At 38.1% G+C, this 72,089-nt stretch overlaps 3 protein-coding genes across 6 annotated transcripts in view; 2 read left to right on the forward strand and 1 right to left on the reverse strand.

Moving 5' to 3' along the window:
• Positions 1 to 2,035, forward strand: part of LOC123519956 (poly(U)-specific endoribonuclease homolog) — a 15,669-nt gene extending 13,634 nt beyond the window's left edge. For all 4 annotated transcript variants that reach the window (XM_045281709.1, XM_045281710.1, XM_045281711.1 and 1 more), the window contains one exon: positions 1,146 to 2,035. In XM_045281709.1, the coding sequence (XP_045137644.1) occupies positions 1,146 to 1,376 (231 nt within the window). In that variant the 3' untranslated portion in view covers positions 1,377 to 2,035. The remainder of the gene's footprint in view (positions 1 to 1,145) is intronic.
• Positions 2,036 to 18,947: 16,912 nt separating this feature from the next.
• LOC123520065 (carboxy-terminal kinesin 2-like) lies at positions 18,948 to 58,262 on the reverse strand. Its single transcript, XM_045281946.1, is given in 15 exon segments — positions 18,948 to 19,866; positions 20,519 to 20,658; positions 31,001 to 31,166; positions 31,417 to 31,569; positions 41,090 to 41,382; positions 41,557 to 41,686; positions 50,916 to 51,125; positions 51,322 to 51,407; positions 51,410 to 51,468; positions 51,726 to 51,957; positions 52,254 to 52,343; positions 54,071 to 54,231; positions 54,449 to 54,524; positions 54,817 to 54,953; positions 58,118 to 58,262. Coding segments are annotated over 15 exon segments (2,169 nt in total). The 5' UTR covers positions 58,156 to 58,262; the 3' UTR covers positions 18,948 to 19,668.
• Positions 58,263 to 65,904: 7,642 nt separating this feature from the next.
• Positions 65,905 to 66,330, forward strand: LOC123519773. The gene has a single exon (XM_045281279.1). It carries the CDS (start codon positions 65,905 to 65,907, stop codon positions 66,328 to 66,330), a length of 426 nt encoding a protein of 141 aa, XP_045137214.1.
• Positions 66,331 to 72,089: the final 5,759 nt, after the last annotated feature.

The raw sequence follows: 72,089 nt of genomic DNA on the forward strand, positions 1-72,089 counted from the left end.
CTTGTGCAGCATGGTCACAGGAGAAGGGGAGGCATGCAGTTAGTAAGATCAGTAGAACAGTTAGCATGAAAATAGCGATAAAAGATAGAAAGATATGCAACATTTCAGCAGTGAGAAAGTGGCTGAAGACAGTTAGTCAGAGGAGGGGAGTTGATGAGACGAAAAGCTTTTGATTCTACCTTATCTAGTAAAACTGTGTGACTGGAACCCTCCCAAACATACGAAGAGTACTCCATACACAGGCGGATAAGGCTCTTATACAGAGTAAGCAGTTGGAGGGGTGAGAAAAACTGGCGGAGACATCTCAGAACACCTAACTTCATAGAAGCTTTTTTAGCATGAGATGAGATATGAAGTTTCCAGTTAAGATTACAAGTAAAAGACAGACCAAGGATATTCAGTGTGGAAGAGGGAGACAGTTGAGTGTCACTGAAGAAGAGGGGATAGTTGTCTGGAAGGTTGTGTCAGGTTGATAGATGGAGGAATTGAACCTTGAACCTTGTAACATACAACTAGGTAAATACACACACACAAAAAAAAAAAATAAATAAATAAATAAAAAAGAAATTAAATAAAAATAAATATAATAAACTTACATTAATAATCAAAGTAACATATTGACATTTAGACTGGATTGGAAGAACATTGCCACTGCACTTGCTTCTTGTAAAAGGTCACTTAACAGGGACACAACATAGGGATTACCAACACCTTTCTTATTATTTCTATACATATTTAAGCAAGACATGGCATCATCTTAACTATCCCATTTCATATCTCAGTCAGGTGTGTTATTATTTTATTAATATGATGGTAAGATCCTTTAAACAGCAACAGTATTGTTACTAAGAAGACAAGTTTAAGACACAGAAAGATAGACATGATCAGTGCAATTGAAATTTTTATATTAAAATGATTGCCGAGAAATAATAAGCAAATAACGAATTAATAGGTCAATACAGAATTATTTTAAAAAAATTAATCATCATTCAAAATAAAATCTCAATCTAAGAAGCTTGTATCTCACTAAGTGATTACTCAACAAGATGAGAAACCCACACATTCAATTTTAAATTGAAATTAGGTATAAAACAGAAATAAATTATATGCTAACTGAGACTAACTCTCATCTTCTATGCATGCAGGGTGAGATAATCAAGATGCGGTTTGTGTGGCTGTCTGATACCAAGCCTGTTGGAACAGTGTTTGTAGGTACTACCCCAGAGCTGGAGATGGCCCTGTACACCCTATGCTTCCTTGCCAAGCCCAACTCTCGATGTCCAGTTCAGCTGAATGGAAAGAAGTTCCAGATCCAAACTTGGACTCAGTCTTACCAAGGGAAAACTTTAGTTGGTAGTGCTTATCCAGAGATATAAGGTAAAATGTATGAATGTACACACACTCAAAAAGGTATCATTACAATATGGTGTGACAAGTTTCACACCAAACAGGGTTGCTAAGCATGTCTGTGCAGTGTCAAATTGAATCAAGCAGAAAATATATGGGACAAGCATTGAATATAGCTAATATCTATATAGTAAACATATATTGCTTCATTTATGAGTGACGTTCATTTGAATCTTGCAAGTGTAGCTGCACTAACCCAATGCAGATATACTGACATCCATCTTTAGTGTCAATTTGTATCATGCTGAATGTGTCAATAATTCTTTGAGTGTGTGTATGTACATGCTGAGTTTGATGCCATAATGGATCTTATCACATATTGCAGGTGCTGAGCTGTTATCTGTTTTCTAGGGCATTGCAGAGGCTAATACTTTTTCATTAATGGAATACATTTTTCCTTTCCTTTAGTCATATATTTTCATTGAAATATATATTCATAAAACCAATGAAATAGTAATGCTTTACATTTACAGTGTATGTACTGTTATCAGTTTTTAAAATAATATAATCACTTGTATACTTCAGTCTTCCTGCAAGCCATTATGAAAATATCAATAGGAAGATAATAATATCAAAGTATTAATCCTTTAGAAAATTTGTGGAGAAAATATAAATAGTACTACCAATGTACATTATTTTAAATACTTAATTTCACTACCTTGTCAACATGCACCTTGTCTTTAGTGACTGTTCCACCGTCCATCTTTTTGTTGGATTATTTGTAAATATTTCCATTTTTTCCTTTTGTAGAATATCCTACCAATTTTTTTCCAATTAGTTCAAAGAAGGGATTATTACAAAGATGATTGAAAACATTTGAAAAGTAAAGATTTTAGAAATAAGAAAATCACCATGAACATATCAATCAGCTGCCCTGCTGAAACAGAAGGGAAGAGAAAAGGCCTCTAAGACCAGCTTATCCTACACCAAGTACAGTACATGTTAACTAGGATGGTATCAATTTGTCAACCATAATGAGTAAGTTATATATATATATATATATATATATATATATATATATATATATATATATATATATATATATATATATATATATATATATATATATATATATACACTTTAATTTCAAGTATATTTGTATTTGCAAACATCTAAATATAATTATGCACCTCTAAATGAGATGTGGTTTAAGTCCTACAATATAAGTAATAAGTAATACTTTTTTAAACACACTCATATTTCTCTAATGCAGCTTCACTTAGTCACTCCATATTGAGATATTGTTCCATTCATAACAGACCTTGAATGAACTTTAAATAGATAAATGACTAATTAATTTCTATCAGAAATAAACAGATTTTAAACAAATCAATGGTCAATCCTTATGTTAAGCTTGGAAATAAAGTTCCAGAAAGTTAACGTCCATGCTCCATCCAACCAGTTTGATCAGTTGCTGCATGGGAGACGAAAGCAATGATGATATCTGACATGGCAACTCAAGAAAGACAATGGCCCTTGGGAATATTCACATTAAAAAGTCTTAGTATAGACTGAATAGTTGAGATGCTTTTTGTGCATACTTTCCCAAGTTGACTTCCACAAGTTACTTTTATATACCTTCCCATATTACTCACCAATACCTATTAACTGACTATTACTTGTAAGGAAATAACATCTGTTATTTCTATGAAAAAATATGAATGAACTTAATCTCTCCTAAACCACTAACAGGTGCACTAAACATTCAGAAAGTCTCAAATATTCCCCTTACTCACTCAATGTTTTGGTTTCTTACATGTTACATCCTTATCACAGAACATTTTACTATGAACATATGTACTTAATTAATGTGATATCCTACAGAGACGTTACTTACTGTAGTACAGGTAAGGTGGATCTGATTGAGGGTATTCTTCTTGAGTCAAAGTTTCCCATCACATAACAGCCACACTGCAGACAGGTGATGCATTGTGGGAGCGACTGAGTGTGCAGCATTACCCGCAAGGCCAATAAAAAAAATAAAAAAATATTAATATCTGCACTGTTATTTGCAACAAACAAAACACAAAACTATAAAAGAAATACTAATTTTATTTACCTTAGTACAATCAAAGACATGCATGTCAAGTAATCATTGTTGCAAAAAACAAGCAATTTTCTTTACATATTATCTAGATTACTGTCATATACATATATTTTAAGAAACAGGTTTTAACAAATATCTTATTGACTGTATTGTACAAAACTGATAGTAAAATCTTCATTTTTTTTTTTTTTTTTTTTTTTAGTGTACAAACTGACCATTTATACAAATATGGCAAGAAAATCTTCAATGAAATGTTTATTTTGCTATACTGTACCTCTTGCTGGTGTTGTCGTTGGTACTGTTGCGTAAAGATGCGTCACCCATCACCTCTGGCAATGATGTGTCCTTGCTGGGTTAGAAGGCTCACCCTCCCTTCCATCAGTGAGATCCATCCTATGGTGGCTCTCTCCTCCTTTTCTCCATTGTGTTTCTATAAGAAGGAAAACATTCTCCACTCATGAATTTAAGAACCCATACCATGGATGGATCTATTCTATAGTCAAGACCTTTCAAACTTTCAGAATGTCTGGTCATCTCCCTTAACTTCTCCAATGTAATTTACTGCAGTTCTTAATTTTCTTTCCCTCCTGCTTCTTCCTCTTCCTTTGCTGAGTCCACCAGCTTAGTGTCATGTTCATGAATTAAAGTCTCTTATTTCATCTTCTACCAAGTCATTGAACTCTTCAACTGCTACTTTTCTTGAAAGTGCTACATTGTTCCCCACTGCCTCTGCAATGGTCTAGTCAGGAGCAAAGCCAGTGAAATCTCTGAAGTGTTCTGGACACAATACAACCGTCCAGTAAGCATTCACTTTCTGGTTTCACATCAGAAAGTCATCTACCACAGAGACTAGGCATTTGATACTGAATGTCTTACAATAATTCATCACTTTGAGGTCTGGGTTATTGTTCAAGGCTGAATGTCGTCTGACCCTAACACATTTTCTATACTTAAGGTGGGTTTGCACATGTCAATTTGCAACTGAAATTGAAAGTTGGTCAATTTTCCAATTGAAGATTGCTGCTTACCAACTGGAAAAACCAGTTGCAAAACAAGACCAACATATTGGGTCTTGCTCAGTCGATTTGTGAGTTTGTTTACATTGTGATGTCATGGAGAAAGGTCTGAAAATGTGGTGTTCATATAGAGAAGACTTTGGAGTTGGTGAGGGAAAGAGCACATCTGGGAACCTAAAAGTTAATTCTGTAGCAAAAGCTTATGCAAATCAGCATTTGATGAGATAGCTGCCACTCTCCAATGACTGCTTCCAAGTTCCCTCTATGCAGGGTGTTGTTGGAAGTGAGGATTGAATACTTGTGATGATTTAATTTGATTGCAATCGTCATCGTCACCAGAGTAAGACGTCTTGTTGCGTACCTGTTTGTTTATATTCACTTCCCACCAACCAGCTGATACTCTCAGTCACTGTGTGAACATGCTCTGACTAGAAAGGCTCAGTCAATACTTCTAGCACCTTGAAATTTCAGTCTCATATTGACAAATGTGAACCCACCTTTAGCTTTGAAAGGCTTTATAACTCCCTGGTCTATCACTCAAATGAATGTGGTGGCACAGTATTAGGAACTAGCTCTGTAGACCTACATATGTTCATGTAGTAATTCCAATGATCAATAGAACCCCAGATTTCATTCTTTTCCATTGAAGGTAGCTCTCAAAATCAGGCAAGAAGCATTGGAGGAATCAGTGTTATCCAGACCTTTGGATTGTGTATCTAGAAAATAAGCAGCATGCTCATGTCTTAGCATTGGAATTCACATGGTCTCTTTGACTTATAAACAAAACCTGGAAGGTAACCAATAACACTCCCACAGACTAGCACGGTGCATATATTTTAAATTCTGTGCACACAGTTCTTCCTGGGCAATAAAAGTGCACTGCAACATCTTTTACTTGGACAATCCTGTTGTACAAGAAAAATATACTCTATTGTATAGTTCACCTCTTCCTTGTGTTCTTTAGAGCCATGGTGAAAAAAAATGTTTAGGAAAAAGCCTCAAACTCAATAGCCTTCACCACTGGTCCCACAAGTTATCAAAAAAAATTGGTTGTGTGCCAGCAGGACCACCATCTCCTGATTTGATAGGATAGGTGTGCTGCAGTAGCAACTCCATTTAATGAGCCATCTTCTGCAGCAATACATTATGCTGGCATGCCCGACTCTTCAGACACAATAAGCATACTTCTGACTGGAAGATGCCACACCATACCACCATTGCAACACCTCAGCCACCCTTGAGTAGGACGACAACTGTCCTAGCATGAGGTGAACTACCTCAGGCCCTTCAATATTGTACTACAGAGGATAGTGACCAGCTGTAGAGGTTTATTGTCAGTGCTCCACCCCTGTCCTTTAGTGAGCAGCTCATATTGGGGCTGGTACACTTCCCAGGCCATCCTGCTTTTTAATCCTGCTAATTTCCATCTCTTTGGGGCTTCACCCTCTATCTGCAGGGAGCACATGGGCTGTGTAGAAGGAGGAGAGCAACTTCATGTGGCTTTTAGCCTCTGCTTTTATTTCACCCAGTTTTGCAGTAGGTCATCTCAGACTCTCACACAGTTGAGTCATAAACTGTTATGCCTCCTCTATTAGTGAAATTAGTCTGTAGTATTTCACACAGACCCTATGCCTGTGCATATATTTTCTAATAAACATTCTGTGCCATTAATGGCATAATTTCCATCAGTAATTTAGTTGCTGGTCAATAATCGAACCAGCACATGGCACTATCTCATCCACATCTTGGCTCTCCATCTTGTCACTACAACATGCTGCACTCACCGTAGCTGATGATGCCAATCCTGACACCACCACCCAGCCACCACGAGGAATAGTTAAGACAGCTCTCATTCCATCATCAAACATTATAATACAGATGGAAGAAACTCAATGGGATTTTCATAGTAGTGAAATGCAATGCAAGGATGTGTGAGCATTATGCTTTATGCACAGCACAGACATATATTCCATAACTAGAGGAAGGGACGCAATTATCTCGTGTCTACAAGAAGGAAGTACGACTCACAGCACACAACGCAACAGAGGTTGTGCAGATGCAATGAAGAGTTCCCCTATAGCTGTACTTCCAGCAGCCAGTACTCCTCACAGATACAGGATGTCTTTCTTGCAGTCTCTCCTGAGATTGGTTCTCAGATACACAACACACACCTTGCAAGGGCTCTACCAGCTTCTCTTTCTCTATGTGCAGGAAGGTTCCACAGCCAGGCTGATGCTCCTTCTGACCTTTAACACCTCATGCAATCCACATGTGTGGCCATCCTCATTTCAGGGCCAGTTGCCAGTTTGTCACTACTACTGCCTCAAGACCTGCATGCACCAGACTCATCTCACCACTGCTGCTGTCTCCACTACGTACTCTCATCTCATTGCCAACTGACTCTCGTAGCCTCCTGCCTGCCTCTCCACCCATGAGACATGGAAATTTATTTCATTCCTAAGCTCTAGCTCACTGCACATGAAGACAAAAACAGTGCAACAGTGCCTAAGCTATAAAATGTGACTGTGATATGAACTACCATGTAGCAATTGTGATGCAAGTGGTATGGTTGGGAGTGATATGGATTACAGTGGCTAAGTGAGGTATAGGTTGTTGTGTGGGTGGTATGATGTGGCTTTCCATCCATGTGTTGTAAGTTGTGATGTGGCTGAGTATTATGTATTACATGATGTGGAGAATAAGATGTAGATTGTGATGTAGGTAGAAATGATGTTTAGTGGGATGTCTGTGTGATATGATTTCTGTGGCTGAAACTGACTCAGGAGAAATCCTCAATCACTTGAAACAGCAAGATTAAGAACAAGATGTGCCATGTTGTCTACACTTTACCACACCAGACACACTGAATGTGAGGACAAAACACACAGACATTGCTTAGTTATATGGTAAGCATAAATAATCATTTCATGGTGCTTTCAGTACTCAAAGTTCCATAATCCCCAAGTTTAGTGCTATACTATTAGATGAGACCAAACAAAAAAGTTGAATCTCTAGGTAAATTATTCAAAATCAATTGCTAGACAGTAAATTGCATGAAATCAATTGCTTAAAAATAAATTCCCAAAGTATCAATTGCTCAAAGTGCTTTGAAACACTCACTTTATCAATCAGTTTTCCAGGACTTTCCCTCTGTGATGAATTACCACACAGTGGTAGGGCTATTGTCTGTACACTTGGCTCTCCCTTTCTTCCCATAGCATCCACAATCATTGTCATTAGTCTTGCCTTAAAGTTTTCCATTAATTGTTAATATTCATCACTGGATTGTACATTGTTGATATATCTCTATTTTCCTCTCACGATGCCTTACCAAAGATATCATACATATCCCACAACTCCTATCCTTCAGCTTAAGGTGGGTTCACACTTGTTAATATGCAGGTGGCAATACTACCTGCTAGAGGTATCAGGTAGATTTTGGTGCCTAGTGGGTGGAGCTGCTACCAAAAAAAAAAAAAAAAAAAAAAAAAAAAAAAAAAAAAAAAAAAAAAAAAAAAAAAAAACAGACAGGTCTTGTCCAGCAGTTATTGGCTTTGTTTACATTGTGACATCACAGAAGAAAGTTTGAGGCAGATAAGAATGTCAATTGAATGTAATGCTCCAGGCTTGTGTGTGTGTGTGTGTGTGTGTGTGTGTGTGTGTGTGTGTGTGTGTGTATATATATATATATATATATATATATATATATATATATATATATATATATATATATATATATATATATATATATATATATTAATACTCTGCTTAACGAATGTTCGTTTAACGAATTTCCAGTTTAACGTACTATATAAAGTTAGACCAAAAATCCACATAACATACAACCACATTCGTTTTAGCGAATTTTCTGGGTTTGAATTTGCCGGTTGAGGGACCGAACGCGGTAGTTTCGCTGTGATTGGCTGGCTCCTGGAGCTGGATCCAAGATTCTTTAACGTCAGAGCAACCTCTTGCAGCGAAATGGCATCCATGAACGCTTGGAGGGACGGTGACAAGGTTGCTTTCAGGTTGCTCTGAGGTTGCTGGGAACACCACCTCTGGAGGTGGTGTTACTGTCTTATATATGCATTTATGTTCACAAAACAACATTTCTATTAGCTTTTTACAAACCTTGCCCCAAGAAAGGATTTTGTAATGCATAAAGTGAAATCTTACATGGAATACCAAAAAATAAAGCAGAGATGAGATGAGCCACAGATGAAGCAGGAGACTTGCGGCCACTCGGCCGCTTCTTCTTCTTGTGACCCTTTTGCTTGCGTGTTACTTTCATCATGATGTTTATGTTTTCACTCCTCTCTTGCTTGCTATAATGGATATCATATCTTAGTATTCATATACGCTCATGCCACGAGGATAACCTTGACTCCGTGGCACTGAGTGATAGTGAATTACTAATGAAATACAGCGGTATTTCATTAATAATTCACTGTCACTCAGTGCCACGGAGTCGAAGTTATCCTCATGGCATGAGCATATATGAATACTAAGATATGATATCCATTATAGCAGGCAATAGAGGAGTGGAAACAAATATGGGGAAAGACAACACGCAAGCTAAAAGGGTCACAAGAAGAAGAAGCGGCCGAGTCACAGCGAGTCTCCTACTTCGTACCTGTGGCTCATCTCATCTCTGCTTTATTTTTTGGTATTCCATATAAGATTTCACTTTATGCATTACAAAACAATCCTTTCTTGGGGGCAAGGTTTGTAAAAAGCTAATAGAAATATTGTTTTGTGAACATAAATGCGAGAATGTGAGAGAATTTGTATGTAGCTCCTCTAACTTCCAATGACTCATATGACATCATAAAAGTAGTGGTACACCGGTGGCCCAATATGCTGCCAAACACATATATAATTCTTTTTTTTTTTTTTTTACCCACGTGGTATGTTGGAGACCAGCCCAGAACGCATCCCCCCTATTTCCATTATTTCCTATGGGAAAATTAGGTACGCTTAACGAATTTTCGCTCTACGAACAGCTTTGACACCCCCTATCCTGTTTGTTAAGCAGAGTATTACTGTATAGTCATACCTCACCGAACACGAATTCGCTGAACATGAAACTTGCGAGTACACAAATCAGTAAAATATCCCATATTTCGCCAAGCACGACTTTGACTCGCGATTGCACGATTTGTTCTCCATTTGAATCTCCCGCTGGTCCTGGTGGATGCACTTGACTTCCCCTCCCAAGCGTCTTGGACTCGCCCCAGGGCTTGCAGAAGCACGCTGCTTCCCGCCACTCGCTCTCTCCTTGTTGTGCTGTTGTTATGTAGAGACGTGGCTCCCTTACGTTCTCTTCATTTCATTTTTTGAAGAGTTGCTGCAGCTGGAGGAAGAAGAGGCAAGAGGAGGTGCTGATTATGAGGATCTTGATGATGATGAAGAGACCAAGCCTGTCTTCACCATCAAGACTTTGTAATTTGCTGAAAGTCATGGATGATGCAACATCCCTCTTCACTGAAATAGATCCCATCCTGGAGAGGAGCATTAACCCTTATATTCCGGCGATCGTATATGAACGATTGCATCAGTGCGTCGGTAGCGACGGCGATCGTTCCCGTAATCAAGAATTTTCGTGCCTCATGTTTGAGCTCCACGCGCGGTTTCTCGAGTCAGATGGCGAGTGGAAGTATCTGGCTTCTTTTTCCACCCGGAGTGTTGCCACTAGCTCTGTATATTTAGGGGTAACTAAGCTATTCTCCCATACTGAGGGCGACACTTGACAACCCCAGCGACCCGCCGTGTCGAAAGCACCCTGATAAGAGCAAAGGGACACATACGCTAAATTTGTTCAGCAAAGTGAATAAAATATTACCATTCTCTCATGTTCATTTTTTCATTATCTTCAATTATAATAAAATGGTAGAAGGTAACTCTTCTGAGAGAGAGAGAGAGAGAGAGAGAGAGAGAGAGAGAGAGAGAGAGAGAGAGAGAGAGAGAGAGAGAGAGAGAGAATCAAACCGAACAGGTTGGGGCATGTGTGTGTGTGTGTGTGTGTGTGTGTGTGTGTGTGTGTGTGTGTGTGAGAGAGAGAGAGAGAGAGAGAGAGAGAGAGAGAGAGAGAGAGAGAGAGAGAGAGATGATACCTACATGTTATTTGCTTGAAACTTGATATGAAAAGGGGTGAAAGAATACTCTCTCTCTCTCTCTCTCTCTCTCACTGGAAGTGTACAATTTCTTTTCCAAGATGAGAGAGTGTGTGTGTGTTTGCGCAGTGTCATCGCTCACTGAGCTGTTTCTGCTTGACGGATCACACAGTGGGCGGAGGAGGAATCCTTGATAAGGCAATAACTAAACTTTCAGAGGTCACATCGAGCTAGAAAGTACATCATTGTATTCAGAATAACAAAGAAAATAATTATTAGTATTCAAACAGTCTTCTGACAATTTCTAGGTTTACCATTTTTACCCGTCATGGGATATTGGAAAATAGTTTAATCACCAGAACATAAGGGTTAAGTTCAAGAGGGTGTTGAGGAGCTTCTTTTGCCCTACAAGGAGACCTTAGCCATATGGAAGTATCTGCCAGTCAGAGGCCCATCACTTCATATTTCAAGCCCTCTCCAACCAGCAAATAAACTAAAGGTATTACCTAGTACTATGATTAAATAAAATGTGTGCTCGTTACTTCATTTATTGTTTTTTTTTCAGCCTTTTTGGTGAAAAAAAAAATTGGGGGGGAGGATCTGGGAACGTAACCCATAGGGCCTATTATTCACTGAACATGAATCTCGCCGTACACGACGAGCTCAGGAACATAACTGTCGTGTTGGGCGAGGTATGACTGTATGTATGTATGTATGTATGTATATATATATATATATATATATATATATATATATATATATATATATATATATATATATATATATATATATATAGTGGGGATTCAATACTTGAACTTAATTAGTTCCAAATGGCTGTTTGAGTATCTAAAAGTTCGACTATCGATACCTATAAATCAGGTAGGTACCGTATTTTACGGCTTGCAAGACGCTGCATCTTGGAAGACGTACCCTAATATTTGAAAGAAATTTCTAAGAAAAAAAAAAAAAAAAAAAAAAAAAAAGTAATTCTCACACAAGAACGCATTCACCATATATCCGACCACTGAATACAAAAACATCAGAAGCAAGGAGTCTGCAGGACACTATTGTTTCACCACTCATTATAAATTTGCTGGAGCACTCACCACAAATTTAAAACTATGTAAATAAAAACACCATAGGTAAATACATATACACAGTGAAACAGTCCATCTCTTCTTGTTTTAGTGGCGGGCCACGGCATGTTGTTTACATTACGGAATCACTTGTCCGCTCACCAAAACCGAACATGTCAGTGCTGCAGTTTGTATTTATTTCATTTTGCAGTCGTGCTTCATAGGCTTTATCAATGTGAATACAATTCACAAGTGGAGTTTTGACTCTTGCTTGAATGAGTAAGCCACTTGGATGCTCTATCCATAAAGGTATAAAGGCACCTGACATGATATGTGTGCGTTCGTGTGCATGTATGTGTGTGTTGCAATGAGACAAGGGAGCAGCCCATTTTCTCCACACGCTAGTAGCTGCAGGAAGGATTATGGTATTGTAAATACTTGTAACACCTAAGTACTGAGTTTACATAATATAAAAGGCTAAATCAAATGGTACTTAAGCTAACATCATAATGTAATGACTCAACATACAAATCCAGGTCACTATCTGTCAAATGTCCAAGCTCACTTGAGGTTGGATGCTGCCTTACAATACAACATTCATCTTGAAAGACGCACTAGTATTTTTCAGGGTATTTTTTAAGAAAAAAAGTGCGTCTTGTAAGCCGTAAAATATGGTAATTCATTCTAATCTTAGCAAAACCTCTAGTTTAAAAAATTTCAATGTAATCGTTTTTTTATAATTTTGATTTGTACATACCATAAGTGAAGGTTGGTGATGGATAACACAGAAAAGGAAAGGTGAAGAGTGGGTAGGAGGAGGGAGGTTGTCAGAGGACAAGTCACCATCCATGAAAATATCTGGTGTGATTTCTGTAAATACACTAGAGGAGGGATGTGGCTCACTAACACTTGCACTTTCACTATATTCCTTATTTTCACCACCAAAAAGCCCCTTTGGTGTCATTGTAAATTTCTAAATGAAAAACTACCGACAGAATGCAAAAGAATGTGGTTTTTCTCAAGACTGCAGCAGGACTAGGGATGCACACTGGTACCCAGTATACCGGAATATGTATTGGCAATGGCGGTGGTAGAAAGGGAGAGGCAAGAGCTTTGTTTACAACCATGTGTGTGGCCGTTCAATTACCAGATATTTTCACCACCAATAAGCCTTTGGTGTTAATGTAAGTTTATGTATGAAAATCTACAGACAGAAGGCACGAGAATGTTATTCTGAAGACCGTAACAGCACAACTGGCAGAAGGGTAGAGGGAGATGCTAAGGATCCTTTGTTTACAACCACATGTATAAAGTTCGACTAACAGGTATTATTTTAGTACAGTAATGCTCCGCTTAACGAACGTTCGTCTAACGAATTCTGGTTTAACATACTATATAAAGTTACACCAAAAAGTCTGCATAACATACAACCACATCTGTTTTAGCAAATTTTCTGGGTATGAATTTGCCAGGTGAGGGACCGAATGCGGCAGCTTCACTGTGATTGGCTAGCTCCCCGCCTGTCTCTAGCGCTCCTGGAGCTGGATCCAAGATTCTTTAACGTCAGAGCAACCTCCTGCCGCGAAATGGCTTCCATGAACACTTGGAGGGACGGTGACAGAGTTACTGGGAACACCACCTCTGGAGGTGGTATTACTGTCTTATATATGCATTTATATTCACAAAACATTTCTATTAGCTTTCTACAAACCTTGCCCCCAAGAAAGGATTGTTTTATAATACATAAGTGAAATCTTACATGAAATACCAAAAAATAAAGCAGAGATAAGATCAGCCACAGACGAAGCGGAGACTCACAGAGACTCGGCCGCTTCTTCTTCTTCTTGTGATCCTTTTAGCCTGTGTGTTGTCTTTCACCCCGATATAAAATTTATGTTTCCACTCCTCTATTGCCTGCTATAATGGATATCATATCTTAGTATTCATATAGGTTATCCTCATGGCATGAGCATATATGAATATTAGATATGATATCCATTATAGCAGGCAATAGAAGAGTGGAAACATAAATATTGTGGTGAAAGACAACACATAATTAAGCTAAAAGGGTCACAAGAAGAAGTGGCCGAGTTGCCGTGAGTCTCCGCTTCGTCTGTGGCCGATCTTATCTCTACTTTATTTTTTGGTATTCCATGTAAGATTTCACTTTATGCATTACAAAACGATCCATTCTTGGGGGCAAGGTTTGCAAAAGCTAATAGAATTATTTTTTTTTTTTTTTTACCCATGTGATATGTTGGGGACCCCAACAGGACCAGCCCAGAACACATCCCCCTTATTTCCATTATTTCCTATGGGAAAATTATGTCCGCTTAACGAATTTCCGCTCTACAAACAGCTTTGACATCCCCTATCCTGTTCGTTAAGCGGAGTATTCCTGTATTAAATTGAACTTTTGCGTTCGAGTATCGAAAAGTCTGACTATTAAGATGTTTGAGTATTGAGTCTCCATTGTTTGTTGTGTGTGTGTGTGTGTGTGTGTGTGTGTGTGTGTGTGTGTGTGTGTATTCACCTAGTTGTAGTTGTATTCACCTAGTTGTAATTTTACAGGGCCTGGGTATCATACTCGTGTGGCCCCGTCTCCATATCTACACACATCCAACTTTCCTTTAAAACTATGCACACTCCTCGCTGACACCACCTCCTCACTCAAACCATTCCACACCTCCACACATCTTTGTGGAAACTATATTTCTTCACATCCTTCAAGCATATTCCCTTGGCTATCTTTTTACTATGCAATCTTGTAGTTCTATTTAAGTTTTCCTCTCTCAACATCATTTGCTCATTATCCACTTCATCCAGTCCGTTCAACAGTTTATAAACCTGTATTAAATCTCCTCTTTCTCTTCTTTGTTCCAAGGTAGGCAAATTCATTTCTTTTAATCTCTCCTCATAGGTCATTTCTGCCAATTCCGGAACCATTTTTGTTGCCATTCTCTGCAATCTCTCCAACTTCCTTATATGCTTCTTTTTATAAGGGGACCAAACCACTCCAGCATATTCCAATCTTGGTCTAATTACCGTACTAATTAATTTCTTCATCATATCTTTATCCATATAATGGAAGGCTAATCCAATATTTTTTATCAAATTATACGTTTCTCCAAACATCTTATCAATATGAGCCTCAAACTGCCCATGGTCTTGTATTATCACTCCCAAATCCTTTTCCTTTTCCACCTTTTTCAACACTACTTCTTCACCCATCTTATATGACCCTCTTGGCCGTCTTCCACTCTTCCCCATCTCCATCACATGACTTTTGCTCAGATTAAATTCCATTTGCCACCTCTTTCTCCACTCCCAAATTTTATCCAGGTCTGCCTGTAAAATTTCAATCTTCTTCACTCTTCACACACCTACACAACTGTGTGTGTGTGTGTGTGTGTGTGTGTGTGTGTGTGTGTGTGTGTGTGTGTGTGTGTGTGTGTGTGTGTGTGTGTATATATATATATATATATATATATATATATATATATATATATATATATATATATATATATATATATATATATATATATACAGGCAATCCCCGTTTAACAAAGGTTCACACAACGAAATTTCGCTACAACGAAGGTTTAATTTTACTACGTTTAACGAACACCAAACTCGCTTTAACAAAGTTTTATCCAGGTAATTTTTTCCAAGTTTGAAAGCTCCGCCGTATCATGCAAGCCAACAGGCTTTTGAATACACCAGGAGCTGCTGATACTAAGGAGACATCCTGGGACACCTGTAGAATCAAGATCAAGCCTCTCGTGGACAAGGGAGGACACAAGAGTAAGAATGAGTTGAAAAATTACAGGCTGATCGCGTTACTCAATACAGTAGGCAAAGTGTTCAGTGCGGTGTTGAATGCCATATTGTGTAAGTGGATTGAACGAGCTGGAGTATTAGGTGAAGAGCAGAATGGTTTCCGTGCTGACAGGAGAGCTGAGGATAACATGTTTGTGGTGAATGAAATGATTGACAAAAAAAAAGAGGGATGGAGGTAAATTGTATTTGGGTTTCCTGGACATAGAGAAAGCTTATGATAGATTGGATTGAGTGCCAAGATAGTCAACATAGTGCGTAGCATGTATGTTGATACCAGAGCTAAGTACAGTTTAGGAGATAGAGAAACAGACCGGGTGAGGAGTGAGAGAGGAGTTAGGCAAGGATGTATATTGTCACCAACCCTTTTCAGCCTGTACACAGAGGAGTTAGCAGCAAGAATGAGAAGGATGAATGCAGGATTGAGCGTGAGGAATGATAAGATAGGTGTGCTTTTTTATGCAGATGACATAGTGGTTATGAGTGAGTCAGCAGAGGAGCTGCAAAGTTTGCTGGATGTGGTTGATAGGTATGGAAGAGTTTTTGGAGTTAGGTTTAGTAGTGAGAAGAGTAAGGTGATGATTGTGAATAGGTCGGAGGATGAATGTAATGCAGTATGGAGGCTGGGAGGGAATGAGTTGAAGCAGGCACAAGAATACAAGTACTTAGGGATGTGGATGAGTCCGAATGGGTGTGAAAAGTCAAAGAATGAAAAAATAAGCATGGTAAACCAGTGGGTGGGTCGTTTAGGAAGCATGGCAAGGATGACAGCAAGTAAGTATGACGTGCTGAGAGAAGTGTGGAAGTGTGGCTGTCCCCAGTATAATGTATGGTATGGATGTGATTGCATGGAACAAAAGTGAAATTGACAAGTTAGAAGTGGGACAGTGTAGAGTAGCTAGGTTAGCATTGAATGCACCGAGGTACACAGCAGTAGAAGCCTTAAGAGGTGATATGGGATGGAGCTCTTTTGGGGAAAGACTTATAAAAGCAACACTTAGGTACAAAATTAGGCTTGAGAGAATGGATGATGCAAGAATAGCAAGGAAGATGTATTTGTGGAGTGAAAGTGGAAGCAAATGGAGGAAAAGGTGCATGAGAATGACAGAGAGGAATGGTCTACAGGTTGGGTGGGCAGTGAGAATGGCTGGGATGAATCAGAATGAGCTGGAATGGGTCGTGACAAGAGGAGGCAGAGTGGGAACTGAATGGGATGTGAGGAAGTGGAAGAGTGAGATAGACAGAGATGTGAAGAGTTTGGGACTGAATGAATGAAGGAATGGGATGGAACGAAAGACTACTCTGGAATGGTACAAGGTGAAAGAGGCCCCGATGTATGAGAGGTGGTATGATGGAAGCCTGGGTGGTGATCTTCTCTTCAGAGCTAGGCCACAGTGTATGCATGTGAATGCAAGGAGTTACAGGTGGTCTGAATCCCACAGCAAAATGTGCCAGATGTGTGACTTGGGAGAGGACGAGACGGTGGAGCATGTGATACTGGAGTGTGTGAAGTATGCCAGAGACAGGTATGAGATGATGCAAGTGGTGTTGACTGAGCAAGGGCATAATAGGAATGAAAGAGTGGAGAAGATGGGGAGGGAGTGGATGGTGGTGCTGCTGGGACTGAAAAGAGAAATGAATGAAAGGATGATTGAGGCGGTGAACGAGTTTCTGGAGAGAATGTGGCGTGCCAGATGTACGGATGATTAGAGCAAAGAACCCTGTTCTTTTTTCTTTTCTTTTTTTTTTTCTGTGTGCCTTTCTTTTGTCATCTACAAGAGCTGCCAATCCAAAGGCCCGGCTCAGGAGTGATCCTGAGTCGCCTGTAATATCAAGATCAAGATAACAACACGCGCACCACTCACTCCCGTTCAAAACAAAATAGCATCAGCAGCAGCTGACCACCAAAATGCCCTGCAATGTAGCTTAGTGTTCCTGAGAAGACCAGGAAGTCTCTTACTCTCGAAGTGAAGCTGGATATTATAATGACTTAAATTAAACTGCCTAAAAGTTTAACTTGAGATTGTGCATGACGACTAGTGTCAACAAAAGTTGACAATCTTCAGAAAGTTGACAGAAAAAGTTTATGGAAAAGTGCTAGTGTGACGCTGCCTTAACCCTTAACGTATGGTGATTGTTTCGGGACGATTGTAGTGTCGCGTGCAGAGAGGCGGGGATTATTCCGGGAATCATGATTTTTCCGTGCTAAATGTTTGAATCTCTCCCCCTCACTAGTGGTCTTGGGGCAAGTGGAGGTATCTGGCATCTTTTCTCACTCGCTTCCTCAAGCTTTGAGACATGTTCCCTCACAATAGGTCATCTTTTCCCAATTCAAGGCGACATCTGGCAACTCCCATGACCCGGAGGGAGGAAACGGTACTCCAAGTGATGTTATGTCAGTGTTACTTGGTAGTGACATTGAGGACAGTGATGAAAATGAAGACTGATTTTTTTTTATTGAAACAGAAGAAAGTGAAGACTCCAGTAGTGATTCTGATAGTGATCTGGGAGACAGACCAACCCTCACCTCCTCATGTACTCCCCTCGAGCAAAGCGCTGGTGTGTCACCCCTGGTTCCCTCTACAGGACTATGCTTGTCAGCCAAGTCACGTGAATCCCATTTCTAATAAGAGTTGCCAGATTCCAATTATTTTAGAAATCCACAATACTTGTAATATGTGGTTTCTTTTTCTTTTCCTGTTTTGCACATCATTTCATATATCTTAGTTTGCATTTTCATGACATGAAAGTGCAAAAGTTCTTACTTTTTCATCAAATTAAAATGCCCAAAAGAGAGAGAGAGAGAGAGAGAGAGAGAGAGAGAGAGAGAGAGAGAGAGAGAGAGAGAGAGAGAGAGAGAGAAACTTGCGCAGTGTTATCGGAGCTTGGCGGGGTATTTCTTAGCGCTGGGTTCTGCCAGGGGTTTGGGAGAATTTTTGATATGCAATAACTTTGCTCTCAGAGGCCATAACATGTTGAAAACTACATTGTTTTACTCAGAGTAACACAAAGAAATATGCTTTTATAAGGAAAAAATCTTTAGCATTTTTGATAGGTGAGATTTTCCCCCATTGTAACAGACAGAAAGTAAATCAACTCCCTGTACTTTAAGGGTTAAACAACGACACAGGGTAGTGTTGGTTTCCACTTCCGCCTGGTGGGTTTGTGCAAATTTGACCGGGTGGGTGGCGCGTGAGATTTGAATGTCAAATTGGCGAGTCAGTCAGTCAAACCTTGAGAATTGGGTATTAATTAACTGAGTTCAAATTGCCGATAATTCGAACTGCGAATGGTCGAATCACGAGGACCCTGCATTAATAATTTAGGAATAGGCATCTGGAACCAAATTCATTTGTGTCATTAAGAAGTATGTTCACAAATAATACAACATATGATACAATATAATATATACATAAGTTAAGTTTCATGGAATGAAAATAATACATATCCATGATATTCAATATTTTTAGTTATATGTTACTAAATGTCATATGCATTAGCTTAATGAAAAATAGAGACACATTTTAACACATTTTTAATGTCCTACATCAAAACATGAATTTGAAAGGTATAAAATAAGATCTATGAATAAGGCTGAACAAAAACTAAAGATGTTAATGTTTTAAAGCTACACCAAAATGCACAAGGAAAAAAAAAAAGAATCTAGTCCTATGTACACTGTTCAGGTACTATGCAAGAGAATGATTTCAATGGTATTCATAAAACACGAGAAATACTTGTTAAAATTATATTTCCAGAGAGAGAGAGAGAGAGAGAGAGAGAGAGAGAGAGAGAGAGAGAGAGAGAGAGAGAGAGAGAGAGAGAGAGAGAGAGAGAGAGAGAGAGAGAGAGAGAGAGAGAGAGAGAGAGAGAGAGAGAGAGAGAGAGAGAGAGAGAGAGAGCACAGCATGTTAAAAATACATGATAAAATATATCTACCTTAAAATTATGAGTGGTGCTTTATGAGAACTATGTGAAAATAATACACTTTGAATTCTGAACAAAGTGTTATCAGTTGCTAATGTTATATTAAAATATATAAGGAAACAGTGATTGACTATGCATACATATTGCTAAATACAATTGTAAAACCTTAAATCAATATATTTTTTGAAAGACAGGTTGAGAAGACAAAATCCAGCTAGAAGCCCAAATACAAAATAAGGGTGGCTTTACTTCTTGACCTGTTTTATGGCAGTACCTATGTGACACTGATTAACTTTGGTGGCAAATCGAAGGGAATTAAGAGTTTCACTAAAGCATAAGTCTACTGGAGACACATTCACAAACATCAGGGTCTTTGAGTTGCCACCAAGGGAGTTTTGCAGAAGATGGGTCAGCTTGGAGTTGCGGTAAGGAATGTGTCCTTGCTGTATGAGAAAACAAAGTAAAAAATTGGATCTGGTTAAAAAAAGAGTTTATGTGGAAGTTTGCAATGAACAAATTGATGTTACTAAGGCTAAGTATCAATATTCTTTAATAGTAGTAAAGTCTAAACTATAAGGTCTGTTCTGGCCTGAATTCCTGATAAACTACACAACTATCCATGTACTGTATCTTTTTCTTTTACCTCAAAACCAAATAAATTTTGATATTATTTGCAAAAACCAGTTTCCTCATGTAAATAATAGTAATATGAAATATGTATAAAATCAATTCTTATAAAAAAAAAAAAGTAAGAAACTTTCCAACAAAAGATTAAAATGAATGGGACAACTTTTCTTATGTCCTTTAGACTCTGGTGATTTTCAAGTTTGTCTTTTGCTCAAGCACTATCTCTTATTCTATCTTTTTTGTTAGTGGTTGTATAAATATATTATACTGAATGGTGCTACTTCACAATTATGCAAACTACAAATTATAAACTTTTCACTCTTGAACCTTAACATAAATTACATTTTGGTAGGAAATGCAAATGGTTAGTAACTCTTTATTAAAATATTACCTACTTATCACAAATCTTGCAAGTGAAAGCTAATTTAGAGAATACTGGGACAGACTGTATGAAATATATAAACTTACCTTCTGTGCAAGAGCCATGATGACATTGCCCAGATTAGACAAGGACCGGTTGATATTTTGAGTCTCGGTAAGCCTGGCACCTTCTGAACCAGATTCCTTAAGTCGCTCTGACCCAGCCAAGTCCACCAGGTTCAGGGTTCCTAGTGCAACAATTATCATCCACAAGTTATTATGACAAAGAGAATGAAATATTTGTAACAATGAGATCAACCAGCATTATAGGATATAAATGTCCATTAGGGTATATGACAAAGATGTAAGCCTTTTTCTTGTGCAGCCCATGAAAAAAATTATATACACATACACATACACACACACACACACACACACACTGGCAGGGTTGAAGGAAAATAAGGTGACTTATAGACCAAAAAGGGAAAAAGAAGAGTCAAAATCAGTTAAAGACTTGCTTAAAAATTCAGATGATAAGAGAAGACAGAACCTTGAGGAAGAAGTGAAGGAAATTCATAGAATGGGTCCATATAGAGGAGTTATTAGGACAATAAAACTCCTATTAAGTACACAGAAGGCAACAGAAGAGGTGCTGTACAGAACATCGACTCTGAAAGACAGAGAGGTGTAAGGATATATATATTTAAGGAAGAACAGGAATGAGGATGAAAGAAAGAGACAATGAACTGGTAGCTAAGGCAAGAGAAAGGAATGATGAAAGATCAGAGGAAGAAAAGAAAATTTTTTTTTGGAGGATCTGGGGGAGCGAGTGAGAAAGTGGTACACAAGAAGGAAGGAGGAAGAGAAAAAGGAAAGCTAGAAAAATTGGACAAGAGTAGAAGTCTGAAAATGTTGTTACACATGGAGTGCTATCGAGCAGACTAGAAATGGGAGACTATCTCAAAGAAAAGAAGCCCACGTTTTTTTTTTTTTTTTTTTTTTACGGTAAGGCCTATAGCGCCTGTAGGCACACTTAAAGAATGTATGGGAAGCGCTGTTCAGCTTCCGCTCATTAGTGGCCCAGGCAATTTTATTTATAGTGATACCCATATTAGGGCCTATATCACCACCCAAGCTCATCTTGAGTGTAGCCACCTAGAACCTGGATATCATGGTGATATGTAGGTAACTTTAAACCACTCGACAAATGGCAAAGTGTTTTAAGCCTGTATGTGGTGGGATTCGAACCTACGCATGGACGTCTGCCCGATCCCATGCTCACTACCTTACCCACTACGCCACCGCCTCTGGCTGAAACAAAATTGTGGGAGGCAATTAAAATAGATCCAGATAATAACTACAATGTATGGAGGAAAGACAGAATGAGCAAAGGAGGAGGTAAAGGAAAAAAAATGATGGTTAACAAAGTGGTGTATGGGGATGGTAAGGCAGAAGTGACGAGCATTAAGGTGGAAAATGGAAATAAAGAGATGTTGATCACAGTAGTATATGCATCTCCAAAGAGTAGTCCACGGACCAGACAGGACTATGAGGGGTTAATTGAGATGCCTTGTTGAGTCTCTAAAGTGATAAAAGGAAGAAGAGTGATTTTAGTGGGTGATTTCAACTGTAAGGAAGTGGACTAAGAAAACTATGTATGTGGCAGTAGGGAAGTGACATGGGGGAAAAGATTTTTGAAGCTAATGATGGAAAACATGATGAAACAGATAGTCAATGAAAACACTAGATATGGAGGAGATGACAAGCCAGCAATAATGAATCTGGATTTGACAAGAGAAATCCAAATAAAGGATGATTTAAGATACGAATGCCTGCTAGGAAAAAGTGATCATGTGGTCATAGAAATGGAAATAGAGATTAACAGCAGAAATTAGATGAATCATATAAAGAAATGTTACATTATAGGAAGGGGAACATACAGAAACTTCAGGAGTACTTTGAAAACTTAAAGGAGGACTTGCTAAAGGCAGAGGGAGTGAAAGAGAAATATAATACAGTGGAGACTCAATACTCAAACTTAATTCGTTCAAATGGCTGTTTGAGTATTAAAAAGTTTGACTATTGATACCTATAAATCAGGTAATTTGTTCCAATCTTAGCAAAACCTCAAGTTTATAAAAATCTCAATGTATTTTTTTTTTTACAATTTTGATTTGTACATACCATAAGTGAAGGCTGGTGATGGATAACTTAGAAGAAGGAAAAGAGTCACGAGGAGGAGGGAGGTCACCAGAGGACTAGTCATCATCCATGAAAACGTCTTTGTAACTTTTCTCCTGGTATGATTCCTGTGAATCCACTAATGAAGTGCTGTGGCTGACTAACACTCTCACTCGATCCCTTATATTTGTCACTAATAAGCCTCTCTGGTGCCATCATGTCTCTAAATGAAAAACTACCGACAAAACATAGAAGAATATTGTTTTTCTCAAGACTGCGGCAGGACAAGGGATGCACACCCACATCCAGTATACCAGTATTACCAATGATACGGTATCAAAATGGCACAGTGGCACCTTCAAGAAGGGAGATGATGTAGCTTTGTATACGACCAAATGTGCGGTCATTTGATTACCAGATACAGGTAACTCCCGTTTAACGAAGGTTCACACAACGAAATTTCGCTACAACGAAGGTTTCGTTTTACTACCATCTGCTCGTTTAACGAACACCAAACTCGCTTTAACGAAGTTTTATCTAGGTAATTTTTTTTCCAAACACCAGGAGCTGCTGGCACTAAGGCCTGCCTCAGGAGAAATCCTGAGACACCTGTAGAATAAAGATCAAGATCAAGCCTCTCGTGGACAACACAGGCACTGCCGATACAAAGGCCTGACTCAGAAGAAATTCTGCATCACCTGTAGCATCAAGATCAAGATCAAGATCAAGCACACCACTCACTCCCTAGTCAAACCATAACAGCGTCACCAGCAGCTCATCTTCCCTAGTTCAACGTACCACCAAAACGCCCTGCAATGTGGCCTAATGTTCCTAAGAAGACCAGGAAGTGTCTTACTCTCGCAGAGAAGCTGGGTATTATTCACAGACGAGAGAGGCCAGAAAACTAATAACATCTTGACTCCATCTACTGTCAAATATTTTCAAGTCAGCAGACTCTATTAAGAAGGCTGGTGAGACTGTATCTTCCTTGCAAGCTAAAAGAACCACCAGAACTCGTGACTCTACAATGGATAAAATGGAAAGCCTTGTGGAAATGTGGTACATAAGTTTTGTATGCGGTACCATGATGCGCACTTTGTTTATATTCCACAGGTTGCCAGTTTGTGTATTTCCCGTTTCACTCTCCCTCCCTTTATAAAGTTAAGATCATCAACATTATAAAGTTACGTACATACATACATTAGTGTACATTATAATGACTTAAATTAAACTACCTAAATGTTTAACTTCATAATTTTTACTTTCATTAAACCTTTTACTGTACTATGATGCACTCTCGCTTTGCTTACTCTCAATGGAAGTTCAAATCAGGGGTTAAACTTGTTATAATCGGTTCGCTTAACGAAGTTTCGCTTAACGAAGTGTTTTTTAGGAACGTAACCCCTTCGTTAAGCGGGGTTTGCCTGTATTTTCACCATTAATACACCTTTGGTATTAATGTAAGTCTATAAATGAAAAACTACAGACAGTGCAGGAGAATGTTATTCTGGTGACTGCAGCAGAACAAATCACAATTGGTGAAGGGAGAAGGGGGACACCAGGAAACCTTTGTTTACAACCATGTGTGTGGATGTTTGACTACCAGGTATTTTTTTGAGTACTGAAACAAACTTTTGCTTTCAAGTATTGAAAAGTTTGAGTATTGAGTCTCCACTGTATTTTCATGGAAGTGTACAAAATAGGTGTTACAAGCTTTGTCCCAAAATATAAGCCAAGAGAGAAAGTAAAACAGATTAGTTCAATGTAAGGTGTGCCAGAACAAAGAAAAAGAGGGGACAAAGCATGGAAAAAAAAGAAGAGAAACAGAAATCCAAGAAACAAGGAAAATTTCAAATTAGCAAGGAACGACTACATGAAAGTAAGGAAGGTGGAAGAGAGAATATGAAAAGGACATCATGGAAAAATGCAAGGAGTAGCCAAAACTGTTATATAAATTAAACCAAAGGAGGCTATTAAAAGACTAAGAAAAGAACATGGGATAACTGATGATCTGAAAAGCATGGTAGAATTATTAAGCAACAGATTTCAATAAGTTTTTACTCAAGTCCAAATTCGAGAAGCCGGATGATCATGAGGAGGGTGTTCACCTGGGCCAGACCCGAGCAGAAAAGTCAGAAAGTAGGGATCTACAAGATGGAAGATAGTGTAGAACTGATGAAAGTTAAAAAGGAAAGGGACCTAGTAATGACTATACAAGAGAATAATCAACAGGATATCCATGTGGACAAAATATTTGGCGAGACATACAATTTGATAAGAAATATTGGATTGGCTTTCCACTACATGAATAAAGATATGATGAAGAAATTGATATCCACTGTGATTAAACCCAGATTGGAGTATGCAGGGGTGGTGTGGTTACCACACAAAAAGAAACAAATACAGATATTGGAGAGACTGCAAAGGATGGCAACGAGGATGGTACCAGAGCTAAGAGAGATGACATACAAGGAGACTGAGGGCTTTGGATCTACCAACACGAAAGCAGAGAAGAGAGATGGGGGACCTAATACAAGGCTACAAATTAATGAATGGAATGGATGTAATAGATAACAAGGAGCTGTTATTAAGAGATGAAGTCACTAGTAGAAGCATACGATGTCATAGTAAAAAGTTGAGGATGGAAAGATGCTTTAAGGACATGAAAAATTCAGCTTTCCACAAAAAAGCATAGCGGCATGGAACAGCAAGAATGAAGTAGTCTCAGAAAAGGAGTGTGCATAGCTTTTAAGAAATGTTGGACAAATGTAGATATGGAGATGGGGCCACACGAGCGTAATGCCCAAGCTCTACAAAATTACAACAAGATAAATACAACTATGTAAATACACACACACACACACACACACACACACACACACACACACACACACACACACACACAATGCTGATCTCAAAAAATTATACTGAGGAGCCAAAAAAAAAATAAATAAATAAAAAAAAAAATAAATAAAAAAAAATAAGCCAACAAGTTTTTGAGATGTCTTGATACTCCTCCCTTGAAATATTTGGAGTCATAAGGAAGAAGAAATACAGACACGGGAAGAGTTCTTGAATATAACTTACCATTGTATACACATATTATATATATGCATTAACAATGGATATAATGCTACAAGACAGTCTGTAAGAGAAGCAGAATCAATAAGATAAAACTCCTCTGATTCCACCTTGTTAAGGATGGTCGTGTGAATTGAATCTCTCCACATGTGGGATCAACATTCTATTCATGGGAGGACAGTGCTTCTGTACAGTTAACAGTCAGAAGAAAAAAAAAACTATACAAAAATAACATGGAACATATGAGGCACTTGGTGACAGAGGGAGCTAAGCACCACCAAGATAAAAAAAAAAATGAGGTTACTATATCATTTTCTTCTCCCAAGCCTCTACTTTCCAGAGGTGTAATTGCCAGAACCATCCAACAACTCCAACAAGGTCGAAAATCGCGGAAAAGAGAAGGTAAATTCGCCTTTCACGTGTGCTGGTCTGTCGCGTCCCCAGTGAGTCAGGACCGGGAACCAAGCAACCATTCTTCCCGCGTTTTCCCAGCCTAGCTAGTCTCAACACACGCCACGCCACGCGTCTGTGCATTCTCCTTCTTTTGTGTTTAAGCGTGGATTTATTACCTGCTAAGTACCATGGCTTCCACCAGCGGTGATGGGGATGTGCAGGGGCATATCCTAGTGGAGAAACAAGGGCGTAATCCAAGTGAATGGAAGAAAAACAAGGCAAAAAGGAAGCATAACACCGGTCAAGAGTATGCGAGTAGTGTCACCGGAAAAGTTGTAAAACGGAGGGAAATAGGGGCATCATGAAGGGATGGTTGCTTTGAAAAGATGGGAATTAATAATATTAAGGCTATTCATGAGTCATTTTGGGGTTTAGGTGACTTTACTTTGCAAAATGCCTTTATTCAAAAGTTTTGTGTGAAAGGTGTGGTGAAGAGGCGTCGTGTTGAAGTGCATGGTGATTACCCCCTACTTACTTATTTTACTTATTTACTTACTTTGACATCTCCTACATTAATATTGGTGAGTTCAAGGTGAATAACGTTTCTATTATCTTTATTATTTTTATCGTATTTTTTATCAACGAAAACTCATGTAAACGAAACCTAACCTAACCTAACCCAGAGATAGGAATATAGTGTCTGATATCGTGGAGAATAATAAGGTATATGTAATGTAGACATCCTAAGCTTTCATTTAAGACCAAATTGAGCTTTATCCGTTCCGGAGATATCACATTCTGAAAGTCGCAAAACTTTGATCGCATTTTCCTCCATTTTTTATTTTTGGCGCTTGGCTCCCTCTGTCACCAAGTGCCTCATATAACTTCCTGGAAACTATTTTAGCATAATTGAGAATTTTAGCGAAGAACAGAGGATACCAGTTATCTTACTACTGTGGTACCTTGAGATACGAGCTGCCTGAGATAAGTTTTTTGAGATACAAGCTACGATTTAATCAATTTTTTTTTATTTTGAGATACGAGCAAAATATTTAGATACAAGTCATGCTTTGGAGATGTTGCCGCTGTACTCAGGGGCTCAGCATATTGGTCCAGCCTCTGCTGAGCTAGTATCTGCGAGTTTCTCGTGGATCTCATGCACTGATTGTTCATTTATCATTTTCACAACATTTACTGACCTTTTTTTATTTTTGCCTAAAGGAAGTGCAGTTTTAATTTATGTTTAATGTTTAAGTGTGAATGGTGCCTGCATCCTTTCGTCCAGCCCTCCTTCTCCTCCACCATTTACCACTTTAGCCGAAAAGGTGTCTCCAAGGTAAGAACACTAAATAAACTTTTGCTGTTATTTCATATATTTTCTTGCGTTGATAAAATATGTATGTGTAGCTAACTGAAAGGGCAAAACAAATTTCTCCTATCTTTGCCTACCTCCTCCACCAATGCTTATCATGGATGGGGGAGAACAATGTAAACAGCCTCTTTAGTCAGTCTCAGTCTCAGTCTCTCTCTCTCTCTCTTATAACTTAATTTATTCAATGAATAATGTTTACAGGATCATCGCTGAGCTCTTCCGTGATTATTAGAGCACCCAGACTTCTGTAGGCGGCTATATTTGTACATTCCAGCTGATCAACAGTCCCAAGTAAGGCTTGGGAATGCAGTAACATGAATCAAAACATGGGCTCTGAGTGGTTTGAATTTCCCGCACGCGACCGTAGGGGGTGGCCAATTTACACAATTACCGCGTGGCGGCGCGCTTGTGCTTCCCACCTCTCACTCAACCTGGGTCACGGCTGGGCCAGGTCACTTCTCTGCTGTTCTCCAACTAGTAAACGTTGGCTGTATACTGGCAATAATTTTCGGACTAATATGGCCCCTCCACCTGCAAAACGACCCAGGAAAGTGCTGACTTTGGAGATGAAGCGGGAAATATTACGTCGGTGTCATGAAGGGTGGTCAAGTGCACACATTCAGGAAGAATTCGGCATCCCAAAGTCTTCCCTTGGTGATCTGAAAAAGGCTCGAGAGAAAATTGCAGCCTACACTGACGATTTTTCAGCTGCATCAAAGACCAGCAAGAGAAAAGATAGAAAAACAACGGCCAAGCCGAAGAATGTTGAGCTAGACCAGTGTGTTATAAAGTGGCATCAGCAGCAACATGCTAGTGGTGTAATGGTGCATGGTACTGAACTTAAAATGGCTGCAGAGAGATTTGCAAGCAACATCAGGCTGCAAGGATTAACCCCTTCAATACGGTGATGCCTATGTGGGCGTCATGAAGCCCCAGTAGCAAATACGTAGACGCCATATTTCTTTTCTGAGCTTTCTTCAGTTCAGTTGTCCCGTATAGTGTGTTGGATACCAACTACACACGCTGTATGCTGTCCTTGAAATCCTAGTGCTCCTCCCACCATCCTTGTCTCCACCAATCACTAAAGATAAGCTACATGCATCCCGCCTTGTGTCTAAAATTACCCAATGGCATAGACTGTTCCCATCTCTCTCTCTCTCTCTCTCTCTCTCTCTCTCTCTCTCTCTCTCTCTCTCTCTCTCTCTATCTCTCTCACACACACACACACACACACACACACACACACACACACACACATGCCCCCTTGATCGTCTTCCCAAAACACAAGGCACGCCTGCGTCTCCATGAGCTACTCTGGGTTCTCAATACAATGTTTGGAGTCTGTTCTCCATCACCACTATCTCTGTCTTCTCTCTGTTCTGAGAAAACAGGTGGATCATTTTCTGAGTCTTTACTACTGCTGTCTTTGCTTTCTTCAGTGTCTTCCTCATAATCACTGTTAATGTAGTCAGGCTCACAAGCACTGCTAAATAAAAATTATCTGTCTTGTTCCATAGTGAGTTATGAACTGAGACATCCCTTCGCTCTTATCAGGGTGCTTTCGACGCAGCAGGTCGCTGGGGTTGCCAAGTGTCGCCCTCAGAATGGGAGAATAGCTTAGTTACCCCAAAATATACAGAGCTAGTGGCAACACTACGGGTGGAAAAAGAAGCCAGATACTTCCACTCGCCATTTGATTCGAGAAACCGCGTGGAGCTCAAACATAAAGCACGAAAATTCTTGATTACAGGAACGATCGCCGTCGCTACGGACGCACAGATGCAATCGTTCATATACGATCACCGGAATATAAGGGTTAAGGCGTTGGCAGTGACTGTGAGAGTTGGGGACTACAAGGATATTAACCATAACTTGTTTTATCATCTTTTTTTTTTTTACATACAGGCAATCCCCGTTTAACGAAGGTTCACACAACGAAATTTCGCTACAACGAAGATTTTGTTTTACTACCATCTGCTCGTTTAACGAACACCAAACTCGCTTTAACGAAGTTTTATCCAGGTATTTTTTTCCAAATTTGAAAGCCCCACCGTATCATGCAAGCTGACAGGCTTTAGAATACACCAGGAGCTGCTGGTACTAAGGCCTACCTCAGGAGAAATCCTGAGACACCTGTAGAATAAAGATCAAGATCAAGCCTCTCGTGGACAACACAGGCGCTGCCAATACAAAGGCCTGATTCAGAAGAAATTCTGCGTCACCTGTAGCATCAAGATCACGCGCACCACTCACTCCCCAGTCAAAACATAACAGCGTCACCAGCAGCTCATCTTCCCTAGTTCAACTTACCACCAAAACGCCCTGTAATGTGGCCTAACGTTCCTAAGAAGACCAGGAAGTGTCTTACTCTCAAAGTGAAGCTGGGTATCATTCACAGACAAGAGAGAGGCCAGAAAACTAATAACATTGATTGCCACCATCTTGACTCCATCTACTGTCTACTATTTTCAAGTCAGCAGACTCTATTAAGAAGGCTGGTGAGACCGCATCTTCCTTGAAAGCTAAAAGAACCACCAGAACTCGTGACTCTACAATGGATAAAATGGAAAGCCTTGTGGAAATGTGGTACATAAGTTTTGTATGTGGTACCATGATGCGCACTTTGTTTACATTCCACAGGTTGCCGGTTAGTGTATTTCCGTTTCACTCTCCCTCCCTTCATAAAGTTAAGATCATCAACATTATAAAGTTACGTATATACATACATTAGTGCACATTATAATGACTTAAATTAAACTACCTAAATGTTTAACTTCATAATTTTTACTTTCATTAAACGTTTTACTGTACTATGATGCACTCTCGCTTTGCTTACTCTAAATGGAAGTTCAAATCAGGGGTTAAACTTGTTATAATTGGTTCGCTTAACGAAGTTTTGCTTAACGAAGTGTTTTTTAGGAACATAACCCCTTCGTTAAGCGGGGTTGCCTGTATATGCAAGGTAAGAAAGTTGAAAGATAGGTGCAATTTTAATTGGATGAAAGTGCATCTTAACTCAAGGAGTAATGGCATCACACTAAAGAATGCAGTGAAGCTTGCCTGTGTCAAGATCACGATCACTGACACCGACCACATTTGTTTTGGTTCATACAACATGTGGTGTGTGGTCACTTGGCAAATTCTTCCTGACTGGTGTAATTCTATGTGAATTACCAATAAGCATGACCTATTATATATTGGTACCTTGATAGAAAGAATTGTTTTATGGTGTAGTATCAATCATCACTTTGTCTACATGTGCGAAGATGTCTGGGGTTTGATTTTTGAGCCCCTGTTGCCTCCAACCACTGTCTCACTACTGAACTTTGGCCTTATAGGACACAGGGTCAATTTCCAACTTTTTTTTTTACAGAAAAAGGTGTGTCTTATATATATATATATATATATATATATATATATATATATATATATATATATATATATATATATATATATATATAGGTAGATAGGTAGATAGATAGACAGACAGATAGACAGATAGATAGATAGACAAATGAAAAAGTATGCATTCATCTCAAATAAACATTACAGAGCCTTCTAACCTTCACAAGACTCAGAGGTCCTAGAATTCTCTCCCACAAGTTTAAGGCGGAAGACTGAATGAGACCGAGAGGAGCGTTCATTCATGTTGGTAGCTGCCACTGCACGCTGCTGTTGTGCCATCCTCAGCAGCTGGTGCACCTGGGTTTCATCTGTCACAGGAACAATCTGTGAGAAGAAATAACTTTTTTTTTATATGAAATATTTCCAGTGAACTGGAATGAATGTTTGAGTATATGTAATAGATGAATGAGGGGAGAATGAGGGGATTAAAGAATGTAAGGGTGCAAGATAGAAAGATAAGTGATATCTTCTGTCCAGGCAATCCACTTAAATAATTATTAAAGAAAAGATATCAGATATGCATATACTTTCAGCATTACCAATGAATGAACAACTTGAATTCTAATTTTCTTACCTTAAGATTTGTGACATAGGTATCGCTCTTTTTGTTGTCCACCAATTTTATGTCATATGTCAGATTCTTGGCCTCTTTTGATGACACCAGCAGGTCTCTGATGGTCTCATTATAGATTTCCAGGAAGCTGGCCTCAACTGTGTACGTCCAACCCTAATGCAGAGGTCAGAAAAGAAAAGTAAAACTGAAGACATTAAATAAAATACACGGTGATACATGATTGGATAAGGAAATGTGTGTGTGTGTGTGTGTGTATTTACCTAGTTGTAGTTTTACAGGGCCTGGGCTTTATGCTCGTGTGACCCCGTCTCCATATCTACACTTATCCAATCTTACTTTAAAAGTATGCAAACTCGTTGCAGACACTACTTCTTCATTTAAACGGTTCCACGTCTCAATACATCTTTGCGGGAAACTATATTTTTTAACATCTCTCAGACATCTTCCTTTTCTCAGCTTTTTACTAAGAGATCTTGTGCTTCGAATGTCATATTCTTCTCTCAGGATCAGTTTCTCATTATCCACTTGGTCCATTCCGTTGATCAATTTATAAACTTGTATCAGGTCTCTCTCTCCTTCTTTGTTCCAGGGTTGGTAGATCCATAGCCTTTAGTCTCTCCTCATATGTCATCCCTTCAAATTCTGGAACCATTCTTGTAGCCATTTTTTGTAGTCTCTCCAATTTCCTTATGTGTTTCTTTTATAAGGGGTCCACACTACTCCTGCATATTCCAATCTGGGTCTTATTATAGTACTTATCAATTTCTTCATCATTTCTTTGTCCATGTAGTGAAATGCTACTCCAATATTCCTTAGCAAATTATGTTTCTCAAAAAATTCTATTAATATGGCTTACTGGTTGATTGTTTTCTTCCATCGTCACTCCTAAGTCCTTTTCCTTTTTACTTTCTCCAGTTCTACTCCATCTCCCATCTTATAGATTCCCACAGGTCGTCTTTCACTCTTTCCCATTTCCATGACATGGCTTTTGTTCACATTGAATTCCATTTCCCACTTTTTACTCCATTCCCAGATCTTATTTAGGTCTTCTTGCAGTATTTCACAATCCTCTTTTGCTTTATAACTCTGCACAGTTTCGTATCATCTGCAAACAGATTTATGTAGCTGTTCACTCCTTCTGGCATGTCGTTAATATAAATGAGGAAAAGTATTGGTGCCAATACTGACCCCTGTGGCACTCCGCTTTCTACTGCTCTCCACTTGGACTTCATATCTTTAACTACCGTCCTTATTTCTCTCCCTCAAATAATTTTCTATCCATCTCAATGTGCTTCCTTTTAAGCCACCCTTCTCCTCTAACTTCCATAGTAATCTTGCATGTGGCACTTTGTCAAACGCCTTTTTAAATCCAAATAAATACAGTCAACCCATCCTCTCTCTCTTGTACTCTATCAACTATTCTAGAATAGAAACTCAATAAATTAGTTACACAAGACCGTCTTTTCTAAAACCAAATTGGCTATTTGATATTAATTTGTTGTCTTCAAGGAACTTGATCCATTGTTTCTTTATTATTCTTTCACACATCTTGCATATTACACTAGTTAGTGATACCGGTCTGTAATTTAAAGGTTCTTCCTTCCTTCTGCTCTTATATATGGGAACCACCTCAGCTCTTTTCCATTCTACTGGTACTGTTCCATTTTCTATTGAGCATTTTATGATGTTGTATATAGGACTTGCTAGTTCTTCCCTACATTCTTTCAGTATTCTGCCTGAGACTTCATCTGGTCCCATTGCCTTCTCTTCATCCAGTTCCTTCATTAACTCTTTTATTTCAAGCTTGGTTACTTTAATCTCTTTCATATAGATTGTCTCTATTACCCTGTGGCCTTTCAAATTTGGATTCCTTAGTAAAGACCTCCTGAATTTATTATTTAATAGTTCTGCCATACTTTTGGGTCTTCCACCATCCGTTCTCTCCTTTTAACCTTTCTATTGTTTCTTTTGCCTAATTTTTCCATTTATGAATCTATAGAACAATTTTGGTTGCTCTTACATTTTTCGACAATGTCCTTTTCAAAGTTCTTTTCCTCTTCCTTCCTCACCTTAACATATTCATTTCTCGCTGCCTTGAAGTTTTCCTTATTTGTTGGATTTCTATTTCTCCTCCACCTTTTCCATGCTCCATCTCTTTTCTCCTTTGCCCTAGCACACCTTGCATTAAACCAATCTTTCTTTCCTTCTTCTTTAGGTCTATATTTTGGGACATATTCCTGACTCCTGTTTTGTATATTTCCAAAAATAAGTTATATTTCTCTTGCATCGTCTCTGAGTTTTCCATCTCCCAGTTTACATTTTTAAAATAGTTCTTGAGATTCTCAATATCAGCCTTTCTGTAATTTAATCGGTCTCCTTTGTATGAATCGTCTCTATCTTCCTTTCCTCTTCTATATCTATTTCTAATATTACATGGTCACTCTTTCCCAATGGGCACTTATATCTTATATCATCATTCATTTGTATACCCTTGTAAAACTAGGTCCAATCTGCTCGTCGCTTTCCTCTGAATCTTGTGCATTCCTTTACTCTCTGGTCCATCATATTGTCTATCATTAGGTTCAGAATCTTTCTCCCAGGCTTCTTCCCCATACCACTTTCATAATTTTCCCAGTCCACTTCTTTACAGTTGAAATCTCCTACTAATATAACTTTTTTCCTTTCTTTAACGAATCTCATTAGACACCTTATTGTGTCATCTATCATGTCTTTATATTCTTGATTGGTCCATGAATTTGTTTTTGGTGGCACATATGTTACAATGATTGTTAACTCTTTTTTATTAATATGCATCTTAACATACAATACTTCTGCTTTTCCTTCCCCACATTCCACTTGGTTTATCACTATCTCCTTCCTTAACATTATCATGACTCCTCCTCCTTTACCCACTCTGTCTCTTCTCCATACATTATACCTATTAACCAAGACTATTTTGATTTCCTCATTTAGTTTTGTTTCAGCCAGGCATACAATATCTGGATTTTCTTTCTTTATGTAATCTCTTAATTCTGTGTGTGTGTGTGTGTCTGTGTGTGTATTTACCTAGTTGTAGTTTTACAAGTCCTGGGCTTTATGCTCGTGTGGCCCCATCTCCATATCTATACTTATCCATTCTTACTTTAAAAGTATGCACACTCGTTGCAGACACTACTTCTTCATCTAAACTTTTCCACGTCTCAATACATCTCTGCGGGAAACTATATTTTTTAATATCTCTCAGACATCTTCCTTTTCTCAGCTTTTTACTATGCAATCTTGTGCTTCAGATGTCATATTCTTCTCTCAGGATCAGTTTCTCATTATCCACTTGGTCCATTCCGTTGATCAATTTATAAACTTGTATCAGGTCTCCTCTCTCTCTCTCCCTTCTTTGTTCCAGGGTTGGTAGATCCATAGCCTTTAGTCTCTCCTCATATGTCATCCTTCAAATTCTGGAACCATTCTTGTAGCTATTTTTGTAGCCTCCAATTTCCTTATGTGTTTCTTTTTATGAGGGGTCTACACTACTCCTGCATATTCCAATCTGGGTCTTATTATAGTACTTATCAATTTCTTCATCATTTCTTTGTCCATGTACTGAAATGCTACTCCAATATTCCTTAGCAAACTATGTTTCTCTAAAAATTCTATCAATATGGCTTACTGATTGATTGTTTTCTTCCATTGTCACTCCTAAGTCCTTTTCCTTTTTTACTTTCTCTAGTTCTACTCCATCTCCCATCTTATAGATTCCCACAGGTTGTCTTTCACTCTTTCCCATTTCCATGACATGGCTTTTGTTCACATTGAATTCCATTTCCCACTTCTTACTTCATTCCCAGATCTCATTTAGGTCTTCTTGCAGTATTTCACAATCCTCCTTTTGCTTTATAACTCTGCAGTTTTGTATCGTCCGCAAACAGATTTATGTAGCTGTTCACTCCTTCTGGCATGTCGTTAATATAAATGAGGAAAAGTATTGGTGCCAATACTGACCCCTGTGGCACTCCGCTTTCTACTGCTCTCCACTTGGACTTCATATCTTTAACTACCGTCCTTATTTCTCTACCCCTCAAATAATTTTCTATCCATCTCAATGTGCTTCCTTTTAAACCACCCTTCTCCTCTAACTTCCACAGTAATCTTGCATGTGGCACTTTGTCAAATGCCTTTTTTAAATCCAAATAAATACAGTCAACCCATCCCTCTCTCTCTTGTACTCTGTCAACTATTCTAGAATAGAAACTCAATAAATTAGTTACACTAGACCGTCTTTTTCTAAAACCAAATTGGCTATTTGATATTAATTTGTTGTCTTCAAGGAATTCGATCCATTGTTTCTTTATTATTCTTTCACACATCTTGCATATTACACTAGTTAGTGATACCGGTCTGTAATTTAAAGGTTCTTCCTTCCTTCTGCTCTTATATATGGGAACCACCTCAGCTCTTTTCCATTCTACTGGTACTGTTCTATTTTTTATTGAGCATTTTCTGAAGTTGTATATAGGACTTGCTAGTTCTTCTCTACATTCTTTCAGTATTCTGCCTGAGACTTCATCTGGTCTCATTGCCTTCTCTTCATCCAGTTCCTTCATTAACTCTTTTATTTCAAGCTTGGTTACTTTAATCTCTTTCATATAGATTGTCTCTCTATTACTCTGTGGCCTCTCAAATTTGGATTCCTTAGTAAAGACCTCCTGGAATTTTTAATTTAATAGTTCTGCCATACTTTTTGGGTCTTCCACCATCCCGTTCTCTCCTTTTAACCTATCAATTGTTTCTTTTTGCCTAATTTTTCCATTTATGAATATATAGAACAATTTTGGTTGCTCTTACATTTTTCGACAATGTCTTTTTCCAAGTTCTTTTCCTCTTCCTTCTTCACCTTAACATATTCATTTCTCGCTGCTTTGAAGTTTTCCCTATTTGCTGGATTCCTATTTCTCCTCCACCTTTTCCATGCTCCATCTCTTTTCTCCTTTGCCTTAGCACACCTTGCATTAAACCAATCTTTCTTTCCTTCTTCTTTAAGTCTATATTTCGGGACATATTCCCTGACTCCTGTTTTGTATATTTCCAAAAATAAGTCATATTTGTCTTGCACTGTCGTCTCTGAGTTTTCCATCTCCTCCCAGTCTACGTTTTTAAAATAGTTCTTGAGATTCTCTATATCAGCCTTTCTGTAATTTAATCGGTCTCCTTTTGTATGAATCGTCTCTATCTTCCTTTCCCTCCTCTATATCTATTTCTAATATTGCATGGTCACTCTTTCCTAATGGGCACTTATATCTTATATCATCATTCATTTGTATACCCCTTGTAAAAGCTAGGTCCAATCTCGCCGGCTCATCGTTTCCTCTGAATCTTGTGCATTCCTTTACTCTCTCGTCCATCATATTGTCTATCATTAGGTTCAAAAATCTTTCTCCCCAGGCTTCTTCCCCAATACCACTTTCATAATTCTTTACAGTTAAAATCTCCTACTAATATCACTTTTCTCCTTTCTTTAACGATTCTCGTTAGACTCCTTATTGTGTCTTCTATCATGTCTTTATATTCTTGATTGGTCCATGAATTTGTTTTTGGTGGCACTTGTTACAATGATTGTTATCTCTTTTTTATTAATATGCATCTTAATATACAATACTTCTGCTTTTCCTTCCCCACATTCCATTTCGTTTATCACTATCTCCTTCCTTAACATAATCATGACTCCTTCTTTACCCACTCTGTCTCTTCTCCATACATTATACCTATTATCCAAGTCTATTTTGATTGCCTTATTTAGTTTTGTTTCAGCCAGGCATACAATATCTGGATTTTCTTTCTTTATGTAATCTCTTAATTCTAGTTTACTTGATAAAACCCCGTCTATGTGTGTGTGTGTGTGTGTGTGTGTGTGTGTGTGTGTGTGTGTGTGTGTGTGTGTGTGTGTGTGTGTGTGTGTGTGTGTGTGTGTGTGTGTGTGTGTGTGTGTGTGTGTGTGTGTGTGTGTGTATTTACCTATTTGTGTATTACAGGGCCCGAGCTAAGCTCTCTGTGTCCTGTCTCCTTGTCCATTCCTGTCATATCTCTCTTTCATCTGATTGACACACACGCGTCAACGACATCACTGCTCAGTTTATTCCACTTATCAATGCTACGATGCGGAAACTGTATTTTCTCACGTCATTTAGACAGATGTCTTTATTAGTTTTTTTTCCATGTCCTCGGAGATGATTACTTGTGGTCACCTTTATCAACTCTCTGTCCAGTATGTCAATCTTGTTCACCAATTTATACATAGTTATCATGTCTCCTCTTGTTCTTCTCTCTTCTAATGTGGTCAGCCCCAGCTTCCTCAGTCTTTCCTCATAGTCTAACTCCTGAGTCCTGGTACCATCCTTGTTGCCAGCCTCTGTACCCTTTCCACCTTCTTCACATTTTTCTTCATATGCGGTGACCAGACACATGCTGCATATTCTAACTGGGGTCTTATTAAGGTACATAATATCTTCTTCATCATTCCTTCATCTAGGTAGTGGAATGCAAGGCCAATATTTTGAAGCATGTTATATGTTTTCCAAAAATCTTGTTAATGTGTTTCTCCGGTGACAAAGTGTTTTGCACGGTTACTCCTAAGTCTTTCTCCTCATTGGTCTCTTTAATTTTCTCATCACCCAGCCTGTAATCCCTGTTTGGTCTGTATCTACTTCTTCCCATTTTCATAACATGGGTCTTGTCTATATTAAATTCCATCTGCCACTCTTACTCCACTCATATATTTTATCAAGATCTTCCTGTAACTTGTTACAATCTTCCACATTCTTTACTCTCCTCATAATTTTAGTATCGTCCAAACATGTTCATGTAACTGTCAATTCCTACTGGCATATCATTAACATAAATCAAAAACATGATGGGACCCAGCACTGACCCTTGTGGAACTCCACTGGTTACCTTCTTCCACTCGGACTTCTTCCTCTCACCACTGTTCTCATTTCTCTTCCCATTAAGTAATTTTCCATCCATTTTGCTAGTTTATCATTTACTCCTCCAATCATCTTTAGTTTCCACATCAGTCTATTGTGTGGTACTTTATCAAAGGCCTTTCTCAAGTCCAGGTAGATAGCATCCACCCATCCCTCTCTATGTTGTAGTATGTCAGTCACTCTTGAATAAAAACATAATAAATTGGATACACGATCTTCCTTTTCTGAAACCAAACTGCCTTTCACTCAGAATGTTTTCACTTTCTAGATACTCACTCCACTTAGCTTTAATTACTTCTTCACATACCTTGCACAATATACTAGTCAACGATACTGGTCTATAATTTAGCGGTTCCATTCTACTACCATTCTTATATATAGGCACAATGTCAGCTCTTTTCCACTCTTTCGGGACTAATCCTGTTCGTATGGAGGTTTCCACAATATCAAATATGGGGTTCAACAATTGATCCTTACATTCTTTAGCAACCTCCCAGATATGCCATCAGGCCCCATTGATTTATTAATATCCAGATTGCTTATAATTTTCCTTACATCTTCCTTAGTAACCATGATGTCCTGCATTTGCTTTATTTCCGTAGGCCTTCCTCCCATAAAATGCTCCTCCTTTGTAAACACTTTGCAAAAGTTGTCGTTCAAAATTTCAGCTATATCTCCAGCATCCTCATATACTTCTTCCCATTTTTACCTTTTCTATTGCCTCCTTTTATTTAGTTTTCCATTTATGAATTTGTAAAACATTTTGGGTCACTATCACAGTTTTCCACCACCCTCTGTTCATATTCCTTCTGTGCTGTTCTCCTTACTTCAACATATCTATTCCTTGCTGTTTTGTAGACTTCTCTTGATAATACATCACTGTTTTTCTTAAGTTTCTTCCATGCCTTTTCTTTGTTCTTTTTGCTTCTTCACAATTTCTATTAAACCACTGTTTATTATTTAAAGTCCTCTTTCTGTGATATGGCACAAACTTTTCACAGCAGAGTTATACAAATCCATAAATTTATCGTATTTCAATTGCATATCCCTTTCCTGGTATACCACGGACCAGTCAATTTCATTAAAGAACTCCCTTATATGGTTATAATTTGCCCTAGTATAATTTAATTTTTCCTCCCTGTGCTCCACAATCTTATTCGTGCTTAATTCTGTATCCAGCTCAAAGCTTAGGACATCATGATCGCTTTTCCCCAAGGGACATTCATGTTCAATTTCCTCTTTAGAGATGCCCTGGTAAATACCAAATCCAACCTTGCTGCAACATCTTGTCCCCTGCACCTTGTTGGTGATCTCACCCACTGTGTCATCAAGTTATTTGTTGCTACCTTTAACAATTCCTCTGCCCACTCACCACCATTCACCACTTCGTAGTCTTCCCACACTATTTCTTTGCAATTAAAGTCTCCAACTATCATCACTCTATCCTTTCTGATGAGTTCTTGCTTCATTCTGTCTAGAGTATTTCTCATCACCATTTGGTACTGTTCATATTCCCAAGCACTGGTTCTGGGTGGTATGTATACTGTTATAATATTAATGTCCCTCTTGCCATCTGTTATAAGCATACTTATCACTTCCTCATTTCTCTTACTATAGTTCACCTCCTTCACTATCAGATCTTCCTTAGTAAGAACCATTATACCACCACCTCCTTTATTTTTTCTATCATTTCTCCATACTTTGTAGTGTTTTACATCAAACCAGTCTAGCTTTATTTCGGCCTTAACTTTGTTTCCACCACACACATTATGTCCGGTTCATTGTTTCTTAGGTAATCCAAACATTCTAGCTTCTTAGACAGAAATCCATCTATATTCGTGTATGTCACTTGAATTCCATTCCTAATCTCTTTCTTCCATGTTTCAGTCAGTGTAATGTCTATTCCGTCTGTTTTATCCACCACTTCTTCAGCCTCCCATTTCTCATCCTCAAAAAAAACTTGGTCTTTTCCTCCTCGGTTCTTTCCTCATTCTTCTCTCTCACTTCAGTTACAAGCTCTTTCATTTTCATTCTTTCATCCTGTGTCACATTTCTTCTGTAAATTGTTTTGGTTTCCACGTAGTCTTTAAGTTTCCAGGCCCTCCTCAGCAAGGCCTCGGCTGCCACCTGAGACTTTAACTTCAATTTTAATGGTCTACTCTTGCCTTCTTCAAAAGCTCCTAGTTTCACACTTTCCTCTACCTCAGCATATAGGCTATATGGTGTGTGTGTGTGTGTGTGTGTGTGTGTGTGTGTGTGTGTGTGTGTGTGTGTGTGTGTGTGTGTGTGTTTTTCACTGTTTGATCTGCTGCAGTCTCTGACGAGACAGCCAGACGTTACCCTACGGAACGAGCTCAGAGCTCATTATTTCCGATCTTCGGATAGGCCTGAGACCAGGCACACACCACACACTGGGACAACAAGGTCACAACTCCTCGATTTACATCCCGTACCAACTCACTGCTAGGTGAACAGGGCTACGTGAGGAGACACACCCAAATATCTCCACCCGGCCAGGAATCGAACCCTGGTCATCTGGCTTGTGAAGCCAGCGCCCAACCACTGAGCTGTGTGTGTGTGTGTGTGTGTGTGTGTGTGTGTGTGTGTGTGTGTGTGTGTGTGTGTGTGTGTGTGTGTGTGTGTGTGTGTGTGTGTAGGCACATTTGAGATTTCAGGAACAAAAACGTTGTATTTACCTTATCTTTCAGTTCCTTCATTGAAGTAAACACATGTCTCACTGTTCTGGTGATGACACCTTCCAGTTCCTCACTATTAGGACAGCCTTCCATGGTGAAAGTCTTGCCTGATCCAGTCTGACCATAAGCAAACACACACACATTATATCCATCCAGAGCTGACTGGACCAGCTGAGATATCTCCTCAAATACTTCTGCTTGGGTTGCACACGGGGTGAACACCTTGTCATACGTGAATTCCAAGAGACCGTTTCCTCGCCCCTTGAGGCCAGACATAGTGCTGCTGTTCACATCTGATGAATTATGGAACTTATTGAATCACTGCAACCACAGTTGTAATGGAATAGATGCTGTTCCAAAATCCAATATGCACTTCAGTGTTAGAAAAATGGGAAAACAAAAATATTACATTATTTGTCATAATCCTGTCAAAAAATAAAAGGAAAACGTAAGCAATCAAGACTTACCTCCACCTTTACAAAGCTCAAGAGTGCGTTCATCAAGAAAATTAATGTGATGGATATCACTGGAATCCCCGTTGTTCTTGATTTCCTCTCCTATCAGAGGACGTACCCGACAGAAAACTCTAATGTTTCCCTGGAAATAGATTATTACATATTAAAGGTAGTTTATTTCACATGAAGTGCATTTTGCTGGGTTAACTCCAGACATCATGGTAGTCAAGTAGGAGGCAGTAGACACCTGCCAAAAAAGATAATTACTCCCAGTAAGGTCTAAAGCTGTGAACTCGTTAAAACCACTGTGACCTCACTGAATGTTTCCTTTGTGTCTCACAGCCAGCCCTCTAAAGACAACTCTCTTCCTTAACACAAAACAACACGCATCTATAGTCTGACCATTTTATGAAGATCATTTAGGTGTTGGCTTTTACGGGGAATTCCCAGCCTGCAACACTGCCATGCTTATATCAATACGCACCTCAAGTCAGGTGAATGGTGTTGTAGTCTATGTACATTGTGATGCTTGAAAAGACAAGTTAGTGTAATCTATGTTTATTTTTAAAAAGAATATTTTGCATTGTTTTGCAAACACCACAATACTTGACAACGTTTCTTCCAAGCGTTGTCACATCCCTTTAGGTGACCGAGTGAGGTCACACATCAAACTGATCGTGTTAATCCATGGGTCACTTCCTCTCTCACTGCCAACCAGGATGGAAGCTACCTCTCTCACTCGCTCTTGTGTCCTTTTACCTCAATGGTGGTGTAGAATATAAGTCATTAATAAAGAATAATTATATATCATAGTCTAAGGAAATTATCATATGAAAAAAGGAAATCTATCACCTTTAAATAATATCAATAGTGCAGAGAGAGAGAGAGAGAGAGAGATACATGGTGTGGGAACCAAGGTTCCCATTGACACAGGTTCTGATCCCATAATTTGCCCAGCACAAGGTTTGGCAGCACCGCAGGCTAGAAAATCCCCCCCAAAAAAACAACGCAAAAATGATTTTCATAAAATGGTCAGACTATAGTCACAAACACTACTTTCACTCAGAATTAAAAATTAGATATAGCAACTTCTAATCAAACCTTAGTCCCTTTCAGGAGGAGGAACCATGTTCCCAGGTGAGACTATCTTACTGGTATCAACTCAGCATTCCTAAGCCTATCTATCATCCACTTTCTTAGTTTACTTATATGATCCTAAGTCTGTTGTTTGGCGATACACTCTAAATCAGTAATTCCCAACCCCAGGGTTGTGACCCAAATTAGGGTCACGAGGGTGTTTCTGAGGGCGCCAGAGGGTCTTGCAAAAATTTATCTCAATAATTCACAGCTGTTCACATTTTTATTTTGATTAATGTAACTGATTTACTTTAGTAGGACAAGGTAAAGATTTTACTGGACACATATACAGTGGAGATTCAATACTCAAACTTAATTAATTCCAAATGGCTGTTCAAGTATCAAAAAGTTTGACTATCGATACCTATAAATCAGGTAATTTATTCTAATCTTAGCAAAACCTTAAATCTATAAAAATTTCAATGTAATTTATTTTTTTAGTTTTGATTTCTAGATACAGTAAGTGAAGGTTGGTGATGGATAATGCAGAAGAGGAGGGGAGAAGAGTGGAGAGGAGGACGGAGGTCGTCGGAAGACAAGTCACCAACCATTAACCCCTTCCCAGTGGAGGATCTATATATAGACGTTTCAAAAACGGAACTTTTTGTCGGATTGTCTACGTATATATAGACACTTGTTCTTATTTTACTGCACTAAGTTGTAGCATGGTCTATATATAGATGATTCCTTACAAATAACAAAATTCATAAAATAAATCATTATTTGGCATCTCAACTACCCAAACACTGGTCATTATGGCCTCTCAAGGCCAGTCACCGCTTGTGCTTTGTTGATGGTGGATGTGCTACGCACATAAGCTAATATTGGAAATTTTTGCATTATTTACACTTTGTTATCATTAGTCTTTGATGTCAAAGAGAAAGAACTGTACCACATGCCAGCAACGTTGCTTAAAAATGAACAGGTACAAGTATGTATGTGAAAAATGAAAAGAAAAATTAAGTAAATAATATCTAGGTCACAAGTCTTGGATGTGAGTAACTAAAACATTCATATAAGCATATTGACATATATTATCACCAATCAAACACTAACAACACTTACATATAGATTCAATTGTTTGTTCAGTTTTGCGGCAAAGTCTATATATAGATGTCACTTGTTCAGTTTTGCGGCAGAGTCTATATATAGACTCAATTGTTTGTTCAGTTTTGCAGCAGAGTCTATATATAGATGTCACTTGTTCAGTTTTGCATCAGAGTCTATATATAGATGTCACTTGTTCAGTTTTGCAGCAGTCTATATATAGATGTCAATCAGGAGTACGCATGTGCGGGGAAACTATATATAGACATATGGATGAACAGTAGCGCCCATATATAGACAATTTTCTATTTGGTAGTTCACTCATCTGCTCTGCCACTGGGGAAGGGTTAAAATGTCTGGTGTGATTCTTGTGAACCCACTAGTGGAGGGATGTGGCTCATTAACACTTGTACAGCGATACCTTTCGATACGGTCGTCCTAACTTACGATTATTTTGAGATACGACATGAAATATTCGAAAATTTATGCCCCAACATACAACGAAAAATTTGAGATACGATGAACGATAATAATTATTGCAGAAGCGAACGCTAGGTAGCAAAATCTGCGGTCGGCTGCTGCCCGCTCAGTTTGTTTGTTGACGCCTCATTGTTCAAACACGTTATGTTATTCGATGTGTTTGTGCTCATTTTTCATCTTATTTTGGATATATATACTTTATTTTGTTATTAACCATGGGTCCCAAAGCTAAAGACAAAGCTAGTGAAAAGAAAAAACCTAAGAAAATGATCACGATGAAAGCAAAACATGAAATTATCACAAAGTATGTGCGTGGCATTCGTATCATCGACTTGGTAAAGGAGTATGGCCGCAATCCTTCTACAATATCCACAATCATCAAGCAGAAGGAAGAGATCAAGAAGCTGCAACCTTCCAAAGGTGTCACCATTATTTCCAAGCTACGTACTGATAAACATTGATGAGATGGAACGGCTACTTTTAATATGGATTAAGGAGAAGAAATTGGCTGGTGACTGTTTCTGAAGCAATCATCTGTGAGAAGGCTAGCACCATTTTCCAAGACCTTAAGCGTGAAGCAGCCGAGACGGAGGGTGGCCAAGGGAGTGATGAGTTCAAAGCCAGTCGTGGATGGTTTGACAATTTTAAGAAACGAAGTGGCATTCATTCTGTCATTCGTCATGGAGAGGCATCGAGTGCTGATGTTAAGGGGGCTGAAAATTTCATTAAGGATTTTGAAAAACTCATTTGTGAAGTAGGATACCTGCAGCAACAAGTATTCAATTGTGACGAAACAGGATTGTTTTGGAAGAAAATGCCTAGGCATACGTTTATCATGGCAGAAGAAAAAAGTCTACCCAGTCACAAGCCTATGAAAGATAGGGTAACGCTTGCCCTTTGTGCCAACGCTAGTGGCGATTTCAAATTGAAGCCATTACTAGTTTATCACTCAGAAAATCCAAAGGCATTCAAAGCTCATAAAGTGATTTAAGAAAGATTGCAAGTTCTGTGGCATGCAAATAGTACAGCATGGGTGACACGTCAGTTTTTTATTGAATGGATGAACGTAGTTTTTGGTCCTTCAGTCAAGAAATACTTGACTGATAATGGTCTGCCACTTAAGTGTGTCCTCCTCTTGGATAATGCCCCGGTCACCTCCCAGACCTTACAGATGACCTTTTAGATCAGTGTTTCCCAACCTTTTCGCAGCGATTACCCAAAAATACAATTTCACAATCATCCATTACCCCAATGAACAAATACTCGTAATATAGGAAAAAAAGTAACTCTATTTCATACTTCAAAAACAGACAAAATAGAAACTATGCAACACAATAATGCAAATCTATAATACGAAAAGAAGTAATTTTAGTTCATACATAGAAAGCAGAAAAAATTAATAGAAATCTTCATTGAAATTATATGAAAATGTAAACTGATTGCCTCATCCCATGCCAAACATCCATTACCCCAAAAACATGGGGTCATTACCCCACTGGGGTAATTTACCCCTAGGTTGGGAACCAGTTTTAGATGAATGTAAATTCATTAAAGTTATCTATCTGCCAGCCAACACAACATCTATCCTCCAGCCCATGGATCAACAGGTGATATCCAACTTTAAGAAACTTTTCACGAAGCATCTTTTCAAGCGTTGCTTTGAAGTTACTGAAAATACGAACCTAACATTGAGGGAGTTTTGGAAGCAACATTACAACATTGTGATCTGTGTTAAGCTTATAGATATTGCCTGGCAAGGTGTTACCAAAAGAACACTGAACTCAGCTTGGAGAAAATTATGGCCAGATGTTGTTTTAGAGCGAGACTTTGAGGGATTCGATCCTGTTGAGGAGGAGATTGTATCTATTGGTCGCTCTATGGGCTTAGAGGTAGACGAAGCAGATGTTGCTGAACTCATTGAGGAGCACGCTGAAGAACTCACAACGGAGGGGCTGAAGGAGTTACACAAGATTTCCCATGAGGAGGTAATGCAAGAACTCAGCAGTGAGGAGGATGTTGAGCAGGAGGAGGAACTAACTTCACGTGAAATTTGTGATATCCTAGGCAAGTGGCAGGAAGTGTCAGATTTTGTGGAAAAAAGACACCCTGATAAATTGTCTACAGGCAGAGCGAGTGTCTTATATAATGATACGTGTCTCACATTCTTTCGTAACATTCTAAAAAGGAGGCAGAAACAAACCTCTCTTGATCGTTACTTTGTGAAGGCCTGTTAGTGAAAGTCAAGGTGAGGCCAAAAGGGCCAGACATGAGAGTGCTGAAACTGATGAAAGTGAGGCCAAAAAGGCCAGACATGAAAGTGATGATTAGGTGATGATTATGCAAGAAAAAAAAAAAAAAAAAAAAAAAAAAAAAAATTTAAAAAGCCACCCCCAAAAAAACATTAAGAATAAGTTTAGCATTAGAAATAAGTTTAGCAATGTTTTTGTGTTTACGTACATTACGTACGTATAAATCCTCCTCCTCCTCCTCCCCCTGCAGGCCGCAGCTCACTGTCACTGTGGTAAGTAAAATTTCTTTCTTTTTTTTATTGATTTTATTAACATTTATCATATTAATGTGTATTTTTATCATTATGTGTGTTATTACTCGTTTATTTATATACAAATTGTGTATATTATATGTAATTTAACTGTGTTTTAGGATGGTTTCATAGCGCTAGAACGCATTAATTCATATTACATGTATTTATATGGTAAATATTGATTTGACATACAATTTTTTTGACATACAACGATGGTTATACAGTCTGTGCGGATAATCATTGCGCGTCTCCGAAATGGGAGCGTTTATAAATGTGACGTACCATTTTCATTACAATAAAACAAAAAAAATCAACACTTACCATAGTAATTAGTACTTTGTTGCATAGCCCCGTTTCTTAATGACCATTTGAAGGCGACATGGCACACTGTCAGCAAGATTTGAAATTTCTTAGGATTAAATTCTTCCCAGCACTTTCGGAGTTCACTTTCTAGTTTAGGGAGAGTGGAGGTGTCACGCATAAGTTTGCCTTTAATGATGGCCCAGAGGTTTTCTATGGGTGAGATGTCGGGAGAATTACCTGGCCAGTCATGTATTCTCTGAATGCCACAATCGTCAAGCCACTGTGTTACTTCTCTGGCCGTGTGGCAGGTTGCTCCGTCTTGCTGGAAAATCTCCGCATGTGTTTTTTCAAAGCACTCCTCTAGATGGTCATTAAGAAGTTCAAAATACACAATTTTGTTAACAGTTGCTTTTTTTGGGAGAATAACTAAATTCCCAACACCATGGTATGTAAAACATCCCCACACCATTAAACTTGGGGGGTGTTTTGTAGTCTTTTGCGTGTACCGGGGCTCGGTAGGGTCTGAACCGGGGCGACGGTACACTCTAGTTCGTCCTCCTCCACTTACACAGAAGGTGCTTTAGTCACTCCACAGCAGTGCGCCACTTTTCAAGAGGCCAATCTTTGTATTTCTTGGCAAACTTAACCCTCTTCTTCCACTGGCGTTCATTAATTAGTGGCTTTTTGCGCGCAGGGTAGCACTTGTACTTAACCCCTTCAATACGGTGACGCCTATGTAGGCGTCATGAAGCCCCAATAGCATATATGGTGACGCCTACGTAGGCGTCATATTTCTTTTCTGGGCTTTCTTCAGTTCAGTTGTCCCGTATAATGTGTTGGATACCAACTACACACGCCGTATGCTGTCCTTAAAATCCTAGTGCTCCTCCCACCATCCTTGTCTCCACCAATCACTAAAGATAAGCTACATGCCTTGTGTCTAAAATTACCCAATGGCATAGACTGTTCCCATCTCTCTCTCTCTCTCTCTCCCTCTCCCTCTCCCTCCCTCTCCCTTCCCTCCCTCTCCATCTCCCTTCCCTCCCTCTCCATCTCCCTTCCCTCCCTCCCCATCTCCCTCTCGAAAGATAAGTTACATGCGTCCCGCCTTGTAACATTCGTGAAAACACACACACACACACACACAAATACAAAAACAACAAATTTTCATATCTCTCTCTCTCTCTCTCTCCTCCCTTCGCTTCCTCTCCTTCCCTCCCTCCCCTCTTCCTCTCGAAGATAAGCTACATGCGTCCCGCTTGTGTCTAAAATATTAGCAAATGTCACTCTCTCTCTCTATCTCTCTCTCTCTCCGAAGAGAGAAGCGTCCACTTTCCTCTTCGAAGGCAATATAGTAACTAAAAAATAGCAGCATAATACACAAAGACGACAAGCATGACAAGCTTGCACGAGTTTCCAGCTCGGCAAGGCACTATCACCCGTATATCATACAGGCGGGCTTTTTTAACATCCGGCGCGAAGGGGTTAAGGTCACGTTGCAAAGTTTCCTGCACAGTACGAAGTGACACATTAGAAAGAAGTTCTGGGTTTTGTTCTTTTAATTCCTTTGCTGTAATGGTAGGAGTGATGTCAATTTGTTGTTTTAGCACATTCCTGGTCCTGCTACCAATTTTCTTGGGTTTCCCTGGCTACTTCACAGGGAGCGGAAGCACTTTCTCCCCGCCAGCCTTAAATCAGTGGACGAGGTTTTGTACTGTTCTAAGCTTCAGTTTTTTATCTGACAAATTTCCTTATTGCTGTGCCCAGCTTTGTAAAGATCAATGATTCCTTGAATTGTTTTGGGATCTGTATGTTAGGCATTAGGTAATGTAAGAAAATAATGCAAAAACACTGAGTGGTAGGGAGAACCTAGGCGGTCACTTCAAACATATTCAAAACTGTCAACTATCACCAGAGGAAAGGAGGGTGAGGGTAACACCCCCATACCCCCACCACTGAGTGGGGAAGAAAACGTGCATCGCTACTAGACACACGATTCATGCTGCTTTAATTTTTTTTTTTACATTACGGGAGGTTTAAAGATTTGCGCGCCAAACACCGCTATAAGGACTACGGCGCAAAGATTATCCACACAAGCCTGTAGAATGAATTAAAATCGTATCTCAAGGTACCACTGTACTTTCACTAGATTCCGTATTTTCACCATTAATATGCCTCCTTGGTGCCGTTGTAAGTTTCTAAATTAAAAACTAACGACAGAACCCGAATTTTTTTTTCTCAAGACTCAATACGACTAGGGATGCGCACTGGTATCAGGAATACCGGTATTTTACATCGGAATTACCGGTAATAACAGCATCAGAACAAAAGAACGGCAGCGGCAGGGAGGAAGAGGCCACAGCTTGGTTTACAACCCAGTGTGCGGCCGTTTGATTGCCAGATATTTTCACCGCTGATAAGCCTTTGGTGTTCATGTACCGTATTTGACGGCATATAAGACACTTTTTTCCAAAATTTTGGCTCGTAAAATCACCCTGCATCTTATACACGAAGTTGAGACCTCCCATGGGCTCTTGAGACACATTAACCCAGCTTACGATCAATGCTTCTACCTAACCTAAACTCCACGCATCATTATTTTATTGCTTGTATCATTATTAATAACAGTATTATTGCCGTTACTTTAAAAACAAATTATCGTATTATGACAGAGTCTTTAAATATAAATTATCACAAAAATGAAAGCAATCTATCATAATCCATGAGTCTTGTTTATAAGCATCAGCTGATCGGAAGAACCCCGCTCTACATGCCATCTGTTGGCAAGAAACCAAACTACAGAATATAATCCATATAATTAACATCTATTCCATCTAAATTTTTGTTCTTCTTCTTGCTTTTTATTCATCTATTTTATGTCTATTCTATTACATCTATTACCAATCTATTTAATGCTTATTCTATTTACCGTATATACTGTTCATGACCATTAGGGATTTGGTATCACTCTTCTGGTTTTGAAGATGATTAAAGTATCGTATTTCCCTGTTTCTGAAGTTTATGGTCAAGTGTAGTGCCAGCTTCCTTTTATTTTAGTGTTCCTTTAATAAAAGATTTTTTTTTTTTTTTTTTTTTTTTGCTTCATGGAAAAAAGGCTTTATCTTAGTGTTCAATGTTTATTGCTGTTGTGATGCTTTGCATGCCTGTAATGTGCTGTGAGACTGCTATCAAAAATATATGCTTAAATACACTACAACCACATATGTGAACATGCAACTATCAGGTATTTATTTTAATATTAAACAAAACTTTTGTGTTCAAGTATTGAAAAGTTCAACTATTAAGATGTTCGAGTATTGAGGCTCCACTGTATAATAAAAGGTCATAAAACACCTATACTCATGCAATTCCGCTCGTTGTAAGGGCAACTTTCATGTACAATACATGTACTTGACCGCCAAACAGTGAGCGAGGACCCTGAGTGACCAGTGAATCACATCTGTGATGCTATGGCAATGAAAGAATGTATTGCATGCATCATACTTGTTAGTGTTTTTCAGTTTTTTTTTTTTTTTAATCATAACTCGTACATGCCTTCCTCCCATTGCCCTATTTGCTCCTGTCTGTCAGTCTGTCCATCTGTCTCTGCCTTTGTCTGACTGCCCGTCTGTCTGTACCTCTGTCTGCTTGACTGTCTCCGCTTGTTTGTCTGTCTTGGTTAGGTTAGATTTATTCTTACAATTATGGTTGCTACTCCAGGTTAAGACTACATTTTGGGTCACAATAAAAAAAAAACGTTGGGAAACACTGCCTAATCCCATCACACATTCTCAACTCAGTTTACTTTGGTCACAAAAAGATCAATAGTAATCACAGCTCAATCCAGTCATACTCAACTTACCTTTAACTCCAAGACTTGGTTATGAAGCTTCCTACGGAAAGTCTCACCCTCCAACAACTTCTTTTCAAGGATAATAATAGTATTAGCTTGAGTAGAAGTTTCATCTTCTAATTCAGCCACCTTCTTATTCCGGTCATTCAGTAGTAGTTTTGTAGAGCTCAGTTGAGCCTCAAGGCCACTTGAGACACTTGTCAAGTTAGAAACTGTGGTCTGAAAGTAAATTAAAAAGTTCATAGTGAACACTGTCCAAATCAAGGGGGAAGCATATGAATGATGAGTTGAATTTTATGCAAATAAGTTGTACGAATGACGAATTGTACGATTAAAGAGGTGGACAAATGGCAGGATTCCACTATTAACAATAACAGTTACACTAGGTAGCTGACAACAAGAACTGTAATACTACCTTAAGACCTGCCAGCTCATCTTCCCTGGATGAGAGATCTGCTTCCAGTGTCTTGATCCTCCTTTCAAGGGAAGATTTTTGGATTGCAGTTCTTCAATGTTTCTTTCCAATACTTGTCTTTCATTACTTCTCTGCCTTACTTCTTCACTGCAAGGCAAACATTTCAACATCAGCACCTTTTACAAACAATGAGTATAAAGTGGCACTAAGAAGGTACTAGGAGCAAAATTATGTAGTAAATATATGTTGAATTTTTAGACAGTCCATAATAGAGCCAGCTGTCAGAGATTATAAATAAAAATTAAATAGTATATTTCAAAGTTTAGCAGTTAAGAAAAGTCTGAAGCTGGAAAGAAAATTCTGGTTTATTACTGAGAGAAAAATAAATCTGTGTAATGACATACTTGAGCTTGGTAGTCAGAGCATCAATCTGTTCCTGATTGGCTTGAGTTGTGGAATGAGACTGTTGCAAGTTTTGGTTCAAGTTTTGTTTTTCCTCTTCCAGATTTTGAATGCGACTGTCATAATCATTGAACTTGGCCAGCAGGTTTTCCCGCTCAACTGTGCTACACTTGACCAGTTCCTCCATGTCTTGTAGTCGTCCTTTCAGATCCCATGGAGCCCTTTTCTTCTTGGCTGCCAGTTGAATGTTTATTAAATAAGTATTCCTTTGGTCAATTCAGACATAATATCTATCTAGGAGTTACACCTAGAAAGTAAAATCAATGGACTATTCTCTAGCATCAGTCCTCTTCTATTTACAGCCTCAATTATGCTATCTATCCATCCTTCACATAGCCTACCTCACAATTTTACACTTTAACACATTTGAACTTTGTATCTTGCTTCACATATACTGCAAGAGCCATTAACTGTATCAAATTTCTATAAGCTAATGACAGAGCTACAAGGCAGTATTTGGGTAGGCAAACCTTTAGTGACTGCATCCCCTCCAGGACCTGTGTCAGTGTCCTGGGTGTTGTTTACTCGGTTGGTGATGTTTGCCCCAGGCCTACGAGACACTGCACCAGAAACATAAGTCAATTACATGATATGAAAATTCATGTTATCATGAAATAAATCATCATCCATAGTACATACTTTAATTCTAAAAATACTTATGCAAAATTTTCATGTTTTCCATCACATAGTGTTTCTCTTAATCACTCCCTATACCCACAGGACTGAGGACCATGAGGTGTTACCTGAACACTCTTGAGCTTATTTTATTTGCACGACTCATTGCTAACAGTGTTCTTGAATCCTAACTCATCATTCACAAGGGTCAAGTAACACAGACATCCAGAAATGTTGAAAATACATGAATAATTTATGCAGCTCTTATTAAAAAATCAGACTTCCCTTCAAAAGTGCATTTCCTTTAAAAGCACTCCTGATCTACTCTCTGGACTTGTTTTGGTAAAGAAGAGCCATATATACTCTTGATATGAAGTAAAGATGTATGGCAATGAATCATTGTAGCTTTTAGCTTATTTACCAGTTTTACCTTACAAGTTTTTAGTAAGACATCCTAAAAAAGTAAAATCACTTCGAAATAAGATTAATCATGAGACAAGAATTGGTGAGTCAATGCAAAACAGCCCAACAACTTAAGTAAGCCAACCCTATCTTGTGAGCAATTAATTAATCAATCATACCTAATTGTTCAAAATATGGAGTAATGAGTAAAAGTTTCTAATGCATCAAACAAAAAGAAATGAGGTTTTGCATTAAATTCAAGTTTAACAAAGAAAAAAGAAAAGATAATTACAGGACGTCATCGAAAAGAAGGCGCTTGGTTACAACCCAGTTATGACTTGGTCCGGTTGTAAGACAGACATGTCAAATTATCAAAGTATATAATGCTTAGTAATCACACTGTTATCATTTTAAGCTGTATGGTATCTTAGAAACATTTTCTTTGTTCATTATTTTTATTTTATTGGCTCAATATTTCTATCATCAGATTTGTCATTGTTCATCATTTTTTCTTCATTAATCCCTTCAACACGATGACATATATTTTGTGTCATCAGGGCGCTCGTGACATATCCGATGATGCACACACTGTGTCATGGCAGCTTTCTGCTAAGATGGTGTGTTTTCTTTCCTGGATATTGTATGAGACCTCTCAGAATGTAGGTCGTATATGATGCAATGGCATGCTTGACTTTCATTATTGTTACAAGGGTGTATGACTCCTATATCAGGATAAGTACTGATGAACCATGCTGGAAATATTTATTTTATTTTCATAATTTTTCTTTTATGGTGCCAATAGATTATTTACCTTAAAAATTAATGTTTTCTTTCGTTTGTCATCTTCAGAAAATGGCCTTCAGAGGGCAGCTAATTTTTTTTTCTCTAAAATTTGCGTCGGTTTATTTCTTAGTGTACATACCTAATATGAAAAATTGCTTACCATCATCATTATTTCCAGAGAGAGAGAGAGAGAGAGAGAGAGAGAGAGAGAGAGAGAGAGAGAGAGAGAGAGAGAGAGAGAGAGAGAGAGAGAGAGAGAGAGAGCTGCCTATGAGTCAGGTATCTCACAATTCTAACCCAGGCAGAATATGGTGCCAGGAGCCATTTTTAGCTGTCCAATGTGAAGAGGTTGATATTATAGCCATAGTTGTAGTCATAAAGTCAAACAGTTATATGTTACAACGGTTATAAGTTGACAACTACCTGTACTAATTTCCTTGCTTTTCATCTACAAGCATCCAGACAGAAGCACATGCCTGACACTTACCTGCTCCTTGTCGGACAAGGTTGGCCGAAGCAGCAGTGATGTTAGACGGACGACCAGTCAGGTTGAGGGTTGATGCACCCATCCTGGAGCTGGCCAAGTTCCTCTTGGTTATGCCTCTATTTCTTGTAACACCAGAGTTTAGGTTGGCCATGGACACAGATCTGAGAGAGATATAAAAAATGCATACTGTATAACACAGAAAACAAATGAAAAAGATGTACGGTATACCAATTAATATTTTTTCCTTTCACATGTTGTTCCTTGTCTTGCTTCTGACCTCAGCCATTCCCTACTATGTGAGTGAGGGTATTGGTGAAATGCAAAACACTGAGTGGCAAATTTAATCCATAAGTGGTAAGTAATATACGATCCACTAACCTGCTGAGACTGCCACGTCCTCCCCTGGTGCCTCCACGGTACTGAGGCCTTGACATGATACCAGCGTCTTCAGCATCTGTTGTGGAGATATCATTTTCTATATATAATCAATCCTAAAATTCAATAAGTCATATCAGATTGAATATTTCTTTGCATTCATATCTCACAGTAATATTTCAGTTTCCAATACTGCATAATTATTCATTCTAAAAGTTATCTTGAAACTACATATCCATACTGACACATACATACATGTGTGAAATTGCAACTGCACTGGCACTAGCTATAAGGAATTTCTATCACATTTATGTAATCTTTACTATCTTGGATTAAATACAAGAAAATACAAAGATTTCAATTTTACAGACCTCCAGAATGCCTGGACCGCTTCTCAGGGGAAGTTATAGCACTGTCACTCCCCAGACGCTTCATGGCTGATCCAGGAGGCCTCAGTCTGGAGGGCTGAGGTAGATGGCGATTGGATGGCAGCTTTGACATTTTGGTCCTGTGGGATGAAACCAAGGGTTTACTTCTAGTATTGTAGCTGTTACTTATATAATCAGGACATCTTGCGGAGGGACAACCAGGATCTAGGAGCACCAGTACACCATGAGTAACAAGGTGCTATAAAATCCTGAAGTGATCTTTTCAAATAACCTGAAGCTGGGAAGACAAGTGGAGAAATTTGATGAAAAAGTAAACCCTATAAGAAGAGCAATGAAGAACACTTTCATACAATGATATGCTTCTAGCCTTATACCTATGCATGGTCAATCAGATCATCAATCATGTGCTAAACAGATCTGATATCTCTGTTCTAAAGGGGTCATTAATAAATCCAACCAGGTCCATCAATAAGCTGCAATCCAATTCTGGTCCTCTTATGCAAAAGGCAACATGCACTAGAAAGGACAAAACACTGAGCCAGTGAATTTGTACCCTCTCAGTCCATCCCCACTGAAAAGAGTAGCCAGAATAGGGATCACCACCTTACAAGTGAAGGCGAGACAAAGCAGATAAATCATGACAGATACATTAAAGTTCCTGAGAGGAACAGATCGAGCAGAAGATAACACATTGCTCAAGCTAGCATCTGATGACTCCATCCAGCGACCTGAAGAAAGCTAGTTTGAGAAAAGAGGAACAAATTATTCAAATCGAGTAGTTCATGAATGGAACAAACAACCAATGACAATGATTCATCTAGGTAAGGTTTGAGTCTTCAGTTTAAGATAGAATAAACGATGTTTCATGTTTGGGTAATGTTTTTTCCACAGATTCCGCTTAGGGTTTAGATATAAACGCCTGACTTAAGAGAAATCCCGAGTCACTTGTAGCATCAAGAGGGCTAGTGACATTTTTTCCGCTTCTTTATACACTATCATATATTTATACTGTGGGTTTGTGAACGTGATGGAATAATAAGGTGGCGTAGCTATACAGGGGCATTACCGAATTACTCCCGCTGTCTACCCTGGTACTGAAGTAAGCCCGACCCCTTCTGGGTACGGAGCTAGTTACATCCCTGCGCACTTTTGATAGCTACTTTTTCTTCAGGAATCCTGTATAACGCTAACCAGCAGACATATTTTGGACTTAAACTATAAGTAGCAGGCTCAAAATACCTACATTCAGTCAAATATAAGGAAAAAAACCAAATTTCTCTCAGGGAAATTGATAAATTCTATGAGCAACAGTTCAGAACACATCTTCAAGCCTCACTGGCTGGAGTCCTTGCAACACAACCCTTCCCTCACCTCACTCCTCTCCTCAACACTTCATAACACTTACCTATGATTCACGTGGGGTGAAAATTGAAAAGTGAATTCACGTTACAAGGAAAATGTGTACTATCTAATCCTCTCCAGGGTCTTCCCTCTTAGACGTACAGAGACCTTTAAATTCAAGACCCCAAACAAACTCATGGCCGCTGATTGGTGGAGGCTCGCCGCCCTCCACCAATGGAATAGCCTGGTGTTTGAATATGAATATCAGAGAATCGTGATGCGCACGCCACACTAATCGTTTAAGTAATCACTCTTATATAGAGAAATTAGTGATAGTCATACATATAAATTGAATTCTTAATAATTTTGAATGTTGATACTAAACATGGTAGATAAGCTAGGAATATGATTTCACCTTGAAAAAAAAAAAAAAAAATGCAGTTTGAGAAGACAGTTTATAATTACTCAAACTCAGGATATCCAAAAGGTTTCAATAAATTCTTACAGATTCTTACAGATGATCCTAAGGAAAAAGGCAAAAGTAAACCTGTGGATTAGCTCCGTACTTATACTGTTGCGTGCGTTCTCTGTGATAATTAAGTCCCATTAATGCCCAAGCGTACTTTAAAGGACATAAATAATGACTATATATATATATATATATATATATATATATATATATATATATATATATATATATATATATATATATATATATATATATATATATATATATATATATGGCCCTCATTCCGTTCAGGAAGAAGATATAAAATTACCATTTGTTTCATAAACACAGAACGACTTGTACGTTTTCTCCCGAAGTGCATTACAGAAAACGGGAATTCATGGGAAGGAAGTAAGATATTCACCTTGCATAAGAATGAATGTGACAGCTTCTCTGAAGATGGAGGGTACGTGGCTGTAGTCGCAAGAATCTTTTCAACAAAAAGAAGTAAGTCTGTTGTAGTATCCCTTACGTTTTACTCTTAAAATAAATAAATAAATAAAATAAAGAAATAAAGGTGTCAAATTGTGTGTGAAAAGAATCTTACAAAATATTCACATTATCTTGTCATGCTAGAGAATCTTAGACGTACTTTAAAGTACGCGTGGGCACTTCGTAAGGTGATGTGAAATTTGACCTACCTAATAGTCTCTATAGTACTTTCTTCTTTGAGCATCTTTAGATCCATGAAATAAAGAAAATGATTAGGCTATGTTGAACTGTGTTAAAATACTTTGGACACTACTTATCAGCAAAAATTATGGCACAATTTTGTTATATATAATATTTATAACTATTATTTCAGAGACTAGACCAGTAAAATAAAGAAAGTTACTAGGTTTCAACTAGATGTAGAATGTGAGAAATTAAATCTATATTTTACCAGAATTGAACTTGAACTATGCCAAGCAAGTCCAAACTAAATAGAAGTTCCCCATCTCTTCCCCCCACCATAAATGAATAAATAAATAAATATATAAATATATATATATATATATATATATATATATATATATATATATATATATATATATATATATATATATATATATATATATATATATATATATATATATATATATATATATATATATATATATATATATATATATATATATATATATATATATATATATATATATATATATATATATATATATATATATATATATATATATATATATATATATATATATATATATATATATATATATATATATATATATATATATATATATATATATATATATATATATATATATATATATATATATATATATATATATATATATATATATATATATATATATATATATATATATATATATATATATATATATATATATATATATATATATATATATATATACGTATAGAGAGAGAGAGAGAGAGAGAGAGAGAGAGAGAGAGAGAGAGAGACTGTGTCTAATTCACCTCGGTCGTCTGATGGTCACCCAGCCAGTCTTGCCCATTATGGATGGAGCTTAGAGTTCATAGACTGATCTTCGGATAGGACTGATACCGTACAGGTCCACAACACACTCCACACACCAGGAAAGCGAGGCCACAACCCCTCGAGTTACATCCCGTACCTATTTACTGCTAGCTGAATAGGGGCCACACATTAAGAGGCTTGCCCATTTGCCTCGCTGCTTCCCGGGACTCGAACCCTTCCCTCTCGATTGTGAGTCGAGCGTGCTAACCACACGCGGTGTATTTACCTAGTTGTAGCTAGTTTTACAGGGCCTGGGCTTTATGCTCGTGTGGCCCCGTCTCCATATCTACACTTATCCAATCTTACTTTAAAAGTATGCACACTCGTTGCAGACACTACTTCACTCAAACTGTTCCACGTTTCAATACATCTTTGCGGGAAACTATATTTTTTAACATCTCTCAGACATCTTCCTTTTCTCAGCTTTTTACTATGAGGTCTTGTGCTTTGGATGTCATATTCTTCTCTCAGGATCAGTTTCTCATTATCCACTTGGTCCATTCCGTTGATCAATTTATGAACTTGTATCAGATCTCCTCTCTCCCTTCTTTGTTCCAGGGTTGGTAGATCCATAGCCTTTAGTCTCTCCTCATATGTCATCCCTTCAAATTCTGGAACCATTTTTGTAGCCATTTTTTGTAGTCTCTCCAACTTTCTTATGTGTTTCTTTTTATGATGGGTCCACACTACTCCTGCATATTCCAATCTGGGTCTTATTATAGAACTTATCAATTTCTTCATCATTTCTTTGTTCATATAGTGAAATGCTACTCCAACATTCCTTAGCAAATTATATGTTTCTCCAAAGATTCTATCAATATGGCTTACCGGTTGATTGTTTTCTTCCATCGTCACTCCTAAGTCCTTTTCCTTTTTTACTTTCTCTAGTTCTACTCCATCTCCCATCTTATAGATTCCCACGGGTCGTCTTTCACTCTTTCCCATTTCCATGACATGGCTTTTGTTCACATTGAATTCCATTTCCCACTTTTTACTCCATTCCCAGATCTTATTTAGGTCTTCTTGCAGTATTTCACAAACCTCTTTTTGCTTATAACTCTGTACAGTTTCGTATCATCTGCAAACAGATTTATGTAGCTGTTCACTTCTTCTGGCATGTCGTTAATATAAATGAGGAAAAGTATTGGTGCCAATACTGACCCCTGTGGCACTCCGCTTTCTACTGCTCTCCACTTAGACTTCATATCTTTAACTACCGTCCTTATTTCTCTCCCCCTCAAATAATTTTCTATCCATCTCAATGTGCTTCCTTTTAAGCCACCCTTCTCCTCTAACTTCCACAGTAATCTTGCATGTGGCACTCTGTCAAATGCCTTTTTTTAAATCCAAATAAATACAGTCAACCCATTCCTCTCTCTCTTGTACTCTATCAACTATTCTAGAATAGAAACTCAATAAATTAGTTACACACGAACGTCTTTTTCTAAAACCAAATTGGCTATTTGATATTAATTTGTTGTCTTCAAGGAATTCGATCCATTGTTTCTTTATTATTCTTTCACACATCTTGCATATTACACTAGTTAGTGATACCGGTCTGTAATTTAAAGGTTCTTCCTTCCTTCCGCTCTTATATAGGAACCACCTCAGCTCTTTTCCATTCTACTGGTACTGTTCCATTTTCTATTGAGCATTTTATGATGTTGTATATAGAACTTGCTAGTTCTTCCCTACATTCTTTCAGTATTCTGCCTGAGTGTGTGTGTGTGTGTGTGTGTGTGTTTAACTGTTTGATCTGCTGCAGTCTCTGACGAGACAGCCAGACGTTACCCTACGGAGCGAGCTCAGAGCTCATTATTTCCGATCTTCGGATAGGCCTGAGACCAGGCACACACCACACACCGGGACAACAAGGTCACAACTCCTCGATTTACATCCCGTACCTACTCACTGCTAGGTGAACAGGGGCTACACGTGAAAGAAGACACACCCAAATATCTCCACCCGGCCTGGGAATCGAACCCCGGTCCTCTGGCTTGTGAAGCCAGCGCTCTAACCACTGAGCTACTGGGTGTGTGTGTGTGTGTGTGTGTGTGTGTATGTGTGCGTGTTTAAATACTTGCCCGGGAACAAAGAACGGCAAAAAAACTGCTAAATAATGAAAATCAAAATGACAAAACAAAGAGAGAGAGATAGAGAGAGAATAATGGGAGTGTGGCACGGAAGGATGGGAAGGAAAACCTTGAAAAGAAAATGAGAGAGAGAGAGAGAGAGAGAGAGAGAGAGAGAGAGAGAGAGAGAGAGAGAGAGAGAGAGAGAGGTTACAGGTTAGCGACACGTCGCCACTGTTGAAGAGTGACAGTCTGAGAGGGGAGGTCAGTAAGAGTGTTTAGAGGATAAGGTTAAGCAGGATGAAGGGTGCACACACAGGTCATTCCATGGCACAGGTGTTAAGAATCCCACACTTGGTCCACTTTACAGGTAATGAGGCAGGTAGGTAAGTTCTCAGTTCTCTCACACGCAGGTTTCATTAACTCGCTTTTGATTCTCTCTCATGTATGATTCATCAGAAAGATCTATTTATTTCTGTCTCTCCAATTCTCTTCTGCTGGTGTTTGCCTTTACGAATATTAAGTTATCTATTTTTCTTTTCTTTTCTTCAGGTTTGGTAAATGCTACTGAGGTGATTTCTACCCTTTTTCGTCTCGTGCCTTTACTAGTATCTGTGACTATAATTTATGAAGTTTCTGCCTTTGTTTCATTTTTCATGATTATTCCTGTTCCCACTCAGAAACATTTTGATATATCTTTCCTGTGTTTAGAGGAACGCTTCACTAGCATTAAACATTCTTAAAATATCATTTTCTATAAAGAGAACTAACAATTGTGCTCAAAATAGGTCAATAAATCTTCTACATTATCTATCTTTGCTAACGTATCCTTGTAGTTGTCTTAATGAAACATTGTAGAATCTTGAGCAAGTAATGATGACAATGATGCATAATTGTATTTCGATAATACTACTTGCCGTTATATACTATTTGTTTTGCTGACGTATCACTGAAAGTCTCTTAAACATCCCTGAAGCTAGCTAGCAACGTGATCACTCGAAAAATTCTGGCACATGAACGAATTTTAGGTAAACATTTCAAAAGAATCCATTTGATGGTGTTAATACTTTGACCAAATACTACACCTGAATTCTGTTTTCTCTCTCTCTCTCTCTCTCTCTCTCTCTCTCTCTCTCTCTCTCTCTCTCTGTATTTTGAAATTTATGCCCTAAATCAAAAGACAGTTATTGTTTTTACTAAAGAGCGATTGCAGATAACTAGACCATTCCATCCAAGAAAAATATAAAAGTTAATTTTGTTTTATCAAGTGAACTTCGTCAGAAAGTGTGGGGGGATACAAGAGGCTAACCATAGAGAAGTTGTTATCTGCGTATCTTCTTGGAAAAAATCCAGAATGTAAGTGAACACTTGCATTCACGAATCTGGCTCGAAACTGCTGTTGCCCAAGCTGTCTTTGATTTTATGATGGCTATGAAGAAGGATTTGTGGTTCCTCTTCTTGGACAACCATACAGGCAACTACAAGAGTTATACCTTAAAGAGCGAGATAAGGCACGTGCGAAAGTGTGCTCTATACGAGGAAACGTAAACTAACAGACAGTGTCACGAGTGACTATGAGGCCGAAGCACTTTAAAAATGGCGTCACGGGGATTTAAACTTCAAATTTCACCTCGTGAAAATTCTTGTTTTCGTTCTTTAGATCTCTGGTTCTATTTTACCGATTCTATTCATTCTTGAGGCACTGTGAAGGGGAAAAAATTGCCAAATTTAATTTGCTAAAAAAATTAATAAAGGAAACTGTAACTTATTTTTTTGTTTAATTTATCTTACCAGAATTTCACATTTCTTTCACTATTCAACATTTTAAAAAGAATCATAAAAAAAAAAAAAAAATGAGCTTGAGATGAAATATGATTTTACCGAATTGTTACCATTTCCTGCTTAGTGGGTTGATATTGTTGTGACATGGAAAGCGAGAAGAGATGAAATACGTAAGAAAGAAGATAGCAAGAATGAAGAGATGAAGACGGAAGTAAGGAGAATAATAAATGAAGAAACATGAGAGACACGAAAGCAGGTATCAAGATTATAAGACGCTATCACTAATTTGATAGATAAGAAGTCTCGTGACCACCGAGGAGAACAACAAGAGGCGGTGAGTCATGACAAGACAAACAGCCGGAGACCAGCAGTAGATTACAAGAAGAAGCTTCTGGAACCTTCTCCCCATATCTGGTAGTAATCAGAGGTCGCCAAAAGCAAATGATATGGATGAGAAGTCAAGTAACGCGTGTATATTAGGAGGTGTAAGAGACAGAGTCAGAGCGAGAGAGAGAGAGAAAGAAGCCGTGAGCGCCGAGAAGGCGAGAGACGACAGCGAGACAGCTGTCAAAATGGGCGCACCGCCTGTTTCAAGATCAGTAAGGTAAGTGTAGCCAGACAGTTGTAATGCAGTCACAGAAAATGTTGCTGTTATATTTTGATAAAAGAAAAAATGGTTATGTGTAAGTTGTACAGGGTGTTGTTTTTATTGGAAGGTAAATTATAGGGTGTGTTAGGATGTATCTTATCTTTGAATTTAAATTGCGTGATTTGAGTTGCATAACGGGAATATTGTGAAGAAATCTGGAACATTAGAAGAAGTTTCAGTGAAGGGAGAAATGTTGTTATCAATGAAATTTGAGTTCAAGATATAATGTGGCAGAATCTGAGGCATTTGAAGGTGGACCTTGAGTGAAGAGAGTGATTAAAATTTCGTGGTTTTCGTGGTTTTCTTTGTTGTCGTAAAGGTCATAAAGTGTAAATGTTGTAAATAATATAATTAAGTAAAGTTTATAAAAAAAACTCAGAGGCGTTCCCTTGAACCCACAAAGCAGTTTTTTGAAGATTAGGGACGCAACAAGATCGTGCAACTTGCAGACATGACAACTGGTGGCAGCGGTGGGATATCTTTGCAATTTATCATGTTGCAAAGATAGATATTGCATAATTTGATAAGATAGATATTTCTGGATTCATTTGCAGAGATTAAAGATCGTGAAAATTATTGTGTGGCATATGTTATATGAGTGTACTGAATTGTAGAAATGGATGTTGTAATTACGTATTTGTGAGTCATCTGCAAATTTTGATGGTATCCTGAAATGGTCGTGAGAAATCTTGGTCACAACAGAATATTGTTCAAGGTCATTTAAGATACTCGTTCTGCGTCTGTGTTGCTCGCAGGTTGTTGTCATAAGGGATAGTATTGCCATAAAATGCAGAGTTACATTACTTGATTGTGTAACCATCTTGCTCTGAATAAAAAAAGCGTCTTGAAATATGTTTAATGATTATATTGCTTTTGTGATAAGAGAATTATGGTTTCTTTTCTTGTTTCACCAGCGGCATACAAACAAGGGAAGTAGAAACACACAGGGAAACACACATACCAAACACAGGCGTAACAACAACTATTATAATGTTTCATCATAACTGGTAAAAGGATAAGAATGTTGTCAGCTTGTAGACGGTAGTGATAAATTGATAAATGAAATTGAATCAGAGTGAAGAACACAGATGCTAGAGAGTTACGTAGAAGATTGTAAAAAGAGGTTTTCATGATACAGATATGTAGGTAAATATGAAAAACATATTTATAGAGAGAAAAGGAACAATATATATATATATATATATATATATATATATATATATATATATATATATATATATATATATATATATATATATATATATATATATATATATATATATATATATATATATATATATATATATATATATATATATATATGAAGTAGTTGTGATAAAAAGCGAGCAAGTGGAAAGAATGTTGAAATTTTGGGAGGGTGAAACAAGCGTGAATCACCCTGAGTAAAGATCAGACAACATGAAAAAAAAAACAGCCGTCATACAACAGCTGAGGTAACTATTTTGATGGAGAAAGAAATTTATCTTATTTGAATTTTAACGTGATTGTATGTACAGAGGTGATAGTGGCAATGTTGGTGAGTAAATTGAAGAAGAAATATGGGAATTATATGGGTTAATCAGCGTCGTGTGGAAACCTGGGATAGACGGAAAAGCGTATGAGTGATGTTAGGCCTTGATAAGCCATAGATAAACTCAGTTGTTAAGATGACCAGAGGTAGAAGGAAATCCTGAAGGCGAAAACAGAAGAAAATTTTCATTCATGCATCAAGAAAAAGATCAGCCATGTATTACGAAACATAAGGGATGTAAATGGGAGCAGGGCCAGTCCACAGTACTTGGTCAGGATGGCCTTACATATGATATACTTAGTGCATTGCTAGTTTTGCCAGAAAATCCTATATTAGATCTTTTTAACATGTCTTATTTTTTTTTTTTTTTTTTTTTTTTTTACATTACAAGGGCACTGGCCAAGGGAAAACAAAGTGTTGGAAAAAAAAAAAAAAAATCCCGCTGGTTGCCAGGCCCTGTTAAGAGGAAACAAAAAACAAAAAAAATCTAAAAGGAGGGTCCAGTTAACATAAGAGGTGTCTTGACACTCCTCTTTTGAAAGAGTTTAAGTCATAGGCAGGTGGAAATACAGACACAGGTAGAGAGTTCCAGAGTTTACCAGTGTAGGGAATGAAGGAGTGAAGATACTGGTTAACTCTTGCATTAGGAAGATGGACAGAATAGGGATGAGAAGAAGTAGAGAGTCTTGTGCAGCGAGGCCGCAGGAGGGGGAAGGCATGCAGTTAGCAAGTTCAGAAGAGCAGACAGCATGAAAACAGCGGTAGAAGACAGATAAAGATGCAACATTGCGGCGGTGACTTAAAGAATCAAGACAGTCAGTTAGAGGAGAAGAGTTGATAAGACGAAAAGCTTTAGATTCCACCTTGTTTAGTAAAGCTGTGTGTGGATCCCCCAGACATGAGAGCCATACTCCATACACGGGCGGATAAGGCCCTGTACAGAGCAAGCAGCTGGGAGGAGAGAAAATGGACGAAGACGCCACAGGACACCTAACTTCTTGGAAGCTGATTTAGCAAGAGTAGAGATGTGAAATTTCCAGTTTAGATTTTTAGTGAAGGATAGACCGAGTGTGTTTAATGTAGAGGAGAGGGGAAGTTGAGTGTTATTGAAGAAGAGAGGATAGTTGTCTGGAAGGTTATGTCGAGTAGATAGTTGTAGAAATTGAGTTTTTGAGGCATTGAACAAAACCCAATCAGAAACAAGTGAAAGATCAGAAGTTAGGCGTCCTATAGCATCTCGCCTTGAGTCATTTAATTGTTGTTGGGTTGGGCGTCTGTTGAACGCTGTTGAATAATGCAAGGTGGTATCATCAGCATAGGAGTGGATAGGGCATTGAGTCAGATTTAGGAGATCATTGATGAATAATAGAAAGAGAGTGGGTGATAGGACAGAACCCTGTGGAACACCACTGTTGATAGTTTTAGGGGAAGAACAGTGACCGTCTACTACAGCAGCAATAGAACGATCGGAAAGGAAACTGGAGATGAAGGTACAGAGAGAAGGATAGAATCCGTAGGAGGGTAGTTTAGAAATTAAAGATTTGTGCTGTTATCATTCCTATTCCAAAGGGTGATGATTCTTTCAGGTCTATTTCTTTAACTAGTTGTCTTTGTAAGATGATGGAGAGAGTCATATTAAGACGGTTACTTTATAAAGTGGGGGATCTTCTGTCGCAAAACTTGCATGGTTTTATGAAGGGCCGCTCTACCAGTGACTGTTTTATTAAGTGCCTCAGTAATGCCAATGTTAACTGTCGTGCCTTTATTGATCTCAAGGGTGCCTTTGACAAGGCCAACAGGGTTGTCATTCTTGAGGAACTCATGTTGAAGGGTGTTAAAGGAAAGTTATTGGGGTGGATTTGGGATTATTTGTGTGACAGGAATACAAAGGTGTGGCTCCAGGGGGCAGTCTCTGCTGAAGGGAATTTTGACTTGGGTACACCGCAGGGGGGTGTACTCAGCCCCATGCTTTTCAATATACTTATGGATAAGATTGCCAGATATCCTTTTCCCCAGGGCACAGAGGTAATTGTCTATGCTGACGACATCCTGCTACAGTGTAATGCTCCTCAGACCCTTACCTCGGCCTTAAGCCTTAAAAGCCTTAAGCCATCTTGAGTCCCTGTGTACTGACATGGGCCTTGTCATCAATGAAACTAAAACTAAATTTCAAGCAACTCCCAGAGTTTGCAGACCACCAAGCATAAATTTCATAAAAATCAGTCGTGTGCAGTGCTATAAATACTTGGGAGCTCAATTCGGTTTTACTAAGGATTCTCACTGTAGTACTTATGTTCGCAATCAATGTTTGTTACGGCTTGCTCCCCTACGAGTGCTAGCTCACAGGGGCTATGGTGTGGGTATCCCAGTTCTTAGGATGTTCTACATTTCTGTTATCAGGGCTTTAATAGACTATGCTGCTCCAGTCTTGTTTCGGTATAGTCCAACACAGCTGAAACCCCTTGAGTACATTCAGAATGAGAGCATGAGAGTAATCTTAGGCTGTCCCAAGACTGCAAAGCTTGAAGTTCTCCGAGCAGAATTGGACCTCCCCACCATTGTTTGTCGAATACAGGAAATCACCTGCCGTGCACTGTGTCGGATGGCATGTAATGGTGCCAGCCAACCCTTGCGTTCCCTTGCCCACCTTCATGCTAACCCCAGGGCCCCTGCTAACTCTTACTTGAGACAGCTTTTAACATCACTAACCAAATTTGATGTCCTTGACTCCTACCTCAATGTTGTTACCACCTCTGGTTCCTCCTCTTGGAGACCTCACAAAGTCAGTGTAGATATAGAAAAACTTGCTGCTCCTAAATATAACTGGTTCCCACATGAACTTAAAGATCTTTTTATGCATAAATTGTCTAACTACTCAAGGGTGCAGGCTGTACATGTTTACTGTGATGGTTCAGTGGATGGCAGCAAATCTGGATGTGGCCTGTTCATCCGCAACTACACCTCTCCCTCTGAATACACTGACACTGAGGTGTCCAAGAAGCTTCCTGACAACCTGTCCTTTACAAGGGCAGAACTATATGCCATGCTAGAAGGTTTACAAATTGTCCTTCCTTTGGGGAAAGATGTTTACTTTTTTGTTGATAGTCAGGGTGCCTTATATTCATTGTTGTCTCCTTCCCCTGCTGATTGTGATCTCATCAACAAGTGTCTTGGTGTCATTGATCTCTTGGAGAGAGATAATCTCAGAGTATGTTTCACCTGGGTGCCTTCTCATGTTGGTATTTCCCATAATGAAGAAGCTGATGTTCTTGCCCGTCACTCCCTTACTGAGGACATTGCTGACTGTCCTGTTGAACACACTTATAATAACATCAAGGGTCAGCTTAAACGTCATGTTTGCAGCACCATTGCTCATAACCTTGACACTTGTTATGGTAAAGGCAGTCCCAGTTCAGTCCATTATGTACATGTCTCCCACACCAGCAGTGTCACCTATGGCAGGAAGAGTGCCACCCATGACCATGTTGCTATGCGTCTCAGGCTGGGTTACAGGTACTATTGGGAGGTCAGTGGGGCTGCTGCTGTGCCCTGTAAGCTGTGTCATAGTCCTGCAGGGCACACACTTGCCCACTATGTCATGGAGTGTCCCTTGCTGGTGCATTTTCACCCACAGGGGAACTGGGACCTGCCACCAATGATAAGCTGGTTCTTCAACAATGACATCATCCCTGCCATCCTCAAGGATTTCCCACTTTTTGCTCCACCTTTGTAAATAATGTAAATATACTTAAGGTTATTTATTTTTGTACTGCAATACATTAGTTTTCTATGAACATTTGTTTGGGGGATGGGTGGCAGGCTCCTCCCATCTCCTTTGTTGTACTTTTTTTTTCAACAATAAACTTATCAAATCAAGATATGGGTGTCACTGTAAAGTACAGGGAAGGCGAGAGTCAGATAACACTGTTGGAACAGTGCCAGACCATGTGACTGAAGGAATATTGGCTGGATCCTGACTCACGAGATTATCTCTGTGACTGATGAGTTGAATGGAAGGTAGTTAAGTGACCACTACAGTCTCTATTGTGTTTAATAAGTAATACAAAAAATCGTAGAGTAATGGAGTATGTAAATGAAGAACTTAAGCATATGGAATAACAAAATGAGTATAGAAAGGTAGCTAAATGTTAATGAAATTATTATTATATTACACGAAAGAGAATAAACATGTTGACTATATTGAAAGTGATAATATGTTAATCATTTTTGTTGCAAAGAACGTTTGTATGTGATAGAGAATGTTAAATGGTAACGTAAGGAGAGGAGTAGGTCTTAACAAGATGAGGTGAAAGATGTCTTTAAAATCACCATAAGCACGGGCATTTAACAGCGAGAAGCGTCTATATTTAAATTAGTTGAGAGCGAGGCATTAGAAGAACGTACTGCTTAACTGGCCCACATCCAGCGTTTATTTATAGTAACCTTGGCGATAATCATTTGGGCAGAATCATCAGGATTTTGGAAGAGTATCTTGATAAAAACGATGGCGGTCAAAACTCTAGACTACGTTAGAGATCCTTGTAGTGGTCACAGACTAAATCTAACATACCCGAAATGGATAAAATTTATATTAATGGCTGAAGCTGACATCGAAATTAAGTATATTCAAAGGCGAGGAATGTGTTATAATGAGGTCATCTTATGTAGATAAACATGAATAATGGAATATGGTGTGTAAAGTATTATTTGAAAATCAGAGAGATAGATTGGTGCATGAAAAGGGGTAGTGAAAATATAAATTGATGAATGCTGCATGAAATGTGACTATTGAAAAATAGGAATGATAGAGAAAGAAACAGTGAGATGGGTATAGTGAAAATTGTGAGTATAGTAGTGGGAAGAGAGATAAATGCATGAAAAAATGGTGAAACAAGTAATTGAGAAGTCGGAAGCATGAAAATATGGTGATGTGAGAGTATATAGTGAGATGATTATCTTGAATATATATGGCGTAGCATGAATGGAGTGAGATGGAAATATTGAGGATATTTGTGGAAGTAAATGTGTTGATTATATTGAAGCATGCATATACGTATGATGTGGTGAAATTATTATGTTGAGAAGGGTATGGTGACATGACATTGAATACAGTATATATTGCAGCATGATATAGTGCAATATTGAGAGTAAATATTGAGAATATTTGAATATATTGAGTATATTGAGGCATGCATAATAGTGAGTATATACGAGGATAATGAGTACAGTGAATATATATCGCAACATGATATATAATAAAATATTGAGAATATTTGGATATATTGAGTATATTGAAGCATGCATATATGGTGGAATTATTGTCTTGAGAATGATATGGTGGCATGAACATAGTTGGTATATATTTGCAGCATGGTTATATAGTGAAAAGGGAATATTGAGAATATTTGGTGAAGTAAATATATTGCGTATATGAAATGAGGCATGCATATATGGTGAAATTAATATGTTGAGAGTGATATGGTGACATGAATATAGTGAGTGTATATTGAAGCATGAGGATGTAGTGAAGTGAATATATGCAGAAAATGTGGTAAGGTGAATATTTTGAGTAATTAGAGTGAAGCATGAAGATAATGAGTATAGTGAGGATATATTTGAAGCTGAGGATAATGAATATAGTGAATATATATTTGAAGCATGAGGAAAATGAGTATAGTGAATATATATTGGAGATATAGTGAGACATATATGTTGTGAATATAAAATGTTGAGAATATAGACTGAGGCCTGCAGTACTAGTGAGATGAGTATCTTGATAGCTGTGTGTATTTCATGCATGAAAAATGAGGATAAAGTGAGAATATTGATAATTGTGAGGATATTATAGTTGAAGCATGACGGGAAATGAATCTTGAATATAGTGAAATATTGATGTGAAATATAGATTGATGCATGCAGAAATGAAGGAGATGAATCTTGAATATAGTGAAATATTGATATGAAATATATATTTGGGCATGCTGCAATGGTGATGATTATGAGTATTGTATATTGAGATATTGAATGCTGCATGAAGAGATATCGAAATGAGTGTATTAATATTTATGAGTATAGTGAATGAATATATTGGTGAGGGTGAAGAAATTGTGAAATGAGTATATTGGAAATAGTGAATATATTGAGCGAGTATATTGGTAATTGTGGGTATAGTGAATACAGATGCATGCATGAAGATATGGTGAAACTCAGATGTTAATAGTGGTATTGAAATAGTGAAGAAAGAGAAATAAGTATCTTGGTAGTGGTGAGTACGTTGAAATGTATATTGATAAGGTGGAAATATATTGAAATGAAGTTTGAAAAAGGACATCCGTAAAAAAAATGTGTGGAAGTTTTATGGTGGAAATTAAATGCATTCTAAGAGTAAATGAGATAAAAAGCAGTTGCAGTTGAGTGAAATCATAATATGAAAGGAAAGGAAATTATTGTACGGTAGAAGAAAAAATTGGTAACGTATAACTGAGACGTATTGAAGCAACTTGAGATGGTTAAAAGAAAAATAATGTTGATAAAGAAAGTAAAATATTGAAGGGGTGAGAAAGGAAATCAAAATGAAGTAACCATGAAATAAGAGATGTGAAAAGTGTAAAACATACAGGTGTGACTTTTGAATTGATTAGCTTATGTTGAGCTTGCACAAGTTGAGTTCGATAAAGTCTGATGTTGCGAGATAAATGTAAATGTGCATTATATAACTCCCGGGAACTGACGCATCAAATAATGGTGATTGATCCTTGTATACGCGTGTGCCTAGCGAACTTGCACACTTCCTGCTGGCTTAGGGGCATGACAGTGTACAAGTTACTCTGTCTAGGTGTTAATAGTGTTTAATAAAGAGGGAAGAAAATGAGATGAACAAATTTGCAATTCCTGTCTGGGGATGAGCCGATTCAGAACGATGGGGGACGCATCAAATGGTCTTTTCGACAAGTACCCAGGTGTGGAAGAGTTTTTGAGCGTATACATTAGACAAGGATTATAATCATGAAGAAGTGGGCCCACAAACACAAATAAAAAATAAAACGTAATTCAAATGATAAATGTAGTAAATAAAAAAGAATAGGAAGATTAATAGAAATATTCAGTAGCAAAGAAAGAGAAAAAAACATATTGCAGCTACATGTAAATAAATACAATAATAATAATAATAATAATAATAATAATAATAATAATAATAATAGTGAAAATGAAATAGATAATAAAGATATTAAAGCCACAAGGAAAACAGAAATGATAGAAAGAACAAGAAAGAAAATATCGAAGTCACAAAGATACAAAAGGAAATTTATTGCAAGTATAAATAAAAGGGAAATTTATTGTATGTCACTTGAAGTTGATTAGATAAATAAATGTTGAGTTATGCTGCGATATTTACTAAATGATATCGTTATTAAGTTGGAAAAAATGTTGAGGAATGTTATGTGAAAAATTTTTACGTAGAGTTGATGAAAACACAAGATGTAAAATTTTGAAGTGTCAAGGGAGTGAAGGTCAAATAGGTCAAATGAGAATGTGGTGATTCGTAAGGAAGGATGGCAGGGATATCAGAAACATATCAGTAAGGTCCGAAGAGGGAAAACTGAAGAGATTAGAGTGTGTATAGCAGTTCAGCTACGTTTGTTTAGGATATTAATATATTTGAAACTGAAATTTCTTGTTGTTGTAGAGTTGAGATGTAGCAGAGAAACGCGATTCACGAATACAAGACACACTTATTATGAAAATGTGGTAGCAGTATAATGGTTCAAAAAAATATATTTCGGTTTATCTTTGAAGATTTTGTTATGATATTGTATAAGAGGAGGAATTAAGGTAGCAAATTTAATAAGAGAGTGAAATCAGTGAAAGTGTATGAC

The sequence above is a fragment of the Portunus trituberculatus genome, chromosome 46 (assembly GCF_017591435.1).
Source record: "Portunus trituberculatus isolate SZX2019 chromosome 46, ASM1759143v1, whole genome shotgun sequence".
Classification (NCBI taxonomy): domain Eukaryota; kingdom Metazoa; phylum Arthropoda; class Malacostraca; order Decapoda; family Portunidae; genus Portunus; species Portunus trituberculatus.

Excerpts from the sequence above, each read along its gene's own strand:
- LOC123519773 (XM_045281279.1), top strand. The coding sequence starts at position 65,905 with ATGAAGGGCCGCTCTACCAGTGACTGTTTTATTAAGTGCCTCAGTAAT.